Source organism: Humulus lupulus, chromosome 6 (genome assembly GCF_963169125.1).
Source record: "Humulus lupulus chromosome 6, drHumLupu1.1, whole genome shotgun sequence".
NCBI lineage: Eukaryota > Viridiplantae > Streptophyta > Magnoliopsida > Rosales > Cannabaceae > Humulus > Humulus lupulus.
In genome coordinates this window covers 59,538,149-59,610,237 of record NC_084798.1, presented here as the reverse complement: position 1 = coordinate 59,610,237, position 72,089 = coordinate 59,538,149, and the positions used below count along the sequence as shown (strand labels likewise).

The 72,089-nt window shown below is 36.8% G+C and overlaps 1 protein-coding gene and 1 non-coding gene across 3 annotated transcripts; both read left to right on the top strand.

The window, feature by feature from the left end:
- The first annotated feature begins 31,478 nt into the window (after positions 1-31,478).
- Positions 31,479-31,585, top strand: LOC133787756 (small nucleolar RNA R71). Its single transcript, XR_009872758.1, has one exon. It is a non-coding gene; the product is annotated as a small nucleolar RNA R71 (small nucleolar RNA).
- Positions 31,586-63,235: 31,650 nt separating this feature from the next.
- On the top strand, positions 63,236-69,099 carry LOC133784045 (uncharacterized). Of its 2 annotated transcripts, XM_062223575.1 has the most exons (3): positions 63,236-63,451; positions 64,599-64,684; positions 68,732-69,099. In XM_062223575.1, the coding sequence occupies exons 1-3, from the start codon at positions 63,308-63,310 to the stop codon at positions 68,940-68,942; spliced, it is 441 nt and encodes a 146-aa protein (XP_062079559.1). In that variant the 5' UTR covers positions 63,236-63,307; the 3' UTR covers positions 68,943-69,099. The 2 variants fall into 2 exon arrangements, 1 of the variants encoding a protein (XP_062079559.1); XR_009871097.1 differs by lacking the exons at positions 63,236-63,451; positions 64,599-64,684 and adding an exon at positions 68,256-68,324 and having other exon boundaries at positions 68,732-68,838.
- Positions 69,100-72,089: the final 2,990 nt, after the last annotated feature.

The window sequence follows — 72,089 nt, the reverse complement described above, 5'->3', positions numbered from 1 at the left end:
CATCTCATCCCAGTGAATGGGTGATCTGCACTTCCTCCCATATAACATCTCGTAGGGAGCCACTCCAATTATTGATTGATAACTATTGTTATACGAAAATTCAATCAACGGGAGATACTTACTCCATGATCCCTCGAAGTCAATCACACACGCTCTGAGCATATCCTCCAATATCTGAATCGTCCTCTCAGACTGTCCATCAATCTGAGGATGAAAGGCTGTGCTGAACGTCAACTGAGTTCCCATAGCCTTCTGCAAACCACCCCAAAACTTAGAGGTAAAGATGGGATCCCGATCTGACACTATAGACTTAGGAACCCCATGGAGACGTACAATCTCCCTCACGTACTACTCAGCATACTGATCCACAGCATATGTCGACTTCACTGGAAGAAAATGGGCTGACTTGGTGCATCTGTCCACTATCACCCACACCGAGTCATAAAGCCCTATTTTCCTGGGTAAACCTCCCACAAAATCCATCGTAATGTCCTCCCATTTTCACTCGGGAATGCCCAAAGGCTGAAGCAACCCTGCTGGTCATTGATGCTCAGCTTTCACCTGCTGACAGGTTAAGCATCTGGCTACGTACTCCACCACATCCTTCTTCATCCTAGGGCACCAATATAACGTCCGTAGATCCTGGTACATCTTCATGGTACCCGGATGAAGTGAGTACAGCGTCGTATAAGACTCATCCAGTATCTCTCATCTGATCCCCTCTTCAGCTGGAACACAAATCTGTCCCTGATACCGAAGCAAACCAATCTCATAAATGGAATAGTCCTTAGCTACTCCCGCAAAGACATTCTCTCTATCCTCTCATAATTGAGCGTCTACCAATTGCCCTTCTCTGATCCGCTGTAGCAGGGTCGACTGCAGAGTAATATTGGCCAACCGGCCTACCACCAATTCTATCCTTTCCCTGACCATCTCTTCAGCTAATTCTTTCGAGATATGGATGGAACTGTATAACTGACCTGGGCCCCTCCGGCTCAATGCATCCGCCACTACGTTGGCTTTCCCCGGATGGTACAGCATATCAGAATCATAGTCTTTCACCAACTCTAGCCAACGTCTCTGTCTCATGTTCAGGTCCTTCTGCATAAAGAAATACTTCAAACTCTTATGGTTAGTGTAAACCTCGCACTTCTCCCCATATAAGTAATGTCGCCAAATTTTTAGTGCGAATACCACCGTTGCTAACTACAAATCATGAGTAGGATACCGCTGCTCATACTCCTTTAGCTGTCGTGATGCATAAGCTATGACCTTCTCATTCTGCATCAACACACAGCCTAAACCCAACCTTGATGCATTGCAATAGACCACAAACTTCCCTTCCCCCGAGGGAAGACTCAACACAGGCGTAGAAATAAGTCACCGCTTCAACTCTTGAAAACTGTCCTCACACTTGTCCTACCAAATAAACTTAAAATTCTTTCGTGTCAATTCTGTCATCGAGGCCGCTATCTTTGAGAAGCCCTCCACAAACCGTCTGTAATAACCCGCTAGACCAAGAAAACTCCGCACCTCCAAGGCGTTCCTTGGCCTCGGCCAATCCCTAACTGTCTCTACCTTAGATGGATCCACCTTAATCCCATCTGTGCCCACAACATGTCCAAGGAATGCCACTTCTGGTAACCAAAATTGACATTTCTTAAACTTGGCGTACAACTGATGCTCCCTCAACCTCTGAAGAACCTGCCGAAGATGAAGCTCGTGCTCTACCTCTGAACTAGAGTACACTAAAAGTCCTTGAACACCCTGTTCATTAGGTCCATGAAGGTTTCTGGGGCATTGGTCAAACCAAACGACATGACCAGAAACTCATAGTGCCCGTACCTCATTTGGAAGGCCGTCTTCGGTATGTCCTTGTCCTTGATCCTCAGCTGGTGATAACCAGATCGAAGATCAATCTTTGAGAACACCGTCTTACCCTGCAGCTGATCAAACAAGTCGTCAATCCTTGGTAGCGGGTACTTATTCTTGATGGTCAACTTGTTCAATTCCCTGTAGTTTATACACATCCTCAAAGTCCCGTCCTTCTTCTTCACAAACAAAACTGGAGCACCCCATGGCGAGTAACTAGGTCTGATGAACCCCAAATCCAGAAGCTCCTGCAACTGTATCTTCAATTCTTTCAGTTTCGCTGGTGCCATCCTATATGGTGCCCTCGACATTAGCTCTGTCCCTGGCGCCAACTCAATGACAAACTGAATCTCTCTACGCGGTGGCAGCCCCGGCAAGTCCTCAGGGAACACATCCAAGAACTCGCAAACCAATCTGGTCTTTTCTGGTTTTACTGGCGAAACCCTGGTGGTATCCACCATGCTAGCCAGAAAACCTATACATCCTTCTTGTAGCAGATCTCTGGCTCTCAGCGCCGATATCCTGGGTACGCGGGTTCCATGCACCGCTCCCACAAAGACAAAGGGATCCTCGCCCTCTGGCTCAAAGGTCACCATCTTCTTCCTGCAGTCAATGGTAGCTCCATATCTAACCAGCCAATCCATACCCAAAATCATATCAAAGTCCTCCATACTCAACTCAATCAAATCTACTGATAACTCTCTACCGTCAACTATCACTGGCAGTGCCCTAATCCACCTCCTAGATACTACCAGTTCCCCTGTAGGCAAAATAGTCTCAAACCCTGAAGTACAATACTCACTAGGTCTACACAATCTATCAATCACTTACTAGAAATAAACGAATGTGTTGCACTAGAGTCTATCAATACAGTAAAAGGAGAGCCAACACTAGAAATCTGACCTGTCACTATCAAGGAGCTAGCCTCGGCCTTTGCCAGCGTCAAAGTGAACACACGAGCTGGAGTCAAGCTGTTGACCTTCCCCGCATCTCCCTTCTTCATTGTCGGGCAGTCTTTCTTGAGGTGTCCCACCACCCTGCACACATAACATGCCTTAGCTCGACACTCGCCCGGATGGCGTCTTCTGCACCTCGTGCACTTAGGGTAGGTCCTCTATGTATCACCGCCTCCCTGACGGCCACCCTGAGTACCCCGACCTCTCCTATCAGGACCAGGAGCGGTCGAAGCATCAAGGGTCTTCCTCTTCAAATCACTGGGCCTCCGACCCTACCAGAACCAGAATATGGAGGCACCGCCCTGGGGCCCTCCTATCTCACTGCACTTTCCCTCCATATCTTATTTTCCGCTTCCTCGGCGATAAGGGCCTTCTCTACATCTTGGGCATAAGTTGTCCCTCCAGGTACTGTTGTAATTCTCACATCTCGGGCTATCATAGCATTAAGCCCCGTAAGGAATCTGTCCTGCCTAGCTGTGTCGGTAGGCACAAGATCTGGTGCAAATTTTGCAAATCTGTCAAACTTTAGGGCATATTCTGTAACGGTCATACTGCCCTGAACCAATCCCACGAACTCATTTATCTTCCCTGCCCTGATGGCAACATTATAATACTTCTGACTGAATAGGTCCTTAAATCCTTCCCAAGTCAAAGCAGTAACATCCCTGGTCTGTGTTGCCACCTCCCACCATATTCAAGCATCCTCTATCAACATATATGTGGTGCATGCCACTCTATCATGTCCTTCTACCCTCATAAAGTCCAGAATGGTAGTAATCATGGTCATCCACTGTTCAAACTTCAGTGGATCTGGTCCTCCCTCAAAGATCGGGGGATGCTGCTTCCTGAAACGCTCATTCAACGACTCCCATCTATTCCCAACCTCAACTGGCTGTACAATAGGTACCATTCCAGGTGGCACAATGGGGGAAACACTCCCTGATGAAGCCTGCTGCCGCAGAACTCAGATATGTTCATCTTGGCTCTGTAGCCGAGCCTGCATGTTTGCCATAAGCTGCTGCCAGTTCTCAGGGACTGGCGGGGGGGTCTGGCCCTGATCATCATCTCTAGTCTCAGACTTGCCGGCTAGTCGTGTAGATTTTCTTGGACGCATAATTATCCAAGTCAATCTGCAATCAATGACTTGGCAATCAGACTATGATGACAGGGTAATAATCCTTTCATTATCCATCACTGGAACTCCAATCATTCACAAACAATTAAGTTATAACAATTTATCGAAATATTCATCCATATATTCATTCACATGCATAGCAGTGCTGATAAGCACACCTCAATATCGTCATGCAATAGTCAAGGGCCAGGCCCTATCAGTATCTCATGCTCCCTATTAATCAAGAAGATATCAACAGTCATATCTCATTCAGATCTTGGCACATAGTCATGTATACACAATTTACCAAACCCTGAGTCGAGCTTGGCTTTCGCAGCGAATGTACATATCCAGCCAGTCTTCAGGAACTCTTAAACCTAGGACGCTCTGATACCAAGTTGTAACGCCCTGGATAGCCAAGATCGTGACACTGTGTGTTATAAAGGTGTAAGACTTGCTAATCAAGTCATTTAGTTCAAAACGTGTTACTGAAACTATAGCTGAACTAGGTTTAAAAGATTTTGGACTCAAAAGCTGCATTTCTTATAAATAAACATTTTCTTTCTACACGGGATCCCAAAAGTAATAAGTTAAAGACTATTTACAAAAGATTCAAGATTTAAATATAGTGATTAGCCACTCTAAGGCAAAACATACAATTAAGAATTTCTCGTCCCGTTCCACTCCTCGGCTGTGGTGGCCGAATAGCTGCACCACGTAGCACCCGCGAGCTAAGGCCCATCAAGAAAACACAATAACAGAGCACAATCATTCAACAGACAATCAGGTAATTCATACCATATAAGCATATACTCAACAGTTTAAGCATTCATGTTAATCAAGTATTCAGCATGCCAAGTATATCATTTCATATCAACAATCAATCCACATATGATAACTAGGGTTAACGCCCTTAGGCCGCAACCTCTATTTATCCCACTGACTCCGGCCCGCTTAAACCGAATTCTGTGAATATTAAGCTGTCCTCAGCTACCAATGGCCAAGCCGCGCCCTGTGTGTTAGGCCGTTTATCACATGTCCCATGATGTAATACCATCTATGACATTATAATTTATCAGGAGCACTTAGTCCCATCACAAACACATAATCGGGTGCAGTTTTCTTACCTTTAGATTGGTTAGCTTTGTTCGATTTGATCCTCAAGCACGAACCCTCTTGAGCCCTAGCGCACACCTAATCACAACCATAGATCAGAATCATCACCAAACCTCAAGTCCAAAACCTAGCCTCGGGAAGTCCTAATTCCACCAAACGGGGTGGTGGAATCAAACTCCGAATCTTTGGGCAAAAACCCTTGAAAATAACCCAAAAACCCTTTTTTGGAAATAGGGTAGCGCTACAATGCTCTAAGGAGACCGCTACAGCACTACAAACAGAGACTAAAGCACCCCAAACCACTCAGCCTAGCGCTACAATGCCCAATGGCTAGCGCTGTAGCGCTAGTCAAAGCACAGCAACTCTCATTTTTCCTCCTTCGATTTTCCCCGAGCCAAACCTCACCAAAACTCTTCCAAACTTCAACTAAACATAAAATCAATCCTACCAACATCCTGCACTCATCCCAAGCATCCTAAACACACATAACCCAATCACATGCACCCCTAAACAAAGAATTCACCATAGCTGAACCTAGAGTTCAGAAACTCAACAAAACAGTACTGAAACCACAGAACTTAAACTAGAATTCCTTACCTTTGCTGGATGAGCTTAGCCTAGGTTATCCCCTCACCGTCTTGGCCTTCACCTTGTCAAAGCTCAGCTTCAACTTCCCTAAAATTCCCCACCAAAACTCAACTTAAATTCCACAACAATACCAAGAACTAGAAACTGAAAAACTACTCTGAACCTTACCTCAAATGGATGGATTTCTCTGCCAATTCCTCAAACTAGAACAGGGATCCTAGCCTCAAGCTCTTGCCCAAATCTTCCTAAGTTTCTGCCCCAAAAGACCTCAAGAGATGGTGAAGAAGAGCTTAAACCGAGAGAGAGCAAAAAGACTTCCAATTCTCTTTTTCCTTCTCTTCTTTCTTTTCTTGCCTTTCTTTCCTTTAGAATTCTAGCCCTTTCTACACAATCCACCAAGTATAAAGCCTAATAACATTTATCTCTTATAAACCAAATGACCACAATACCCTCCCATAAATCCTAAGCCTTTTAATCCACCCAGGGCATTTTGGTCATTTCACCCAATTCCCGCTAATTCCTCGAGTGTCTCTAATATTTACCACTTACTTACCGACACCTATCTAATCACCAATTATATTCCTCAATACCAAAATTGACCCCAATATATTCTCCAAATTCCCAGAAATACCCCCAGGCTCGCCCCGAGCCGGGTATAAATCCCCGCCGTGACTTTTTCGCTAAACCGCTTACTAGGATCGTCTCGAGTCATAGATTACCGATATATCCACATAATAATGTGTTCTCGAAAATTTATCACAAATATATATAGTTATGCCCTCAATGAGCCAAAATTACGATTGTGCCCTTCTAACCTAATCAGGGCCTACATGCATACTAATACACATGGTCATGCATCACAGATATTCAAATAATCATTTAACATGATTTAATAATTAAATCACACATAATCCAATTATTCCCTCCCGGCATACTAATTAAGGCCCTTAATCCTTATTAGTAAATTTGGGTCATTACATTAAACCATGGCTTGAGAAGATGGTCGACAACCGGAGGAGAGACGGGAAATGGCTCAGGCACAAGCACACGCGCTGGTAGTAAGAGAGGTTGTTCCGGTGGTGGAGAGGCCAACACCGAGATCCAACTCCATGTTGGAGGAGCAATCAAATATAGTTATGATCCCTCACCCCACTCAATAGTAAACGACCGCAGGATTTGAGGCAGAGTAGATCATCAGAAAGTTAAAGCATCCCGGGGCCTTGGAGCACATCATGAGACACTACGGGATTGGGGAGGAGTTCCTCATCCGTCTATGCCGGGAGACGGAGATGTCGTACCGTAGCGTTCACGATCTCGGAGCCTGGATCCAGTCACACCTCCAGGTGGGAGCAACAATACCCCTATGCCAATATTTTTTTATAATTTCTGAAGTATGTGGGGAGTGCTCCATTCCAGCTATGTCGAATGGATACAGGGTCCTCGCGGGCCTGTACGTCTTGTACTAGAGAAGGAACTGGCCCGAGCCTTCTCCAGCTAAGATTTTATATCTCTACAGCTTCCAGGCCTGCCTGAAGAAGAGGGGAAGTGACCTCAATGGGTATTATTTGCTGATGAAGTACGCCTTCATGATGTACAAGGCTCCTCATCACAACGAGATTCATGCACGGGATTACAAGGATCACTCCTTCTTCACTAGAGACTTCCCAACACTCACCCTGGAATTCTCCAAGGTTGGTAAGTCTCTCGTCGTCTTCTGAGTTTTCGCTCTCTAAATTTGGTCAAGATTTGTTACTTAGTAGTTTCCTTTTGTTTGGTCCCTTCCGTTGTAGTCCCCATGTCGAGGCATTCGAAGATCACTTGCAAGCGATGAATGCTCAGCTAGAGCTAAGCCAGCTGGTAATGGAGGAGAACTTGGTTGCCATGGGTCATTTTCCAGAGGGGACAACGCATCAGCAACATGGAATTGACTCAGTACCGGAACTCCAATAGGTCTCATGAATTGGCCTCGCGCCACATCTTCTACATCGATGGACTGGCCCGCTCTCAGTATAACCAACCGCTGTTGGATGAGCGGATGCAGAATGCTTAGGCTGCCCAAGCAGCCCAAGAGACTCAATTGGACTAGGATATCGAGGAGGAGCTCCAGGCAGGGATAAAATCATCATCGCAAGACCAATGTAAATCCCCTATTATAGTTTACAATGCTAAGTTTGTAGGGGATGGGGTAAGTTCTGAGCACGTGTGGGCTTCCCCGTCACTTCTTTGATGTGGCCTCACCTTGGACTTCCCTGGAGTCAGGAAGAGTACCAGATTACCAATACATGATTGACGTTTATCTCCACCACTCGAAGAGACGGCTACCTCCTCGGGGGTTCGTGCCTTTGGATGACGTGACGTCCTTCCATGAGAATTGGTTTTTCCAATACAATACTAACACCACCCAGGATATGGGGAGGCTTGTATGAGAGTTTGCGCATTCAGTGCTTCATCTAGAGGAGCCATGTAGTGGTGGGGCTTAGGAACAGAGGCATAAATTTACCTTAAGGGGGGCCAAAATGAAAAAAAAAAAAATTAAAAGGGGCCAATTACATAATTTTTAAAGAAATTAGAGACTGTTGTGTAAAAATACTCTATAATTTTTTTTTCTTCAAAATTTTGAGGGGGCCCAAGCCCCCCCTCCCCACACATATGTGGCTCTGTCCCTGGTGGGGCTTCCCGAGAAGCCCATGTGCTCTCGACACTATTGTTATTTATGTTTTATCTAAGTCTTTTCCTTGTATTTTACAAATGCTAACATTTGCCTTTTATTTTTGTAAAGGGACTTTCCTCGCTCTGGTCGAGCACATCTGCCAGTACAAGCTACCAAACGGTAGACCTCTTGTGCCTCGAATGGGCAGGGCTGAATTGGAAAGTCTCTTCGCCGAGAATCTAGGTGACCTCGTTGCTCTATTGAGGACGGAGCTTCTTCAGGGGATAAGCTCCACGATGTGCTAGATGACTTCTCCCAACTTTGTGCAGCTTGGGAGCGATAACAAAGCTGCCCTTCTCGCTACCTACCGATACTCCACCATTGGGGTAAGTGCTCTTCCTTTCTTACTTTGTCTTGGAGGACATCTCCCAGTTTTTGGTTTTAATTGTGTTTTTGTTTTCATACTATTGTGATATGTCAATGTCTGGGGGACGTTATGACTAAGAAGTCCTTCGAGCTGAAGTAGACCTAAGATGTGTTGGCCATGCTGAGGTCCAGATTGACTGTCCCTCCTGAGGAGCTGGAGCAGCTCAAGAAAGTCATGGAGGATGAGAAGGCCCACTTTCGACAACTAGAGAAGGCAGTTGAGGAGGAGAAGACCCGTTCTCGAGTGCGTGAGGAGACAATATCCAAAACAACCAAGGAGGAAAAGGCTCGCTCTCATGCGCTTGGGGAGGCCTTGGCCAAGGCAACTGAGGAGGCCAAGGTTGCCTAAGAGGAAGCCGCCAAAGCCTTGGGAGAGGTTTCTCATGCTATGGAGGATGCTGCCAGGGCTCATGGTGAAGCTACTCAGGCATCTAACATGGCCCAAGTTGTTGTATTCGAGGCGGAGTCCCTTCGACAAAAGGTGGAGGGGCTAAAAAATGAAGCTGATGAACTCACCGAAGACACCCTTTATGTGGCTTAATTGAGTAATCAGGAAATGGACCTTGCCTTCACTGAGCATACCAACATGAGGCTACTGTTCAAGGAGTGCCTTCAGGCAGAGGAAGTTGCCGCAGCTGTTACCAATTCTACCAAGGAAGCGGGTTGGCAAAGTGCCTGACCTATCAGCAGGTTAAGGCAGAGCATCAGAGACCAACAGGGCTGCAACAACCTTTGGATATCCCAGGGTGGAAGTGAGAGGAAATCACGATGGATTTTTTAGTGGGGTTGCCTAAGTAAGTGGGCCAACACGATTCAGTCTGGGTCATTGTGGACCAGTATACGAAGTCAGCTCACTTTTTACCAGTGAGGACGAACTACATAGTTGATCAGTATGCAAATTTCTATGTGAGAGAGATAGTTCGCCTTCATGGGACTTCGAGGTCTATCATGTTAGATTGGAACCCTATCTTTACTTCCGAGTTTTGGGGAAGTTTATAGAAGACAATGGGTACAAAGTTGAAGTTAAGTACAACTTATCATCCTTGGACTGATGGCTGGTCTGAGAGGACTATCTAGATATTGGAGGACATGCTAATAGCATGTGTATTGGAGTTTGAAGGTTCTTGGAGTAAATATTTGTCTCTGATAGAATTTTCCTATAATAATAACTACCAATCGACTATTAGAGTGGCACCTTATGAGATGTTGTAAGCTAGGAAGTGTAGATCACCCATTCACTAGGATGAGATGGGTGAGAGGATATATTTGGGTCCTGAGGCAGTTTAGAGAACCACTGAGGAAATTTAAAAGATTAGAGCTCGGATGCTCGCGTTTCAGAGTAGACAGAAGAGTTATTTAGACCCAAAGCAAAGGAACGTGGAGTTCCAAGTGGGAGACTATGTCTTCCAAAGGGTTTCACCATTGAGAGGGGTGAAGATGTAATGACCCGACTAATTCTAGACCTCAGACCATTAAAACTACTAAGACATAGCTACTATTTTGGAGTACATATATACATAAAATACTATATTAAAAATCCAAAATATGGTATGGAATAAAAAATATGGTATGGGATCCCATTGTTATTTTTATAAAAACATGAACATAAACATAATCATTAATTAATTGTTTAAAAACTAAGTGTGGAAATACATAAGAACATAAATTAAAAGACTTGAAACAACTTCATCCTCGGTCTTCCAACAGTCCATTCAATCAGTCCATCCCCAATACACATGCCAAGCTACCACGAATCCATCCCGCCTTCCAAGTTTATTTTCCTACACCATCTAAAATAAAAGGAATGAGCCTAATGCCCACCAAGGAAAATTTACTAAAAACATATATCATAAATCATAAGAATATATCATAAAACATATACTATAAAACATATGATGTAAAAACGTATATCATATATGACTACAATATTAATGGCCATTAACTCATTACTGTAGTATGTGATAAAACCATCTAGGTCCTCAGTCTACTAATCGAGGTAGGTTAGATCACAAAATAGTATATGATAACCCATCTAGGTCCTCAGTCTACTAATTGAGGTAGGGTAAATCATAACTCTAAACCACGATAATGATAAAAATCTTGGGGTTTGCTATCTAAGCAACTATAAGCCCCAAGTGACTACAAAACATATTCATACATATATACATAGCACATAGCATATCATGCCATATAAACATATCATAACACATATAATCTAACCTATTTTCCTTACCAAAAACCGGGATAATGGAGACAAGAACGGGATTGAAAATTCCTAAAATAAACAATAAGAGCCATGAGTTTCTAAAGAAAAAGAGATGAAAAAGAGATCTAAACCATCAAGATAGAAACTTACCAAAGAACCTTAAGTTTCAAGAACTTAAACACCAAACCAAAAGCCATAATGATGAGTTAGAATCTAAAAGAAAATGAAAGAAAAATAAAAGAACTATGATGAACTAAATCTGAGGATAAGAATACCTTGATAGAATAGAACTTCGATCTACACCTCGATACCAAAATGTCACTCTATCTTACTTCCCAAGTGTTTATAAAGCTTAGATTGAAAAGCTTTTAAATCCCAAAACCCTAGTGTTTTCTATCTAGAATAATCTTAGCATCTTGGAAGCTCTGAAGAATGCTTGAATGATTAATGAAATGGCTGAGTACTAGGTCCTATTATAGAGTTCAAGGAGTGAAACTAACCCCTTTTAAAAATGAATATAAATTGAATAAATTTGAATTTTTGAATCAACAGATGCCCAAACTCAGTTGAAACGTTCAAGAGCAAGTCCAAGTGTTTGAGGGCTGTTTCTAATTTAAAACCACAAAAATTCAAAAATGGCTCAAGGAATCGATATATCGCCTACCCTAGGCAATATATCGGCCCTACCTATGTCCCGAGCTTCCGTGGTTTCGTTCGTGTGAAGTTGAGGTGTTAAAAGTATCTTCTGTAGGAAACATAACGGCTCCTATAGCTGCGATATATCGGCATATCATGATATTTTAAACACGTTTTTGCACACTTTCTGTAATGACCCAAAATTTGCTAAAAAGGCTTAAGGGCCTTGATTAGTGTCCCGGGAGGGCATAATTGGTATTATGTGAATTAATGATAAAATGCATGATTATGTGGAGATGATTAAGTGCATGTTTATGAGTATTAAATATGCATGTGGGCCTTGTTTTGCATATAAGGGCATATTTGTAATTTTGGCCCGTAGATGGCATAAATATAATTATATGTGATAAATTGTTGAGACCACATTATTATGTGGATATATTTGCAGCATATGGCTCGAGATGGTCCTAGTGAGCGGATTGGCGAAATAGTCACGGCAGGGATTTAAACCCAACTCGGTGGAGTCTGGGGGTATTTTCAGGAAATTTAGAAAATATAATGGGGATTATTATACATTGGGTAAATAATTGGTGATTAACTGGATGAAAAAATTTAAGTGGAAAATAATAGGAACACTCGAGGAATTAGCGGGAACTGGGAGCAAAATGACCAAATTACCCTTTGGGCACCCTTGAGAGATTTAAATGGTTAGAGGGGCAAGTGTGTCATTTGGATGTGGAGGATATACCGTGTTTTGTTAGAACAATACAGAAAGATATAGAATAATCTAAGGAAAGAGATGAAAGAAAGAAAACTCTCTCAGCTCTCTCTCTCCCTCTCATCACTCACATGTTCTCTCTCTTTCTCTCTCCCTCTTGTGTTGGGGCTTTGAATTTCCTGAAGAATAGAGCATAGGTCTTGAGAGATGGTTTTGAGGGAAGTAAAGAGTGGGATCAATTTGAAGAAGGAGTTGCAGCCATCCATATCTAGGATTTCAAAATTTGGGGAAGAAGGTAAGAGTTTCATGTTTTGGTTTTAGGTTTTCACTTGTTCTTGGGAGTTTTGGATTTTAATTTCTTAATTTGGGTTTGTGATGAAGTTGTGAGGAACTTGAGCTTGGGAATTTGAGTGCTGAAGCTTGGAGTGGTATTGGGGACCGCCTAGGGTCGAATATCTCTTTGAAGTAATGATTTGTAGCCCTTGAATGTTATGGGTTATCTGGTTTTTAGTTAGGGTTCTTGAGCTTCAAAGCTCAGTTTTGATTTCTGTGTTTGGTGAGGGTTTTACCCAAGTTTGTGATGTTATTAGGTTGTTTTGGATGAGATATAGGGAATTATGGACTCAATTTAGTGTTTGATTGATGATTGGAGTGAGTTCTTGGAGCTTTGGCTCGGGAAAGTTCGAAGGGAGAAACCCAGAAATTTTCATTTCTGGTGCTAGTGCTGTAGCGCTAGGCTGCATTTCTAGGAGGCTTAGGTTTCTGACTGTAGTGCTGTAGCGCCCCTTTGGTAGCGTTGTAACGTTACCCTGCCTCTAGAACCTGATATTTGGGTACTTCATTGAGTTGTTGTCCAGGGGCTCGGGGGTCGATTCCACCACCCCATTTGGTGGAATTAGACTCCCCGAGAGCTTGGCATTGGCCCCGAAGTTGGTTTACGAAATAGAATTATAATGAAGGTTCTATTTGTGGTTTGTGACTAGGTTTATCACCAAGGCTCGGAGCTAAGGGCCGTGTTCGGAACCATTTCACCTTCTTCGCTCGGAAAGTAAAGGTAAGAAAACTGTACCCTTTTGTGTGGCTGTGATGGGACTAAGAGCTTCCTATATCTGATTACAATTGTTGTATGATTATGATATGCCATGTGAGCATGAAATATATGGCCTAAGAGTGCCAGAATTGATATTTGCGCACAAGACGTGGCTCGCCCATTGGTAGCTGAGGTTAATTAAATAATCACTGAGCTTGGCCTAAGTGAGCCAGGGTCAGTGGGTTAAATGCTGGGCTCGGCCTAAGTGAGCCATAGATAGTGGGTTAAACAGAGGGTGCGGCCTAAGGGCATCAAACCTGAATATTGTATGATATGTTTACTATTGTTAATCTGATGACTATGGCATGTTGAATACCTGGATCATAGATTGTTGATTTGTCAATTGTTATCACTAATTATGTGAATGCCATGGACTGCTGAATATCAGGTTAATGTTTTATGAATAATTTGGTTATCGATATTGATTATGCTATTATGTTATGGTTTTCTAGCTGGGCCTTGGCTCATGGTTGCTACGTGGTGTAGGAAAAGGCAAGGGTAAGATGGATCAACCATGGCTTGGAGAACTCTGGGGGTGAGGTGTACATTGTCAGCTGCTCGACCACCATGGTCGATGGATTGTACAGGGACGGAAATCTAAAATGTGTATTTTGCCATTAGAGTGGCCTTGATTATTTATAAATTTTGGAAATTTTGTAAATATGTCCTTTTAATCTTGTTTTGGGATCCCATGTACTAAACATTCATTTGAATGAAAACGACCTGTTTATGATCAAAATCTTTTAATCCTAACCTGATTATGACTTTAGATTCACATTTTTATTTAAATGACTTGATTAGCAAGTCTAGCACTATTTTAAACACACAGCGTAATAGTCTTGGTTATCCAAGATGTTACACTTTCAACATATTGGAAGTTTGTTAAAACAATCTTGACTAAGTAAAATGTGATCCTAATTGCTGCTGGAAGGTTCTAGAGCTTCTAGATTCATCCATTATTAATTTATTCATCTAAAATCCTTATATCCTTAAATAAACTTGCATGTGACAAGTGTCATGCTCTTAATAATTCTATCTAAACCTTAGGCTATAATAAATAATATTTCTAGGACCAACTATATTAATCAAACCTTATGTTAAAATTAATATTTCTAAACTATAGGGTAAACTTATAAAATCCATAACTATTTCTATGAGTTTCCAACTACATCTCGACTTGAACCAATATCCAAGAAAACTAAAATACTACAAGCTACTACTAGCTACTACTACTATCTAGCTATGTAAAATTCTGAGATGCTACAATTCTCCCCTAATTAAAAGAATTTCATCCTCGAAATTTTCTTACCAAAAAATTCTGGATACCATGCTAGGATGTCTTCTTCCACCTCCCACGTTGCCTCCCGTTCTGAACTATTACTACATAGGACCTTGACTATCGGAATACTCATAGATTACAATTCCTTCATCCCCTTCTCTAGGATGCTAACCAGTCATTCCTTGTAACTTAAGTCTGTTTGGTGTGCTATCGTATCATACTTGAGGACGTGAGATTGGTCTGACACATATCTACGCAACATCGAGATGTGAAACACATTGTGGCTATCTGCTAGAGCTGGCGGTAGGGCTAATCTATATGCCACTACTCCCACCTTGTCCAATATCTCAAAAGGACCTATAAATCGGGGACTAAGTTTGTCTTTATTCCCAAACCGCTTCACTCCTTTCATAGGAGGCATCCTTAAAAAGACTTGATCTCTAACTTTGAATTCTACATCTCGTCGCTTGGCATACGCTTTCTAATCAGTGCCACTGCGTCCTGAGCCTCTCTAACAGATTCGGGCCCAAGAGGTTGTCTTTCTCCTACCTCGTCCCAATGTAACGGCGATCGGCACTTCCTTCCATAAAGTAACTCACAGGGTGCCATACCGATCATTGCCTGGTAGCTATTATTGTAGGAGAATTCTACAAGTGGCAAATACTTACTACACGAGCCTCCGAATTCCAGTACACAAGTGTGCAACATATCTTCTAAATATATGTATGGTACGCTCAGACTGACTATCGATCTAAGGATGAAATTCCGTACTAAGACTTAACTTAGTACCCATGGCTTGTTGCAAGTTTCCCCAAAATCTCGATGTAAACACCGATCCTCTATCTGATACTATGGTCTTAGGGATTCCATGCAGTCGTACTATCTCTTGAACATAAATGTCTGCATACTAGTCTGTAGTGTACGTAGTCATGATTGGTGAGTCTATCTATCACAACCCAAGCCGTGTCATGCTACTTATTTGTTTGTGGCAATCTTGTCACGAAGTCCATGGCTATATCATCCCACTTCCATTCCGGAATACTAAGTGGTTGCAATAAGCCTACAGGTCTCTGATGTTCTGCTTTTACTTGTTGGCATACTAGGCATTTGGACACATACTCTGCTACGTCTTTCTTCATTCCCGGCCACCAATATAGTGCCTTAAGGTCGTGAGTCATCTTGGTCGACCCCGGGTGAACTGAGTATGAGGTAGTGTGTGCCTCTTCTAAAATATTCATCTTAATTCCATAATCATTTGGCATGCACACCCAGCCCTTATATCTCAAGAACCCCTGTCCTGATATGGAGAAATCTGTAGTCTTGCCTTCTTTGACTGCAACCATGTGTGATACTAACATGTAATCGTGCCTTTTCCCGATCCGTATATCTTCTAATAAACTTGACCAGATCGACAAGTTAGCCAGTTGACCAATGAATAGTTCTATTTTGGCATTAATCAGCTCTTGTTGAAACAACTTTTCTATTCCGGATAACGCTGCTAGATTTCCATAACTCTTCCGGCTTAGTGCATCTGTAACTACATTTTCTTTCCCTGGGTGGTATAGGATCTCGCAGCCATAGTCCTTTACTAGTTCTAACCACCTGCGCTAGCTCATATTGAGCTCTTTCTGTGTGAAGAAATACTTTAAGCTCTTGTGGTCTGTATAAATCTCACACTGTTCTCCATATAGATAGTGGCGCCAGATTTTTAATGCGAAGACCACCGCTTCCAACTCCATATCGTGTGTTGGATAGCATTGCTCGTATTCCTTCAGCTGCCTTGAGGCATAGGCTATCAATTTGTCATTTTGCATCAGCACACAACCCAAACCTTGCTTCGATGCATCACAACATACTACAAACTTGTTGCTGGGTGTCGGTACACAAAGTACTGGTGATGATCATAACTTATCCTTGAGCAACTGGAAGCTCTCTTCACATCTATTCGTCCAATTGAACTTTTGTTGTTTCTGGGTTAGGTTGGTAAGTGGAGTGGCTATCTTAGAAAAACCTTCTACAAATCTTTGATAATAAACTACTAGCCCGAGAAAACTTCTAACTTTTGATGCATTCTTAGGTCTTGGCCAATCCTTCACAACCTCTACTTTAGCTGGGTCTATTGCGACTTCGTCTTTGGATACTATATGACCGAGGAATGCTACTTGCGAAAGCCAAAATTCGCACTTCCTGAACTTGGCGTAAAGTTGATGCCGCTTCAGTCGCAGCATAATCAATCTTAAATGTTCCTCGTGCTCGACTTCGTCCTTGGAGTACACCAAAATATCATTAATGAACACTACAACGAATTTATCCAAGTAATCCTTGAAGACCCAATTCATTAAGTCCATAAATGCGGCTGGAGCGTTGGTAAGACCAAAAGACTTTACTAGAAACTCGTAATGTCCATATCGAGTTCCAAAAGCTTTCTTTGGTATATCCTCTTCCCGTACCTTGAGTTGGTGATAACCGGACCGTAGATCAATCTTAGAAAGCACAGTTGCTCCTCGGAGTTGATCAAATAAGTCGTTGATCCGGGGTAGCGGGTACTTATTCTTAATTGTCACCTTGTTCAGTTCGTAGTAATCGATACACATCCACATGCTTCCATCCTTCTTCTTCACAAATAGAACTGGTGCTCCCCATGGCGAATGGCTTGGTCTGATGAAACCCAAGTCTAAGAGTTCCTGCAACTGCATTATCAACTCCTTGAGTTCAGTAGGTGCCATTTGGTATGGTGCCTTGGAGATAGGCTCGGTTCCTGGTACTAGTTTGATTGTGAAGTCAATTTCCTGAGTAGGCGGTAACCCTGGTAAGTCGTCAGGAAATATCTTTGGAAATTCCTTTATAACACAGATGTCTCCAACCTTTAGTGGTGTTTCTTTTGCCACATCCGTGACACTTGCTAAAAATGCATGTCATCCTTTCTCTATCATTCTATGAGCTTTGAGAGATGAGATAAGTGGTGTCCGTAGTCCTGAAACCTTTCCCATATAACATAGTTTCTAACCATCAGGAGTTTTGAACGTCACTTTCTTACGTCTACAGTCGATGGTTGCGCCCATGCCTTGCTAGCCAATCCATACCCAGTATTACGTCGATGTCCTTGATTTCTAGCTCTATCAGGTCTCCTTCTAGTTCCATCTCCTCGATTTCGATCGGTACTCCTCGTACTATTCGTGATGATAGAACTACTTTTCCCGAAGGAAATTCTATCACAAACCTAGTTCTAAATATTTTACAAGGTTTGGCTAATTTCTCTATCATCCCTAACGAGATATACGAGTGTGTTGCTCTCGAATCAAACAATACTGAACATATACTATTGACGATAGGAATCTAACCTATGACTACTTTGTTACTAGCTTCGGTTTCTCCCTGGGTCAAGGCAAAGACTTTGGCTAGAACCATCTTGTTGTCCCTCTTTTCTTCTTGCTCGAGCTACAGACACTCCTTTTCTGATGACCTTCCTGGCCACAGTTGTAACAACCTTTTGGTGTTTGCACGACACTCCCCAGGATGTCTTTTCTGGCACTTGGAGCACTGCAGGTATTCTACATAACCCGACCTTTTACTTCCATTATTTGTCCACGCTCTTTCGTCATTGTCGGCCTGCTTACTATTAGGATGCTTCCTTTTCTGGCCATTACTGTTGTGCTGGTGGTTGTTATTGTGGTTTCGACCATTCTGAGTCTGATTCTGCTGTTTGGGTTCAGACTTGTTGGCCTCCTCCTTATTAACATTTTCTTGGAATCTTTCCACTTCTATAGTTGTTTCTAGGGCATCGGCATAAGAAGTGGTTCTAGGATTTGCAAGCTTGAATCCTAACTCAATCTTAGGTCTGAGTCCCTTGGTGAACTTGGTAACCCTCAAGAAATCGGTTGGGGCCAATTCTGGTGCGAGCTTGGCTAGTCGATCGAATTGTCGAGCATACTCGACTACTATCAGATTGCCCTTCTTCAGATTGGCAAACTCTTCTACCCTTGTAGCAATAACAGTCGAGTTTTAATACTTTTTGTGAAACAGCTCCACAAATCTAGCCCAAGTCATGGTGGTGACGTCATGAATTTGCTGTACTAAGTCCCACCAGATTCTAGCATCCTTTTTAAGAAGAAATGCAGGATATGCGATATGCGTTGTTGAGGTTCATGTGTGCAAGAATGGGCTCTACATTCCTGAGCCATTCTTCTGCCTCAAAGGGGTCGGTTGTCCTTTCAAAGTTTGGAGCATGCTACTTATAGAAATGCTCATAGATTGGCTTTATGTACTGAGCTGGATAAGGCGCATAGTTTGCCATCGTCCATCCCCCATATGGACCTACTTGCTGGGGTGTTTGAATCGTCGGCTGAGGTTGCAGTTGTGGCTGAGTCTGAGGCTGCGACTGAGTCTGTTGTCATTGTTGCTGCAGTAGTTCTTCCACTTGTTGACGTAGACAGATAATTTCAGTGGTGTTGTCCACAGGAGGTGGTACATTTCTATTGGTAGTAGCAGTAGTAGTAGCACGTGTTCCCCTTCTTAAGACTGGAGGGGCTTCGTTAGTCTCGTTGGCGGCGCTAGAGGCATTTCCATTCGTTCGTGCAGACCTTCATAGTGACATCTTCAGCAAAGTTCTAACAGTTGAGAAACACATGATAGAACTTACCCTAATAGGCTCTAAGGCAAAACTTAGTCTAAGCAAACATAACTCAGACCTATCAGTTATGATTTTTCATGAAAAATTTATATAATCCATCTTTATAATTAGGGTGTGTTTTTATACTTCGAAAAAAATAAGTCATCTTTATTATTTTCTAAGTATGTTTCTAACCATTCTATATGACTTAATTCTCAGGCTCGAAACTCCTCAATGTTCCAAAGTTAACCATATTGAGGGAGGACTGGGATCAGTAAAATCGTTCCCACTACTATGGCCCCCTAAACTCTCAATAAAAAACCCGGTCCATTGATTTGTATCAACCCTCACTGAATTCAATCATTATTTATTTATTCCAAATTTATTATGATTGTAGAAAAAATCAAACTCATACATGTCATTCAAAAATAACAACTTTATTCATTTGGAAAAAGATTTTCACTAAGTACAATCTTAAATTTAAAGATAAATAAAGAAATGAATAAACTAAACTAAAAATAACTAGGGTAAATCTAAAATCAGGATCCTCTACATCTGACCCTTCATCTAACATATCATCGTCTATTTCTTCATAATCATCATTACTATGAGCCTCGCAACTACCTCGGAGAATTTGCATTAAGATATTATGCTTTTTTTCATCAGTGAATTGAAATTCAAACTTAGAGGTGAACCTTAGTATAAGAAAATAATATCTCATGGCTACCGGTAAATCATCTTCATCATCTATAGTCTCCCATAATTCTTCTAATGTTGAAATTATAGAAGGAAAATCATTAAAAAGCCTAATTACTTGGACATATTGTTTCGTGGCTCTCATCATAATTTTCTTAGTAGTTTGAAGGTAAAGTGTCTCCTTGTGAAATAGGATTAATCTTTTAGTGATTCTATCTAGCACACCTATTGTATTCCTTGGTTCTTTAATCCTTTTCAATGCCTTAACAGCTCAGATATCTTGATAAGTCAAAGCTCCATTCATTTTGACTAAAAACATAATGACTAAAACGTTAGCTATTAAAATAAACATACTATTCATAACATAAACACTTATATTGGTGGTTAGATCCGGAGCTTGTGCGTGTGTATCAAGGAGAACATCATGCATAGGAACTGTGGGCTCTAATACCAGCTGTAATGACTCGACTAATTCAAGACCTCAGACCATTAAAAACTACTAAGACATAGCTACTATTTTGGAGTACATATATACATAAAATACTAGAACTTTATTAAAAATCCAAAATAGTGTACGGAATACAAAATATGGTATGGGATCCCATTGTTATTTATATAAAAGCATAAACATAATCTTTAATTAATTATTTAAAAACTAAGTGCGGAAATACATAAGAACATAAATTAAAAGACTTGAAACCACTTCATCTTCAATCTTCCAGTAGTCCAGTCAATCAGTCCATCCCCAATACACATGCCAAGCTGCCACGAATCCATCCCGCCTTCCAAGTTTATTTTCCTGCACCATCTAAAATAAAAGGAATGAGCCTAATGCCCAGCAAGGAAAATCTACTAAAAACATATATCATAAGTCATAAGACTATATCATAAAACATATACTATAAAACATATGATGTAAATGCGTATATCATATAGGACTACAATATTAATGACCATTAACTCATTACCGTAGTATATGATAAAACCATCTAGGTCCTCAGTCTACTAATCGAGGTAGGTTAGATAAAAAAATAGTATATGATAACCCATCTAGGTCCTTAGTCTACTAATAGAGGTAGGGTAAATCATATCTCTAAACCACGATAATGATAAAAATATTGGGGTTTGCTATCAAAGCAACTATAAGCCCCAAGTGACTACAAAACATATTCATACATATATACATAGCACATATCATATCATGGCATATAAACATATCATAACACATATAATCTAACCTATTTTCCTTACCAAAAACTAGGATAATGGAGACAAGAACGGGATTGAAAACTCCTAAAATCAACAATAAGAACCATGAGTTTCTAAAGAAAAAGAGATCTAAACCATCAAGATAGAAACTTACCAAAGAAATTTATGTTTCAAGAACTTAAACACCAAACCAAAAGCCATAATGATGAGTTAGAATATGAAAGAAAATAAAAGAACTATGATGAACTAAATCTGAGGATACGAATACCTTGATAGACTAGAACTTCGATCTACACCTCGATACTGAAATGTCACTCTATCTTACTTCCCAAGTGTTTATAAAGCTTAGATTGAAAAACTTTTAGATCCCAAAACCCTAGTATTTTCTCTCTAGAATTTTCTTAGTAGCTTGGAGGCTCTAAAGAATGCTTGAATGATGAATGAAATTGCTGAGTACTAGGTCCTATTTATAGATTTCAAGGAGTGAAACTAACCCCTTTTTAAAATGAATAAATAAATGAATATAAATTGAATAAATTTGAATTTTCAGTTCAACAAATGCCCAGAACTCGGTCAAAAACGTTCAAGAGCAAGTCCAAGTGTTTGAGGGTTGTTTCTAATTTAAATCCACAAAATTTCAAAAATGGATCAAGAAGCTAATATATCGCCTACCCTAGGTGATATATCGCCCTTACCTATGTCCCGATTTTATGTGGTTTCGTTTGTACGAAGTCGACGTGTTTTTCGTATCTTGCATAGGCGACATATCGGCTCCTATAGCTGCGATATATAGGCATGCGCTGATATATTAAACACATTTTTTCACACTTTCAACATATTTGAAGTTTGGTAAAACAACCTTGACTAAGTAAAACGTGATCCTAACAGCTGCTGGAAGGTTCTAGAGCTTCTAGATTCATCCATTATTGATTTATTCATCTAAAATCCTTAAATCTTTAAATAAACATGTATGTGACAAGTGTCATGCTCTTAATAATTCTATCTAAACCTTAGGTTATAATAAATAATATTTCAAGGACAAGCTATATTAATCAAACCTTATGTTAAAATTAATATTTCTAAACTATAGGTTAAACTTATAAAATCCATAACTATTCTATGAGTTTCCAACTACATCTCGGCTTGAACCAATATCCACGAAAACTGAAATACTACAAGCTACTACTACTATCTAGCTAAGAAAAATTTCAAGACGCTACAGAAGAAATTTGGGGAGAAGGGCAAGTTGAGCCCTAGGTTTGGTTGACCATTTGAGATCCTGGAGCGAATCGGTCAGGTGGCCTATAGGTTGGCCTTACCCCTGGCACTGTCTAGTGTGCACAATGTATTTCATATCTCCATGTTGAGGAAGTATGTATCAGATGAGACTCATGTATTAAGTTATGAGGATTTGGAACTGGAGACAGATTTATCCTATGAGGAGCAACCAATTCATATTTTAGACAGGAAGGACAAGGTCTTGAGGAACAAGACTATACCTATGGTTAAGGTATTATGGAGGAACAACAAGGTAGAGGAAGCGACCTGAGAGCTGGAAGTAGATTTGTGGGACCAGTATTCCAAGCTGTTTAGGTAAAATTTTGAGTACAAAATTTTTGTAAGGAGGGGATAGTTGTAACATCCCAAATTACCTAATAAGGCTTAGAGCCTTGATTAGGGGGCCAGGATGGAAAATTATTTGCATATATGTAATTTATTTATGGAATATGTGTTTATGTGATATATATGTGTATCATTATATGATTGCATGAGTTATATTATAATATGGCTAGATATGCATTATTAGGTGTATTAAATATGCATATGGGCCCGTTTCTTATTAGAAGGGTAATTTTCGTAATTTGGCCCATTACGGGTATATTTGGAATATATATGTGAGACCACATTATTATGTGGATATATTTAGGTTACTTGACACGAGGTGATCCAAGGGAGCAAGTTAGCGGGAAAAGTCTCAACGTGACCAAATACCTGACTCAGGGTGAGTTAAGGGGTATTTTGGGTATTTAGTGCATTATTGGGATATTGGGTAATGGGAATAAATATTCGAGGATATATTCAGAGTTAGTGAGATTAGGAGGGAAATTAAGGGATTTTGACCATTTTACCATCGAGGACATTTTTGGTACCCCAAGCCTCAGGATTTACTTAGAGTTACTTGAACTCTAAGTAACCTCACAAAACAAAAAACACTTAAAACGCTTTGCAAACTCTCTCAACTCTCTCTCTCTCTCTCTCTCTTTCTCTCTCATTCATTCATACTCTCTCTCTCTCTCCCTCTCTCTCTCAATTCCTTTGGAATTTCTTGTGATCTAAGAGGAATCCAAGCTAGCTTAGGCTTGGGATTGCGTGGAGAAAAGCTTAGCATTCTTTTGGGCAACAGAGGTATCAATTTCTAGTCTTAATTTTATGTGTTTTCTCTTGTTTTAGCTAAGTTTTAGAGTTTTGAAAACTCAATTATTAATTTGGAGATTTGGTGAGGTTTTGGCCAAGTTTAAGCTTGGGTTTTCTGGGTATTGAAGTGATGAGTTGATTGAGAACTTTATTTTTGGGATTCGGCTATGTTTGGATAGATTTTGGTGAGATTTGGCTTGAAGAAACGAGGGGAAAATCTGGATTTTCATGTTGAGCCGCAACCCTGTTCTTGGGGTCTGCAACTCTCATGAACAAAGGGAGGAGGTGCTGAACCTCCATTTGAGTCGTGATGCTTGTAGGGGCACGCCGCGACACGTGTGTTCAGAGGACTGTTGGGAATTGTGCCCTTAAAGAAATTATAGTTGACAATGGTTTTAATCAAATGAATGAATGAATTGAATTATTGAGTATATGTAGCTTATGTACTATATTATTGTTAATGATATTATATAATTATCAGAAAATTCCCAAGTTCATTTTTGTGCTCTCAATCTCATATTATTATGAGAGGATCGAGATTGACATAATGGACTTAAATAGTTCGTAGTAAAATAAAATTGTGGAATCTTTAGATTAATTACTGCTAGTATGGTCCACTATTATTATGAATACATGTGACCTAGATCCGGGTTACTAGTGTAGTAGGACACTTTAGTGGAGGTACTTTGCAGACTGAGAGTATGTAAAACTGGACCAAATGTGATTTGATAATACTTGTTTAAATACCATTTCAAAGTATTATAAAACGCATCAACTGATGATCATATACAAACTGAACTTCATCTTGAAGTTACTATGAACTCCTATATATGTCATTTGATCCTTTGATTCATGCGTTATGGTTTGTCATAATGATCAGGCTGATAACTATTGTTTTGGGGACTCAATGATGTATATGGCTGGGGACATAGCTTAAGAGATATGGAATATATACCTTCTTATAGATTGAATGATGGTTCCCTATTGGATTGACTTTTGGAACTGAAAATTTTATTGACGTCAAATTCATAATCAGATTATGAATTGACCTTCACTAGTAAAGTCAATGGTACACTAGGAAATAAGATACAATTAAAAGGGTAAAACAATAATTTTATTCTCCCTTAATTATGAATCATCAATAGATGATTAATTTGTATGTAATGATTATATCAATGGACACTTTATGGTTACAATAAAGTACTCAGTTGATGCGTGTCGTATACCACAACAAATTTAACAATTATTTTTCTTTCAACACTTCCAATTATTTTAGTATAATAGCAAGCATAGGTCGAACCCACGAGGACTATCGTTCACTTTATTATTCACTAATTAGCACTAAGAATTAAAAAAGGAATTTAGATTTTGAATGCAAAATTAAATAACATAAACTAGAAAGCAAACAAAGATTGTTATTATAATATTAAGAAACAGTTAAAGGTTAATCTCAACCCTCAACAATCATTCCCAATCACTAATAATAAATATTATTCAAATTTCTCAATTAAACTATTAACCCCGCAGATAACGCTGAACCAGAAAAATATACCAATCTCCCTATTACAAGTAATCAAGGCGAAGCGCTCAGTAATTAACTCTTTTAGCTAAGCAATAAATCTATGAAGCATACAATCTATTTAAGATAGGTAAAGCGTTAAGTCCTATGGAGATAAGTTAATCTAGGCAATAAATTAATGAAGCATATAATTCATTTAACCTAGGTTCTATTTTTCATCACAATCAACAATTCTTTTGACATTACTATCAATTGCAATTTATCACATACACTTAGAATTCTAAACTATTAGGTGAGTAGTAATTCTAAGATGTCAACTGAACAATGTAAAACCTTAATTAGTTGGCCACCTAACGAGAAATCACAAAATTCATCACATTGAAATGGACAAATAGAAACAATTCAATATTGAGAGAAATTAAAGAATAATACTCATTATCAATAATCAAGAATTCATGTCTTGGGTTTTGAATTAACCCTTAACCTAAAAGAACCTATGTAATGACCCAACTATTTCTAAGACATTGGACCATTAAAAACTACTAGACATAACAACTATTTTGGGAAACTTACATAAGAAATAACATAACTTTATTTAAAACCTCAAAATAAATATTGTGCAAAATACAAAGTAGAATATGAAATATAAAATACGGTATGGGTACCCATTGTTTAATACATAAAAACATAAACTTTAATTTTTTAAATACTAATTGCGGAAATACATGAAAACATAATTCAAAAGACTTAAAAATAATGTCATCCTCGATCGTCACGCTGTCCATTCAATCCATTCATCCTTAACACACAAGCCAAGCTGCTATGAATCTTTCCGCCTTCCATAATCATTTTCCTGCATCAAGCTAAAAATAAAGGAATGAGCCTAATGCCCAGCAAGGAAAATCTACTAACAACATATATCATAAATCATAAACATAAGACTATATCATAAACATATACTATAAAACATATGACTATAAAAATTTATATCATATAGGACTACAATATTAATGGCCATTAACTCATTAACATGGCATGTGATAAAACCATCTAGGTCCTCTGTCTACTAATCGAGGTAGGTTAGATCACAAGGTAGTATATGATAACCCATCTAGGTCCTCTGTCTACTAATCGAGGTAGGGTAAATCATAACTCTAAACCATGAAAATGATAAAAATTCTTGGGGCTTGCTATCTAAGCAAGTCATATGCCCAAGGACTACAACATATTTATACATATACATATCATAGCATAAAACATATAAACACATATAATCTATCCTATTTTCCTTACCAAAAAATTGGGATATGGAGACAAGAACGAGATTTGGAACACTCCTAAAACCAACAATAAGAATGGTGAGTCTCTAGATGAAATGAAAACTAAACCATTGGAGTAGAAACTTATTGAAAAGAACCTTAAGTTTCAAGAAACTTAAACACCTAACCAATAATCATAAACAAGAGTTAGGATCTAAAAGAAAATAAAAGAAAACTAAAGAACCATAAAGAACTGAACTTAAGAATAGGAATACCTTGGAGGATCTATGACTTGATCTATACCTCGATATCGAAATAACACTATATCTCACTTCCCAAGTGTTTAAAAAAGCTTAGAATGGAAAATATTTTACCCCAAAACCCAAGTGGTTCTCTCTATAATAAACTTAACAACTTGGAGGCTCTGAAGAATGCTTGAAGAATGAAGGAAATGGCTGAGTACTAGGTCCTATTTATAGAGTTCAAGGAGTGAAACTAACCCCTTTTAATTTGAATAAATAAATGAATATAAAATGAAAAAGATTTGAATTTTCGCTCAACAGACACCCAGAACTCGGTCAAAGTCATTCAAAGGCAGGTCTAAGTGGTTAAGGCTATTTTTAAATTTAAAAATCCTCAAGATTCAAAAATACATTCTCAGAGGCGATATATCGCCTACCCTAGGCGATATATCGCCTACCCTAGGCGATATATCGCCTAGACCATTTTCCCGAACCCCGTTCGTTCGTTCGTGCGAAGTCGACGTGTTTTCCATATCTTTCGTAGGCGATATATCGGCCCCTATAGCTGCGATATATCGACATATGATGATATATCAAACACATATTTGCACTTTTTCAGCATATTTTGAATTGAATAAACAACTTTGACTTAGTCAAAACTTGATCCTAATAGCTACTGGAAGGTTCTAGAGCTTCTAGATCTTTCTTTTAATTAAACTATTCATCTAAAATACTTAAATCCTTAATAAAAATGATTATGACAAGTGTCACATTCTTAATAATTCTATGTAAACCTTAGGTTATAATAAATATATTTCTAGGACCAACAATATTAATCAAACCTTATGTTATAATTAATATTTCTAAACTATAGGGTAAACTTATAAAATCCATAATTGTTGCTATGAGTTTCCAACTAAGTCCCGACTTGAACCAAAATCCACAGAAACTAACATACTACAAACTAATACTAACTACTACTACTACTACTATATAGTTAAGTAAAATTCTGGGACACTACAACCTACTCCATAATAGTAATTATAATCACAAATATAATTATAATTAAGATTAAAGAGATTGAGGGAAGAAAAAAAACTAGATTGATGAACAATAGTGTTGTAGTCTTGTCTCCAGCCCTTTCTTAGTCTTTTTCTCTCCTAAACTGTAATAAAAACTTTATCTCAAATTAACCCTAATAATCTTTTATAGTCCCCTTTAAATTCTATTTAAAATCTAATTCAACATCTGAAAACAGTGTAACAGGTCGCGGCCTGAATTTCTGCATGCCGCGACCTAAAACAAAATATAGGCAAAACTGGCCACATAGGCCGCGACTTGAAAAAACTGGGTAGCGGCCCAACTTCACTTTTCTACACAACAGGCAGTGACCTAAAAAATCTGGGTAGCAACCCGTCTGGTACATAAAATCTAAAACGTCAATTCCAATTAAAGTGTCACGACCTGAATTTTATGGGCCGCGACCTATCTTCAATTCTCGACCTTAGATAGCTTGTACGCTGCCACCACTTCCACACTTTAATCCTGAAAGCCTGGAATTCTCCTAAAATTTCATTTTAACCTCATCTCAGTGAGTTTTTTTTTCAACCTATGATTCATAAACTACATTTGCCATCAAAATTTTAGAGTTATCATCTTAAAATGCAATGTAGAAAATATGTTGTAGAGTCACGAAACTAAGTTAAAACTACTAAAAATGCTATCATAACACCATCTAAGCATGGAAAAACTTATCAAATATTATTACAAAAAAGACCTTATCAAATTCCCCCACACTTGAATATTGCTAGCAAAACACTAAAATAACAAAACTAAAAATAAAAATAATACAAACTAATCTAGACTCACTAGAGAAATGTCTTGTCAAAAGCTTGAATGTCTCTGAGAATCACACAAATAAGTAATTCCAAAACAAGTTAGATTTTCATACTCTTTAGAATTTCAACTCCATATTTAATTCACCATTTGATTTTAAAAATAATGTAACAAGCACTTAATCACAACACCAACTCAAATGCATCAAATTTAATACATACATGCCAAATCATTTTCTTTTAAAATCAGTCCTATATACCAAAATGTTTTCAATGAAAAGCATTCACTCCATAGACATAAACCAATCATTCTCCACTAATATAAACACACAATGATCACAAATCAAAAGGTCTTTATAGGCTTGTAATGTAAGGCTAATGTTAATGGTAGTTGAGAAAGGTACATTTAAGCTCAAATCACACCATAGCATACGTAAATTCCATTCTTTGAACTTATCCCCAAATTTTTTTATACAAATCAAGAAATACCTATTTTTTGTTACTCTTCTTTCCATAATGATCTCACGATTTCCGCCACACTTATACTTTTGCGAAATTTGCATATAGCATTTTTTTCATCATTCCAAATCATAATTTTTTTTTTTATATTTCAAGAAGAGAAATAGAGATCATACACAAATTACAACCAAACAAATAACGCATAAGTATTTCCTTTTTCTTTTTTACAAACCATCCCACAAAATCAAAAATCAAATATATAACCATGGTGCAATGGGTTATAATAAAGAAATATTTTTTAATGAGGTATAAGGTCAAAAATTTCGGTTCATAGAAGAAAAGTAACAGTCATCATGGCTCAAACATGGGAAACTAGGGATTATCATATAATAGGTTGGCTTGAACGGCTCAAACGATTCAAATGACTGCCTTAATCATCTTCCTAATCATGTGTACTTATGATTTCGCCTCAAACAATTAATCAATGATTTGTAGAGTGGTTGGGACTTCAAATGTGTTTTTTTTTCAAACAAACATAAATCTTTTTAATACATTTAAGTAGTGAATTCAATCGTGCATTGAGTGAAAAACAACATAAATCAAAATTGCAAGTCACATAGGAGTCAAGCACACAAATCATCCAAAATTCCTCATTGTCTAGCATCACTTTAAGCACAATTCAAAGTTTCATCATCGACCAATGATTTCAACAAGAACAACACAAGAAAACACACAAACAAATAATAATAAAAAAACTAAGAAAAAATGAAAATAGAAAAAATAAACCCAACAATAGACAAAATGAAATTGTTCCCTTCCCTCAAACTTAAACAACACATTGTCTGCAATGAAAATAAAACAAAAGATAAGGAAAAGAAAACTTCCTCAAGTACACTTTGTTTAACGTTGTTAGCTCGACTGAATGCTACTCTCAAGATCTTTATGTTGGGTATTTAAATGAAGTCTCCTTCCCTTTGATCTTACCAGGAGAATCAAACACATTGAATTTGATAACTTCACCATCAAATTCCATTGTCAGCGTTCCTGCTCTAACATCCAGCTTTGTATTTGTTGTCATCAAGAATGGCCTCCCAAATAAAATTGATGAAAGATTGGGTATTGATGCATTCCCCATTTCAAGAATATAAAAATCTGCTGGAAAGACAAGTCCATCAACCTTTACCAGCACATTTTCAACTACCCCTAAACGATAATCATTAGTACGATCAACCAGCTGAACAATAACTCTTGTCTCCTTTAGTGGCCAAGGATTTAAAGAAGCATATGATGAATATGACATGACATTAATAGATGCTCTTACAAGGAATTTTTTATTCCCATACACTGCTCAATTTTTTTATTCCCAATCATACAAGGAATTGTAAAGGTTTTAGGATCCTCGCATTTTGGTGGCAGCTTCTTTTGGAAAACAACAGAGACGTTCTCACCCACACTTATCTTTTCATCACCCTTCAATTTCTTCTTATTCATCCACAATTCTTTAAAAAAATTAGCATAATGTGGCACTTGTTTAATAGCATCAAGTAATGGAATGTTTACCTCAACTTTGCGAAAAGTCTCAAGAATTTCCTTGTCAGCTTCCTCTTAAACTTTTTCAATGTGCTTGGAAAAGGCAAACGAGGGACATAGGTTGGCATAGTTGGTTTATGTGACTTTTTTACATTGATGGTTCATCATGGATGGAGTTTTCTACTACTTGCTTTTACACTGGAGCTGGCGATTAAGGTTGTGTGGGTGGCTCATATTGTATACCACTTTGCAGTGTTTGCGACGTACATTCTCCTTGGAATTCCTCTCAGGTTGTGAAGGCAATTTATAAGACAAACGAGCTTCCAACCTATTGTATGATGCTGCTAGTTGTCCCACCTAATTCTCCAAACTTTTGATGGAAGCTTGGGTAGTTTGCTGATACTGAAGCATATTTGTAGCAATTGCAATGATTAAATCTTCAGATTAGGGTTTTGTACTCGGTGGCTGAGCAGCTAGTGATGCTTGCATAGTTCTAGGTACAAAATTCTGTTGAGAGCACTGTTGAAAAGTGAAACCAGATGGTCTCGCTAGTGTAGATTGTGGAGCAGCTTGTTGTTGATTCCCATTACGAAGATTCGGATGATCACGCCAGCCAGGATTATAAGTGTGTGAAAAGGGTTCATAGTACATCTAACGTAATTGACCAGGGAAATTTCTTACAACATTAACACCCTCTGTCTCTCCCTCAAATAAAGTAGAGCAAGTATTAGTAGCATTCCCCACAACTTGACAGATTCTACATGGCTGCACTTGTTGGCCTAAAGCAAGTTGTTGTACCACTGCAGTTAATTGAGCCAATTGTTGACCAAGATGATTAGCATTAGAAGTGTTCACTTCATTAGCTGACGGTGGTGGTGGATTAGGATATTGGCGAATGCCAAACTGTTGCGAGTTGGCTGCCATATTAGAAATCAAGCTCCTGGCTGCAGCAGGAGACTTATCAACTAGTGCGCTCCGACTGGCTGCATCAATCATACTCCCATCCAGTGATTGTAATCCTTCATAAAAGTAATGGATTAGGAGTTGTTCACTTATCTAATGATGAGGGAAACTGGCACACAACCGCTTGAATCTCTCCCAATACTCATATAATGACTCCCTAGTCTATTGGTGAATGCCACATAATTCCTTCCTTATACTACCAACCTTAGATGCTGGGAAGTAACACTCCAAGAACATTGTCTTCATTTTATTCCAGGTATTAACAATTCCAGGAGGAAGGTAATATAGCCATTCCTTTGCACCATCCATCAAAGAAAATGGAAATGCCCTTAATTTAATCCGCTCTTCAGTTACTAACGTTTGTTTCATACTAGAGCAGACTATGTGAAACTCTATTAGATGCTTGTTCGGGTCCTCTCCTGGTAGCCCATGGAAAGATGATAATAAGTGTATGAGGCCCGACTTAAGTTCAAAGTTAACATCCAACACCAGATATTGAATACACAGAGGTTGATGATCTAGATTCGATGCCGCCAACTCTTTCAACGTCCTTTCCTGAGCCATCTGAGACTTAATTGATGTTTCAGAGTCATAATCGTCGTTAGATGGTAATGGTATTTGTACTAGATTGACTTTCTTGGAAGGTTGAAAGAGTGGATTGTCAGTGATAGTCCTTGAAGAGCGGGACGACGATGTCTCAAGATATTGCTTTATTGCTTGTAGTCTTTCTTGAGTATCGTCGCCAGACATATACACCTGCAATAAAAAAAAATTTAAACTAGTGAGTATGTGGTTAATTAAATTGAACAATAATAAAAAAAAATTGTCCCCGCCAACAGCGCCAAAAATTTGATGTGTGTCGTATACCACAACAAATTTAACAATTACTTTTCTTTCAATACCTCCAATTATTTTAGTATAATAGCAAGCACAGGTCGAACCCATGAGTACTATCATTCACTTTATTATTCACTAATTAGCACTAAGAATTAGAAATGGGATTTAGATTTTGAACTCAAAATTAAATAACATAAACTAGAAAGTAAATAAAGATTGATATTACGATATTAAGAAACAGTTAAAGGTTAATCTCCACCCTCAACAATCATTCCCAATCACTAATAATAAATATTATTCTAATTTCTCAATTAAACTATTAACCCCACAGATAACGCTGAACCATACAATTATCCCAATCTCTCTATTACAAGTAATCAATGTGAAGTGCTCAATAATTAACTCTTTTAGCTAAGCAATAAATCTATGAAGCATACAATCTATTTAACTTAGGTAAAGCATTTAGTCCTGTGGAGATAAGTTAATCTAGGAAATAAATTAATGAAGCATATAATTCATTTAATCTAGGTTCTATTTTTCATCACAATCAACAATTTTTTTGACATTATTGTCAATTGCAATTTATCACACACTTAGAATTCTAAACTATTTGATGAGTAGTAATTCTAAGATGACAATTGAACAATGTAAAACCTTAATTAGTTGGCCACCTAACAAGAAATCACAAAATTCATAGCATTCAATTGGAAAAATAGAAACAATTTAATATTGAGAGAAATTAAAGAATAATACTCATTATCAACAATCAAGAATTCATGTCTTGGGTTTTGATTTAACCCTTAGCCTAAAAGAACCTACTCCATAATAACAATTATAATCACAAACATAATTATAATTAAGATTAAAGAGATTAAGGGAAGAAAAGAAACTAGATTGATGAACAATAGTGTTTGTAGTGTTTTAGTCTTTTCTCCAGCCCTTCCTGAGTCTTTTTCTCTCCTAAACCGTAATATAAACTTTATCTCAAATTAAACCTAATAATCTTTTATAGTCCCCTTTAAATTATATTTAAAATCTAATTCAAAATCTGAAAACAGTGTTGCAAGCCGCGACCTGAATTTCTGTGTGCCACGACCTAAAACAAAATATAGGCAAAACTTGCAACGCAGGATGCGGCCTGGAAAAATTGGGCAGCAGCCCTACTTCACTTTTCTACACAACAGGCAGTGGCTTGAAAAATCTGGGTAGTGGCCCGTTTGGAACATAAAATTTGAAATATCAATTCCAATTAAAGTGCCACGACCTATCTTCGATTTCTTTAATTCTCGACCTTAGATGGCTTGTACACTGCCGCCACTTCCACACTTTAATCTCTAAAGCCTGGAATGCTCCTAAAACTTTATTTTAACCTCATCTCAACGAGTCTTTTTCAACCTACGATTCATAAACTACACTTGCCATCAAAATTTTAGATTTATCATCATAAAATGCAATGTAGAAAATATGTTGTAGAGCCACGAAACTAAGTTAAAACTACTAAAAATGCTATCATAACACTATCTAAGCATGGAAAAACTTATCAAATATTAATACAAAAATGACCTTATCTTCACTAAATATATGTCTTTAATTCTAAAGAGTGCAGTCTCACATTGATAGTGGAATAATCATGAGATTAATATATATGAGTATTGAATCAAAGAGTTTTGATTAATAATCTATTATTTATTGGAGCTTGGAATTATTGGCCATAGGTCCCCGGGGCAACTATATCAACACTATTCAAGGTAAGAGTTGATACAAGGGTCAAATTGTGAATGAGTTATTTGAGAGAATATTTATTTTTCGGTATAAATATATGAGTATGTGATAATTGAAGTTGCACAATATATTATTGCATCAATGCAATTTTTGAAATTGTGTAGAAATAAAAGAAATTGATTTTAATCAATTATTTTATTTAATTGAGAAATGATAGATGTGGATAGTCAAAATTGATTTGATTATTATATTTATTTATTTAATTAATAATAAGATGATAATAAAAATTCAAATTTTGAATTTTGAAATTTAAGTTGTTATCTTTTCCTTAAAAAGATGATACCTTGTTTGAATTTCTAATTATTAATTAATTAAAATAAATATGCATGAAAAATCATATCCCTTTATTTTAGGGAGGTGTTACATGCATAAGATTTCCTGGACTACTGTATGCGTGTACCACTACTGATAATGATCAGTTATTGGTTTTTTCATTTATTTAATTAATTAATAAAACATTTTGAGAATGGTTTTAAAATGGAATGTAAGACTTTGTCTTTAATTATCATTTATTTTATTATTATTAAGATAATCAATTTTATTTGATTATTATTATTATTATGATAATAATACCAATATATTATATATGATAGAAAATAGGAGAATAAATTTTTAGAAGAAGCATTAGTAAAAGAAATCATCTTTTTCTCACAAAAGAAAAACATTTCTCTCTAGCCTATAATAAAGAGTCTCGTGTGTTGAGAATACTTTTGATTCTTGTTCTCTATGTGCCCACCCACATCTTGAGGTGTAGAGAATGACTTGGAAGATCTTGGTGTGAGTACTCAAGCAAGGATAGGAAGATCGAATTATATACGAAAAGATTCAAGGATTCTTGGTAGGTTACAAGAGGTAAATCATTTCGTATTAATTTTTACGTATACATATTTTTGTTGATTAACATATTGCATATTAACAGATCCTCATATAAAGTTGTTTATATAAATTTTTTTGTCGTATACAATACTACCAATACTGCAATTTCCGCTGCACACTAGGAACAATTCATAACAATTGGTACCACAACCATCTTTAGTCCCTGCGTATGTTAATTATTGTGTGGTATCATATGGATTTTTTTTTATATTATATGTAATATATGAATGAATAGATGTTTATGTATGAATTGTTGATGTTCTTAAGAGTTAGTTTTCATGGTGCTTTTGGGTTAGGAAAAGTTCTTAAATTTTATAGATATACAAAAATTGTAAGCCATTTTGGGGCATAGGAATTTTGTAATTTATTTTTAAAATTTCTGGATAAAATTCTTTTATGGCCTGAGCCTCGAGCATGAACCCCGAAACCCAAGACACTACCCTGGACCAACGCCGTGCGCCCCCCTGCAGCCACCGTTCGTGTGCGCCAGCCACCACCCACGACCGTGCCCTCCTCCACCGTCGGCCTCCCTTGCTTCCACCCACCATGACACACCCATTAGGGTTTGTGACATTCAAACCCTAATGGATGTGTAATTATCCTTTTGGGCCATTTTGAGCCCAATATAATTAAAAGTGTTTTAATTACATTTTCTGAATTAATTATGGTGAGTCCAAATTCCAATTGGGCCTCAATAACTTGTTGGGCATTAAAACCCAAAGTTTGATTATTTTTAAATTTTTTAGAATAATTAAAAGGTTGTTTAATTCATAATGGATAATTAAAATGGTAATGCCCCAAAGACTAAAAGGGAAGGTCCAAAGGTCAAAGAAGTTGCTCTTTATTAGGCCATAGTTTAATTACTTTTTTGTGTATTTTTTGCAAGTGTTGTAATTTTCTAGAAATACCTAAAGCATCCAACTCGCATTTATTTATTAATTTTCTTGAACATGATTAAATTTTTTAATACTTTATCATGCATTATAACATGTTGTAGCGTCACTGGGTAACGGTTGGTGATTTAACGTTTGTTTAGGTGTATCGGGGATAAATGAGGATTTATAGGAACACTTGAGGATTTAGCGGGATGTGGAAATTGAGGGGATTGCGCTTGGTGGCATTAAAGGATTGAGGATAGACATAGGGGCATTTTGGTCATTAGGCAGCTAGAATAGACTTAGGTAGCTGAGTGGCTTTGAGAAAACACTGGATGTAACGTCCCAGATTTTTCAAACTCAATAATATGGATATATAAACATTTTCATTTAACAAAATGTCTCAAAAACCCATATAAAAAAATAACTTTTTAAAAGTCGTATGGCCATACTCAACATTTAATACAAACCTCATTTATAAAGAGTAAAGTGAGCCTAGTTTATGAAAATAGCACAACATTTCCAAAAATAAAATGGCTTCCCAAAAGGTTGGTCCACATGTACATTCACAAGGTAGACTCCAGCGCTCACTGCTCTACCTTGCCCTTATTCTTACCTACAACAGGAAACAACTAAGTAAGCGAAAACGCTTAGTAAGTTCAACTTTAAAACAAAAGCATGCAGAGAAGATGATCACTGACCAAGTTACTGTCCACATATAACAATAGCTCACAAAAATTAGGGTTCTGGATCCATCCGGACCCTACGGAATCAAGTTCAAGAACACAAAAGCGTCTTGGCAAACTTATGGTCATGCCTGATTTTAACAACCCGGATTTTCAAGACTCGATAATGTTGAAATAGAAATGTTTTCATTTAACAAAATATCTCAAAAACCCGTATAAAAAAACTTTTTAAAAATTCGTATGGCCATACTTAACATTTATTTACAAACATATTTTATAACGAGTAGAGTGAGCCTAGTTTAGGAAAATTACACAACATTTCCAAAAATGAAACGGCTTCCCAAAAGGTCAGTCCACATGTAGATTTGCAAGGTAGACTCCAGCGCTCACTACTCTACCTTGCCCTTTCTATTACCTACAACATGAAACAACTAAGTAAGCGAAAACACTTACTAAGTTCAACCTTAAAAAAAAGAATGCAGCGAATTAGGGTTTCAAATCCATCCAGACCCTACACCATCAGTTTCAAGAACGCAAAAGCGTCCTGGCAAACTTATGGTCATGCCTGATAACCAATGATAAATTATTTCCTATAAACAGATAATACCCTGCACGCAGATAATCCCAAAACAAGCAGATATATTATATCACAACTATATCTTATCAATAAATATATCCCTGCACTCAAAAAATCCCAGAGCAAGTAGATATATTATATTACAACTATATCTTATCAACAAATATATTCCTGCACTCAGAAACTCCCAGAGCAAGTAGATATATCATATCACAATATAATTTGAGACCAACGCTCGACAATTTCCAACAATTCAGGCGTAACGCGCCCTCCAACATAATCGCTAATCTGTAAGAAGGGACCGAGTCTAAACACGAAGATCTAGGCAATAAATATCTCCATCAAGGGTAACTATCGCGTTACCTAGGGCATCACTACTTATCCAAGAGTGAAATCGAATTTACACGATTTTACAGAGACTTCTATGTTAATCAGTGGTGCTAGTGAGCACTTGCCCCTAGGGTGTTCAGCCTCACTCAATCTGGCAACCCCTAGTATCTCTAAGCACTCTCACTGAATGGCCAATATTCAGGGCTGCTATTCAGGAATAACTTATCAAAGCACTTGCTCGGGTTCTAACCGTTCACTGATTAAGTAAGCATGAGGGCCCCTAGGTCCCATTCATTTTGGCACCCCTAGGTTTAACCAGAGATCCTCACCTCTTGGCCACTCATCGCGGTAATGAGCCGGACATAATAAAATAAAGTAGTGCGATGGGGATCATCCATCTAGGATATGAAGGATCTCTACCATTCATATTTTCTAAATCAGCACTCACTAGACTAACATCTCTAAGCAACTTTCTACGACAGTGTATATATGTGCATGTATCCATATACTAACATACAATACAATAATCCTTTCATGTTGCAACCATACAATATAAGTTGACTTACTTGGAGTCCTTAGCACTCAGTAGGTTTTCACCCTCCTACGTTCAGTCCTATTACGCTTAGCCATTACTGTAGTTATCCATACAGTATACTCGGATTAATTATGGGACATAATTCATTATTATTATTTTGGGCAGTTTGGTCATTTTCAAAATCATTTGTAAGGATTTATGATCCTTATTTGGTTTTAAACCCATTAAGGAAATTCAGACAAAAATATTTGAGACTACACTCTAAGTCTCGAGGAACCTATCCTAAGGTCTCGATACCTAGGCTCGGGTATCACAATAGTATTTTCCCACAATCCGCTAAAAATCTTATTCTTTCAAGGTATCGCTATTAATCCACACTTTCAACAAGTCGGTTAAAATATGTAAGATTTTAGCCGGTATTATATCCAGAAAATACTAATAAATTCCTTAATTATTTTTAAAGAAAATAAACTCTTAATTTCCTTTTTTTTTCTTAAGGTTTTAATCTCTAAAAACTGTTTTAAGAAAATTTCCTAATTTATCTTAATTTGGAAAACCGTTAAGAATTTCCCTTCTTGAATGGTTAATTTTCCAAAATCAATTAATCAATTTTCCTTACTAGAAATAATAATTCACTTAATTATTTTATCAAAATATAGGGTTTTAAACCATCTTTTAAATTTATTAACTATTAATAAATTAAATCTCTTATTTTTAAAAGAATAAAAATTCTTCAATAAAAATAATTCACAGTAAAATCAAAGTGGTATTTTAGTGAAAACATGTTTTCAGGACTTACCAAGTTTATATCTTGAAATAAGGAAAATTTTACTTTTTACCTTAAGTTCCAAAATCTCATTTTTGCACTAAGTGTGAAAACCCTATTTTTCACATTTTTAACTATATACTTTGTTAGTTCATAACTTGGAATTTACTGACCCAATTGTTACCAAAATTTCCAAATTCCATTTTTGGTATGCCATTTAGGTCTTTGAAAAATCTTATGTCAAAATAAGCATTTTTGATTGCTGAAATCATTTTCCAACAATGAGGTAAAATTGACCTTATTTTCAAGTCCTCATTTTTTTCCAAACTTTGACAGTTAATAACTTTCAAACCGTTCAGTATTTTCTTACCAAATTTTACAGTAGAATACTAGGTTATACCAACATTATGTCCAAAGAATTTTAGAAAAAACCGGGTTCATTTTTCCTATACAGTGGCTGTCCAAACTTGGTTCCAAAAATAAGAATACGAAAAAACAGTTTTTTACCTAACTTTGAAATAACATAACTTACTCATTTCTAAACATTTTTGAGTGTTTCAAAAGCTCAATCTTATGTACTCAATCTCAAAAACATCACAAAACAATTAAATTTTACAAAATCAATATACAGTGGATGTTATACCCCTTGGAAGTCACAGCTCAAAAAATGTATTTTGTTTTAAGGTTTCCTACAAAACCCTTGGGGTTTTTGGTTCCTATTTTCAAAAATCAATACAAAAACATCATAAAAATTATAAAAAAAAACTACCATAACCTTATTACATCACCAATAAGAAACTTTAAGCATTAACTATACAAAATAATGCTTAAAACTAAAAATCATACAATACCAACCATAAAAGTAAACTTTTTACCTCTTTGGTGTTCTTGCTTAAGGTGTGGATCTTCCTACTAGCTTTGGCTCCTTCAAAACCTTATAAAAACCCTAACCAACTTCCCCCATCAACAAAGATAATTAGCTATTTGAAACTCTATGATTAAAACTTTACAAAAGTCTAGATTAATGAAACTTTACCTTAGGGAAAACCCTTCCTAGACCAAGGCTTAGCTTCCAAGCCTCCTTGGTGTTCTTGGGGTTGAAAATGAAGAGAAAACTTGAGAGAATCTTCAAAAAAATCAGATGAGAGTGAATGGGAGAGAGGTGTGTTCGGTTTTGGGGTTAGAATGGCTCACGAAACTCTTCAAAATATCACAAAACACTTAAGTGCTTTTCTACCCACTTGCCCACTTGACTTCTTAATTAAATGGGATTTAAACTTAATTAATTTTTTGGTTCATATCCTTTTTTAACACCCCACATGGCTGGCCACCTCTCCTAAATACCCACTTATAATTTTTTTTATAATGGTTAATAATTATTTCCTAAGAAGAAAAGTCCAAATTGACTTTCTATACATTTTTCACTCTTATTAAGTTTTAAACACAAAACTTAACACTAAATAATTAAATTAAATGTCTCTCACATTTAATTAAATTAATCACACAATAAAATTTAATCTAAGGTCCATTCATGGAATAAAATTCCCATTCTCGGTAAAATTAGGCATTTAACACAAAATGCCCTAAAATTTCCACTTTTTCTTAGGTTTATTATTTTTGACCAAACTTTAATTTTTATGAATGTATTTTATACCCAAAATATATTTGCCATAGTTTTCATTTTATTTTATGAGATTTTTACCCGATTAGGGTTTTTGTGTCAGTCCAGGATTGAAAGTCTTATCTTGACTTTTAAATCACAAAATTCATAATTTTGCTAGAAATAACTCATGGAATAATTTCCAAAAAAATATAATATTATTTAACATAATATTCTTAACTCGCGAAAATAATCCAGGACATTACACTGATAACCAATGACAAACTATCTCATATAAACAGATAAATCCCTGCACTTAGAAAATCCAAGAGCAAGCAAATATAATATATCACAACTATTTCATATAAACAAATAAATCCCTGCACTCAGAAAATCCTAGAGCAAGCAGATATAATATATCACAACTATTTCATATAAACAAATAAATCCCTGCACTCAGAAAATCCCAGAGGAAGCAGATATAATATATCACAACTATTATTCGAGACTAACGCTCGACAATTTCCAACAATTCAGACGTATCACGCCCTCCAGCATAAATGCTAATCTGTAAGAGAGAACCGAGTCTCAGCACTAAGATCTAGCCAATAAATATCCCCATCAAGGGTAACTATCGAGTTACCCAGGGCATTGCTACTATTCAAGAGTGTGATCGAAGTTACACGAGTTTACAGAGACTTCTATGTTAATCGGTGGTGCTGGTGAGAAGTTGCCCCTAGGGTGATCAGCCTCACTTAAACTTGGCAACCCCTAGTGTCTCTAGGCACTCTCATTGAATGGCCAATATTCACGGCTGCTATCAAGGAATAACTTATCAGAGCACTTGCTCGGGTTCTAACCGTTCAATGATTAAGTAAGCATGAGGGCCCCTAGGTCCTATTCATTTTGGCGCCCCTAGGTTTAAACCAACAATCCTCACCTCTTGGCCACTCGTCGTGGTAATTAACCAGACATAATAATATAAATTAATCAGTGTGACGGTGAGGGACCCTAGGTCCCATTCATTTTGCCGCCCCTAGGTTTAAACCAGCAATCCTCACCTTTTGTCCACTCGTCGTAGTAATTAACCAAACCTAATAAAATAAAACAAGCAGTGTGACGGGGATTAACTGTCTAGGATATGATGGATATCTACCGTTCATATATTTTGAATCAACACCTACTAGACTAACGTCTCTATGTAAACTTTCTATGGCAGTGTGTACATGTGCATGTGTTTCTATACTAACATACATTACACCAGTTGTTTCATGTTGTAGCCAAACAATAGAAGTTGACTTACTTGGAGTCCTTAGCTCTCAGCAGGGTTTCACCCTCCAACGTACAATCTAGTTATGCTTAGCCAATATTGTATTTATCCATACAGTATAATTAGATTAATTATGGCACTCATAATTCATTATTATTATTTTGGGTAGTTTGGTCATTTTAAAAAATCATTTGTAAGGATTAAAGATCTTTATTTGGTTTTACACCCATTCACGAAATTCATACTAAAAAATTTGAGACTAAACCCTAAGTCTCGGGGAGACCTGTCCTATGGTCTCGATACCTAGGCTTGGGTATCGCAATAGTATTTTCCCATAATCCGCTAAAAATATTATTCTTTAAAAGTTCCGCTATTAACCCGTACTTTCAACAAGTTAGTTAAATATATAAAAGGTTTTAGCCGGTATTATATCCAGAAAATACTAATTAAATTCCTCAATTATTTTTCAAGAAAATAATCTCTTAATTATCCTTTTATTTTTCTTAAATCTCTAAAAACCGATTTAAGGAAATAGCCTAATTTTAACTCAATTTGGAAAACTGATAAAAATTTCTTATCTTGACTAGTTAATTTTTCGAAGTCAATTAATCAAGTTTACTTACTAGAAAATAATTTACGTAATAAAAAACTTCCGAGGCCCGACGCTGAGCTCTGGTTTCTCCATGGCGAGACACAAGAAGAACAGCCAAAAGCCTGCTTTAGTTTCGACGGTGATTGCTTCTCCAGTGGTTCAAGAGAAGTGAGGATAGTAGAGCTGTGAAGGATCATGATGCACCAGAGGACATAGATGATGAGTTCAAAGATTCGATGGTGGATTTCCCAGATTTTGGTTCGCGAGATGCTTTAGATTCTGAAAGGGATCCGTCTGGTGTTTTGGGGTCTGGAGTGATTGGGAAGGATAAGGGTGTTGATGAGGATGATTTTCTGAGCCAGGCTAAAGATAAGTGGTCCCAGTTTCGATCCTTGCTGCCTAATCAGGGAGGGGCCAAACTTACTTTTGAGGAGCCAATTGTTAAGGAAGGCATTCGGATCGCCCAGGTTGATTTGGATGAGATTCAAGTTGACACTTCTTTCTGGAACTCAGTTGTAGTTTGTATGGTGCTTGGGGCTAACCCACCATTCGCAGTTTTTGAGGGATTTGTTAAAAGGATTTGGGGTAAACTAGGGATTGAGATAATTGCTAGGCTTAATTCTGGTCTTACACTTGTTAAGTTTCGTGATGAGGCCACAAGAGATTTGGTTTTAGAAGCTGGGGTTCTGCACTTTGATAGAAAACCAGTGATAGTGAAGCCTTGGTCAGCTGATTTGGATACTCTTAAGGCTGTGAAAACTGTCCCTGTTTGGATTAGATTGCCAGGACTGGGTTTGCAATATTGGGGTACGAAATGCTTAAGTGCTCTTGTGAGCACAATAGGGAACCCACTTCTGGTAGACAAAGTTACTAAGGAAAGGTCGATGATGCAATTTGCTAGAGTGTTAGTTGAAATTGAGATCGTTGAGGCTCTCCCTAAATCTATTCAGTTCCTTAATGAGAAAGGGCAATTAATGGAACAGCTGCTGGAGTTTGAGTGGCTCCCAACTCAGTGCAGAGGGTGCAAGGTGTTTGGCATACAGTTAGTATGTGTAAAAGGAAGCCTACTGAGGTTTGGAGGCAGAAAGGTCATACTAGAATAGTTGAGACTAAACAAGGTTTCACGGAACAACAGCCAATTTCAGAAGAAACGAATGCTACTAGTGGAGAAAAGGTTGCTGTCATGAAGGATTTAGATGATAAGAGATTAGATGCAGGTCAGGGGATATCTCAGTCTGAGGCTCAAGTTAGGAATGCAGATCACACTGATGTTGCTCCTGATAGAAGTGTTAATGTGACAGACAAGTTGGAATGGAGTGCTCCTAAAAGAGGAGGTGGTCTTAAGAAGGTTAATAGGAAGATTCAGAGCAACCTGAGAAACTCTTATGGTGTTTTGCAGGATAAGGTAATGGAGGTCACAAACTTGGGATTAGCTTCAACAAGTTTGTTTAATGGAGAGTCACAACATGCTTAGCTGGAATGTTAGAGGCATTAATAAAAGGGAGAAACAGGTTTCTCTGAGTAAATTCTGTTTTGTTAATAAGATTGGTCTTGGAGCTTTTTGGAGACCAAACTTTATGGTGATAAAATTGGGAAAATGATGAGTACTTCTTTTAAAGGGTGGAATTACTACTCGGGTACTAATTCGGAGGGTCGTATTCTGGTTTTGTGGCTGCCTCAGGTGGTGACTGTTGAGATCCTAATGGAGAGTGACCAATTTGTTCACATATATGTTAAAGGGATTAATTCTAGTAGAGTGTTCTGTGTTACTTTTGTTTATGGAAGGAATACCATAGAGGGTAGAGTTCCTCTATGGAGTGATCTTGCTGGGTTAAGGTTCCCTGTTAAACCTTGGGTTATGGCAGGGGATTTCAATGCTGTTTTTGAGGGTAATGATAGAGTGGGTGGCCATATTATTACTGCTGTGGAGTTGGAGGATGCTCGAAATTGGAGGGCTTTGGGGTTAGTTGATGAGCTGCGTTCTATAAGGTCTCATTTTACTTGGACTAACAATCAAGAAAATGATAATAGAATCTACTCTAAACTGGATAAAGTGTTTAAAAATGAAGAATGGCTGGATTTGTACCCTCAAGCTGGAGCTTTGTTTAATTGGGACCTTCTTTCTGATCATTCCTACTGCATCATCAGAATGGGAGCTGTTATTAACAGTGGTCTTAAGCCTTTTAGATTTTTTAATATGTGGACTGAGCATAGGAGTTTTAAAGACACTGTTTTACAGAGCTGGACTAAGCCTATGAAAGGAAGAGGGCTGGTGCGTATTGTTAGAAAATTGAGTAGACTTAAGGTTGTTCTAATCAAGTTTAATAAACTCGTTGTGGGTGATGTGGCTATGCATTACAATCTGGCGAAGGAGAAGTTTCAAAATGCTCAAGATTTGCTTCAAAGAAATCCCCACTCGACTGAGTTGCAAAGGGAGGAAGCTCTGGCTGGTGCGTGTCTTGCTTATCATTCTAAAGCCTATGAAAACTTTTTGAGACAAAAAAGCAAGGCTGATTGGCTGCGATATGGGGATGATAACACGACTTATTTTCATGCGTGTTTAAAGCAAAGGAGAGCCAATAATTGCATTACTTCAGTGGTTTCGGATTCAGGTGAATTAATTGAGAAATTTGAAGATGTTGTGACGCACTTTGTTCATCATTTTCAGAAAATTATGGGCAGTAGTAGTAATGCTTCAGTTCCTGTTCAATCCTCTTGTTTCAGACTTGGTCATTGTTTGTCCTTGGAGCAGCAAGTTAAGCTTGTTAGACCATTCACAAAGAAGGAAGTGAAGGATGCCTTTTTAAGCATAAGCTCTATAAAAAGTCTGGGGCTGGATGAGTTTGGTTCTCGTTTTTTTAAAGCTATGTGGGGCAGCTTAGAAGCTGAAATTTCAGAGGCTGTTTTCGATTTCTTTGAGAGTGGTGTTTTGCCAGAGGAAGTTAATAAGGCTACCATTTGCTTGGTTCCAAAAGTTGAGACACCAACTAAGGCAGTAGATTATAGGCCCATAGCTTGTTGCAATGCTATATACAAGTGTATTTCAAAAATTCTCTGTGGGAGGTTGGCCACTGTTCTGCCTAGTTTAGTCCATCAAAACCAAGGAGCTTTTGTAAAAAATAGATTGTTGGCGCATAATATCCTTATTCTTCAGGATATTATAAAGGGTTATAATAGGAAAAATGCTTCCCCTAGATGTGTGAAGAAAATCGACTTGAGTAAAGCTTATGACATGCTAGATTGGGATTTTATGGAGACCATTCTTTCCGAGTATTGTTTTCCTAGCAAGTTTATTAAGTGGATTATGGCGTGTTTGAAGGATCCTTCCTATTTGATTCTTATGAACGGTAGGATCCAAGGGGAGTTTAGAGGCAAAAAAGGTCTTAGACAAGGGGACCCATTATCTCCGTTGTTGTTTGTTTTAGCTATGGAGTACTGTACTAGGCTGTTAAGTCAAGCTTCTTTGGATAAGAGGTTCAGATTCCACCCGAAATGAAAATCTCTTAAGCTAGTCAATCTGTGTTTTGCTGATGATCTGGTCATGTTTTGTAAGGGAGTTTCTAATTCTGTTCAGATTTTGAGAGATAGTTTCATTGAATTCTGTATGGCTTCGGGTTTGTCTGCTAATTTACAGAAATCACAGGTGTTTTTTGGGGGTTTGGATGAGAGAGAGACTCAACAATTGCTAGGGAAGATTCAGTTCACTGAAGGGAAGTTTCCTCAAATACTTAGGGGTTCCTCTTCGAACAACTAAGTGGAGGGCTGGAGGTTGTGCTATCATAATTACTAAGATTCAGCAAAAGCTTCATACTTGGGCCAGCCGTCATCTCTCATTTGCAGGGAGGGCTCAACTGGTTAATACAGTGCTTTTGAGCTTGAGATCGTTTTGGATGAGTATTTTTATGCTCCATAAGAGTGTTACTAAGGAGATAGATCGTTTATATAGAAATTTTCTTTGGGGAGTTAAGGAAGGCAGTGTTAAGCGCAGTAAATTACACTTCACTGCTTGGAGTCAAGTTTGTCTTCCGAAGTGTATGGGTGGTCTTGGCTTTAAGGAGGGCAGTTCTTGGAACACTGTTCTCCTAGCTAAGTTTATTTGGGCTGTTTCTAGTAAGCAAGACATTCTTTGGATAAAATGGGTGGACTCAATCTATCTAAAGGGTCATGATTTCTGGTCTTACTCTATTCCTCAAGATGTTAGTTGGTATTGGAGGAGACTAGTGAAATTGAGGTCAATCTTCTCTAATATCAGCTTAGCTGCGGCTGTGAAGGGTGATAAACTCTACTTGAAGTTACTGTATTACAGTTTACTGAACAGGGAAAGAGTTGATTTTGCTGATGTGGTTTGGTGCTCTATTGTAATGACCCACTAATCTAGACTCTTGGACCATTATCAAACTATACATACAAATTCTTACTAAAACATACATTTGCGAAAATACCATAATTTATTATAAACTTGTAGAAACAAAGGTTACTTTCATAAAAATAAGTAGGATATGGATACCCATTGTCTTTAAAACAAAAATAACTTAAAGTAAAAAGAGTTACATAGAAAATGCGGAAAATACATGTAAAACCATAAAAAGTAAGACAAGACTACATCCTCGAATCGAATAACGCTCGACCCCTTGACTCCATTCACCATCGATACACATCCTCTAAGCGTCACGAATCTTACCGCCTCTAAAGCTATTTTCCTGCACATAAAACAGAAAGGAATGAGCCTAATGCCCAGCAAGGAAAATCTAACACATAGTCATAAACATAAATTTCATAATAAACATAAAGACATATCATAACACTTAATACATACACTTATTATAATGGCCAGTATTACTTGGGGTCCCATAGACTAAACAGGCTTATGCCCATGAGATTAGTGGGGTCCTACTAGCTAAGTAGGCATATGCCCATAATCTTTTTGGGGTCTTGTTAGTCAAATAGGGCATAAGCCCAAGCCTACAAACATACACATTCATAACATATTCATAATGTATCATATTTCATAACATAACACATAAGATAAGCAATAAACATATAGATTCTATCCTATTTTCCTTACCAAAGTTACCGGGATATGATGGACTGAGTTGGGACTTTTGGAATACTCCTAAAACCATATGAGAAAGAGTGAGTCTTATGAAGAAGAAGAAATGAAAATGAATAGGAAGACTAAACCATTGAGAAATATGCTTACCACAACTTATGTGCTTAAGAACTTGGATTCCCTAACCAAAATAAGAATGAGGTTAGGGGACTGAGTAGAAGGCTTTGAGAAAGAAAATAACATGAAACAAATGAAATAGAGTTTCGGGTTTACCTCAAAGACTTGCAAGACCAATCTAACCACAACCGAAATACTAAAGAACCTTACTTCCCAAAGTGTTTGATAAGCTAAAGATGAGTAAGCTTATAACTTTCCCACCCAAGTGTTTAACTCTCACACTCTCCTAGCACTTGCAGCTTCTGAACTTAGAGCAAAAGGTGAATAATGGCTGGGTACTAGGTCCTATTTATAGAGTTTGGGAATGAAAGTATCTTGATTTTACTTGAATAAAAATAATGGCTTTTTAGGTGAAAATAATTTGAATAATCGTTCGGCAGAGGCTGAAGACTCGTTCAAAAGATGCTGGACTTATGAAGGAGTTTGAATGGCTGAAAGGAAAAGAATTCAAAAACGTTTGAACATATGCTGGAGGAGGCGATATATCGCCCCCTATAGGCGATATATCGCCTGGACCATTGTTCCCGAGGCGACCGTGCATCGATTAGTGTTTTTCGTATCTACGTGCTGCGATATATCGCCCCCTATAGCTGCGATATATCGGCACACGCTGAATATTTAAACACGAAATTACACATTTTTAGCTAAGTTTGAATGGAGTAAACAGCCTTGACTAAGCCCTCAACGTATTCAAAGCTGCTGACTGACCCTATAACATTCAAACTTTACTCCTTATTAAATTTAATCCTAAAAAATACTTAATCCTTAATCACCATTCATAACATGTGCTTAAAATCCTATTGGTTGATATCTAAACCTTATAGTACAATAAATATAATCCTTAATATCAGTCATATTAATCAACCTTAGGTTAAAATTAATATTCTTAAACTATATGTTAAACTTAGAAAATCTACAAGTACTACTATGAGTGTCCAAATAATTCCCAGTCTGAACCAAAAATCCACAGTAACAAAGATAATACTATACATACTATAATACTACTAAATAATTAGCTAAGTAAAGTTCTTGGACTCTACATCTATGGCAGTCTCGAAGCATAGATTCATCCTGTGGCAAGCCTCTCTCGGCCATCTTCTTACTCGGGATAAGTTGCATCAATGTAACTTGGAGCTGCCTTCTTTACTGTGACCTATTTGTGAATTGGAGCAGGAATCTCATGCCCACCTGTTTTTTGCCTGTCCCTTTTCTCAACAGCTCAGGGCTCATTTGTTGGATTGGTTGGGTAGGGATATCTGGCAGATTACTTATGCTAACTGGTGTACCTGGATGTGTGGGAAGCTGAAAAGTCTGAAACATCAGGTGTTGGCAGCTGCATTGGCAGCTGCAGTGTACATGGTTTGGAGAAATAGGAACCTCTGTGTGTTTGAGTTGAGATCTTTGGCAATTGGTCCTGTAATTCAGTTGATTAAGTCCAGTATTAGATCTAGACTTGCCAGGTTGCCTAAGCTGAAAGTTAGGACCTGTGAGGTGGCGTTCTTAGAGGCTATTACACAGATGTAACTGTTTTTGTTTGGCTCTTGGAGCTTGGTTTGTAATCTTGCTAGTTTGTTGCAATATATTCATATTTTCCATAAAAAAAAAATAATTTATGTAATTATCTTATCAAAATATAGGGTTTTAATCCATCTTTTAATTCATTAACTTACTAATAAATTAAATCTTTTATTTTTAGAAAGAATAAAAATTCTTTAATAAAAATAATTCTCACTAATCTCAAAGTGGTATTTTAGGTTAAAATATGTTTTCAAGACTTACCAAGTTTTTATATTGCAATAAGCAAATTTTACTTTTTACCTTATGTTCCAAAATCCCATTTTTAAACTAACTGTGAAAACCCCATTTTTTTCCACATTTTTAACTACATACTTTGTTAGGTCATAACTTGAAATTTACTTACTCAATTGTTACCAAAATGTCCTAATTCCATTTTTGGTATACCATTTAGGTATTTGTAAAATATTAGGTCAAATGGAACATTGATGATTGGTGAAAATATTTTCCAACAATGAGGTAAAAAATGACCTTATTTTCTAGTCCTTATTTTTTCCAAACTTTGACACTTAATAACTTTCAAACCGTTCAATATTTTCTTACTAAATTTTACAGTGGAATACTAGGTTACGCCAAGAATATTTCCACAAATTTTTAGAAAAAAACTGTGTTGATTTGACCTATACAGTGGCTGTCCAAACTTGGTCCCGAAATTAAGAATACGAAAAAACAATTTTTTACCTAAACTTTGAAATAGCATAACTCACTCATTTCTAAACATTTTTGAGTGTTTCAAAAGATAAATTTTATGTACTCCATCTCAAAAACATCACGCTACAATTAAATTTTACAAAATCAATATACAGTGGATGCTTGACCCCTTGGAAGTCACAGCTCAAAAATTGTATTTTTGTTTTAGGGTTTTCAACAAAACCCTTGGGGATTTTGGTTCCTATTTTGAAAAATCAACACATAGGCATCATAAAAATTATAAAGCAACTACCATAGCCTTATTACATCACCAATAAGAAAATTTAAGCATTACATATACAAAATAATGCTTAAAAAATAAAAACCATACAATAACAACCATAAAAAGTAAATTTTTTAACTCTTGTTGTTCTTGCTTAAGGTTTGGATCTTTCTACTAGCTTTGGATCCTTAAAAACCCTTTCAAAACCTTAACCAACTCCCCCAACAACATATATAATTAGCTATTGAAAATTCTATGGTTAAAACTTTACAAAAGTCTAGTTTTTTGAAACTTTACCTTAGGTAAACCCTTCCTAGACCAAAGCTTAAGCTTCCAAGCCTTCTTAGTGTTCTTGAGGTTGAAAATGGAGAGAAAACTTGAGAGGAAATTTTTGAACAAGATGAGAGTGAGAGGAGAGAAGGGAGGTCGGTTTTGGGGGATTGGAAGAGCTTATACAACTCTAAAAATATCTAAAAACACTTGAGTTGAGATTAATCAAATGTGATTAAAGCTTAATCACTTTTCTATCACCTTTTTAACTCTTATAAAGTTTTAAAAACAAAACTTAACACATAATAATTAAATTAATTGTCTCTCACTTTTAATTTAATTAGTCACACATTACAGTTTAACCTAAGGTCCATTTATGGAATAAAATTCCCCAATTCGGTAAAATTAAGCATTTAACACAAAATGCCTTAAAATTTCCATTTCCTCTTAGGTTTATTATTTTTAACCAAACTTGAATTTTTATAAATGTATTTTATGCCCAAAATATATTTGTCATAGTTTTTTTTTATTTTATTTTCTATGATTTTTACCCATTAGGGTTTTTGTGTCGGTCCAAGACTGAAAGTCTTGTCTTGACTTTTAATCACAAACTTCATAATTTGGCTAGCAATAACTCATGGAAATAAATTCCAAACAAATATAATATTATTTAAAATAATATTCTTAACTCAGGAAAAACAATCCCGACCCGAGTCATTTAAAGGTACTTGAAATGCAGGACGTTACACTGGAATTAAGTAAAAACAAAAATAGAACTCTCTCTAAGTCTCTCTCTCTATCTCACGGTTCTCTCTCTCTCTCCCTCTCTTTGACACATATAGTTTGAAGGAATTTTGAGGATTCTAGACTAAAGACTTGAAGGATTAGACTGGTTGAGCTTGAGAATTATCTCAGGGCTGAACATATCTCAGAGGTAAAGGCCTAAACTTAATCTTTCTATATAAATTTAGTTGAATTATATTAGAAGTATAGAGCTTGCATGTGAGAGATTTCTAAGATTGGTTTTGGGTGTTTGATGAGTGTATGGAATTGTTTATGGGATTGTTGAGATTTTTAGGCTGTGTGAATAGGGATTCTAGGCTTAATTCTAAGTTTGGCTGGTGTTTGGAGTGTGAATTATGGATTTAGGCTCAGGGAAAACATGAGAAAAATGGCTGGTTTCAGGGTTTCTAGGACTCGCGCCGTGACCCAATTTTACAGGCGTTGCGGCTCGTGTGTGCGAAATGGCTTTGGGAGGCCTCATATTGCCCAGGCGCCGCGACGTAGGTCTTAGCGCACCGCGGCCTGTGTCCTTCAGTAGAGAGGGCTTTTCCCTCTAACTTGTAGCGGGCCGTGACCCTAGAGGGCATGCCGCAGATCAAATGGAAATGAAGGTTTTAAGCCCAGGAGCTCGAATGTTAAGGCTCGGGAAGGATTCTACTACCCTGTATGGTAGGATTCAAAGTCCCGGAGGCTAGATTAATATTATGAAGTTATTAATTAGTTTAAGGCTTGACGGATGGTTATTATGAATGCATTGTGACTAGGTTTTCAACAAGGCACAGGTTAGAGGACTGTGCTCGGGATCACAGTACTCAGACAACTCGGGACACATGTACGAAAACTGTTGTACCCGTAGAGCAGGCCACGACCCTATTGTTTGTGTTTTAGGGTGCGACCTTATTGTTTATGTTTAATATACATGTAAATATCTGTGAATGTTATGTATGTTTATGAATGAACGACGAGGGTCGGGAACGGCAAGGCCGGGAGTTGTAAAGGCCGGGAATGACGAAGGTCGAGAACGACAAAGGGCCAGGATCGGCGTTGAGCACGCTGAGTGCAAGATGCTAGGGCGAGACCCTCCTAGGATGTTGTATCCACCCGCTCAGTGAAGACCACGAACCCAGGGCCTGGTAAAGCATCTGGGTCGTGCGTAGGCCGCTATGTGTTTAGTTTGTTGACTGTTTTGCAGTATATTGTTGGATTGATATGTGATATGTTATATGTTGGGTTTTCTTGCTTGACTTCAGCTCACTGGTGCCCTATGGTGCATGTAAGGGCAAAGGAAGGTCGACCAACCATGAGTACGAAGAGCGTGGAGCGACGGGTACATGTTCGACTTACTTAGCTGCCACGGCTAGGGTTATTTTGGAAAAATGTACTGTAATGGTTTCTTTTGTCACCTAGGTCAACCATATTTATATTTTTGAGTTGTAATACATTTTTTAAATAGTATTTTCGGATCCCAAATGTATAACTTTTTGTGACATCAATGAATGTCCAAATCTTTATAATTTATGTCGTTAAACGAGTTTTATTTCGATTTAGTTACACTTTTAACCTAAAACCTCAATTAGCGAGCTAATGGAACATTTATAGCTCATATAGGAATGACTCTAAGGTAGTAGGGCATTACACATGCCATACGTATTACCCACACAGTACATATTAAGCATGCATCTATATTTTTTTTGGAAACATGATTAGGATTGATTATATATTTTTATTTGATAACTCATATAATTAATTTAGTCATAAATTAGTTAAGATGGTAAATAGAATTTAAAAGTTATTTATTTTCTTATTTAATAAAAATGTTTTGTTAAAGTAAATGGTATTCTTCTTAAAGAGCAAAATAAATTAGTGTTTATTAGAATTCATTTGGTAAAGTTAATTTAATTAGTTTTACAACCAAATTGAAAAATATTGATTTTTAGAAAAGCACAATTCTTTTAAAATAGTAAGTGGGAGAGGGAATTATGACAATAAGTCCCATGGTCTCCATTATTAGTTGATTAGTTGAACACCGAAAGGCATAGGAAGGGCTTCGTGTCACCTCCGTTTGCCGCCTCCCTAAGGAAAGACTTCTAAATATGTTTATTTTATCTCAAGGTTGACTTCTCTTATGAGAATAAGATCATTGATATATTTCAAGTTTGATTGACCCTAAGACACACTCTTGAGTTAAGTCATTAATAAAAAAATAATGGGTTACACTCCGAAGATGTATCTAGGCTTTTGAGCACGAATAGTACATCTTGACCAAACTAATGGTAATTCATAAGTCAAAAGAGAAAAATGAGTTTTAAGTTTTCACTTATGGAGTTGAGATCTTGTCTCAAGGTTAATTTGTAATTAGTCTGACCTATCCTAACGCTAGTCCATTAATTTTGAAATTAATCTATCGTGGATTAGGAGTTATTTTTTGTGTGCTATTTTATATGTTGCATTCATGCATCATGTTTACTATTCCAAATATAAGCTCATATTTATTATATGCATTAATTCATTATATTTTATTTATTTATTTTTCAACAATATGTCAAATCCAAACCCTGCAACTACTTTACTTGCTAATGAAAAATTGATTGGTGATAATTACATGAACTGGAAATCAAACATGAACATTGTATTGATATGTGAAAACCACATGTTTGTCCTGAATAAGGAATGTCTTGAGGTTCTTGCTCTCACTGCTGCCAAAACTGCTAGAGAAAAGTATGACAATTGGATCTTATCTAATAATCAGGCCTACTGTTATATGCTTGCTAGTATGAGCGATGTGCTCAGAAAGAAGTTTGAAACTGTTGAAACAACTTAAGAGATTCAGGAATCTCTACAAGGCATGTTTGGCTAGCAGTCTGATAAGTGCAGACATGATGCTACTAGAATCTTCATGAATATGAAAATGAAGAAAAATGTTTCTGTCAGAGAACATGTCCTAGACATGATCAACATATTACACAATGCAGAAATCCATGGTGCAACCATTGATGAAAGAACTCAAGTAAGTGTGATACTTGAATCTCTCACACCAACTTTTGCATTATTCACTACGAACTATGTTATGAACAAGTTGGAGTACAACATGACCCAACTACTGAATGAGTTGCAAACTTTTGAGTCTCTAAACAATATTTCAACTAAGGTTAAGGAGGAAAATGTTGTTGAAACTAAGCCTTCCACTTCAAATGGTAATTCGAAGAAAAGGAAGGGTGGCCAAGGAAATGACAAGAAAAAGGAAAAACAATCAGAGAAGACCAACAAGTCTTCCAAGAAGAATAATTCTGCAAAGAACTCCAAAAAGAAGGCACCGAAAGGATCATGCTTTCATTGTGGAGTTGATGGTCATTGGAAATAGAATTTTCCTAAGCACCTGGCTGAACTGAAAGACAAAAAGAAGGGTAAATTTGATTTACTTGTTTTAGAATCTTGTTTAGTGGAAGGTGATTTTTCATCTTGGATAGTTGATTCCAGAGCCACTAATCATATTTGTTTTTCTTCGTAGAGTATTAATACTTCGAGGAAGCTTGTTCATGGAGAGGTGACCATGATAGTTGGAAGTGGACAGGAGATCTTGACAACTGCAGTTGGAAAAGCTTGTAACGCCCTGCTACCTTAGAGCCGTTACTAAGTGATTTTTTAAGACAAAACAGTGTGCAATGAACTCGCTAACCGAGGTTTTCGAGACAAAAGTGTGACTAATTAAAATTTAAGGCTGTAATCTTAGAAAATGCATCGTTTCATTTAAAACTGCTAGTATTAAACATTTGGGATCCCAAAATGAGGTTTGAAAACTATTTATATCTTGAAATAAGTTTACAGTTGATAAATCATAAAATCATAGATTATTACAGCCATTTTCAAATAAACCCCCAACCAAAGCAGTCGGGCAGGCCAAACATATACGCGCCGCTTCACGCTCTCCGTACTCATGGTTGGTTGATTCAGTCATTGCCCTTACCTGCAACACAGAGCACCTGTGAGCCGAAGCCCAGCAAGAAAACTCATGCAGAACATAACATATGCAATGTATACAGTTTATCATAACAGATAATCCACAAATAAACAAGTCAATCATTAGACTAAGCAAACACGGCCAAGCCGCCCTAGAGCCTTACCGAAGCCTGGGGTATCGGTTCTCACCGCGAGGATAACTCATGTATCCCTTGGGTCCCACCCTGAATATAGCATAACACATGTATCCACCGGGCCCCGCCCTGACTATAGCATCCCATGTGCTAGGTGTTACTTTCGGCCCCACGGCCGCCCCGGCCTACGCCGTACTCGGCCCTTGCCGTTCATTTCATCATAATCACACATATAGTACATTCGAAATGAACATTCACACACATCACGGTTCATTTAAGGTTAAACATTTACACATAATACAATCCGGGGCCATGCCCTACAATCACACAGTGGGGCCATGCCCGGCAATCATCTCATCATGCAACATGCAATATAGGGCCGTGCCCCGCAATCACACTATGGGCCCACGCCCTATCCTACGGGTGTTATAGTTTTCTTACCTGTCAATTCGATAGCTTAAATCACCTGACTCCTTGAGCACGATCCTACACGAGCCTCAGTGCACACCTAGGCACAAACATAGGTCAAAGTCAACACCGAACCCCAAGTCCGAATACCTAGCCTCGGGACCAACCCCGAGCCCTCGGGAAGTCCCAAATCCCCAAAACAAAGTGGCGGAAACAAGCCCCGAACCCTAGGTCAAAATCCCTCATCAAAACTCAAAAATTCCCCTCTGTGAACAGTGCAGCGCTACAGCGCTCTAAAGAGGGTGCTGTAGCGCTACAAGCAGAATGCACCCCCCAGAAACAGGGACTAGCGCTACAGCGCCCACTGACTAGCGCTGTAGCGCTAGTTGCAGCCCAGAAAACCCAATATCGCATTTCTGCGATTTCTTTCACCCAATCTCAAACCAAACTTCCCCAAATCTTTACCAAACTCAAAATCAAGCTTATGAACACTCTCCATTCATCCCAAGCATCCCAAATCCTCAAATCCCAAGATCATTTATCCCAAATCTCAAAATCTATCATGAACAACCCTAAACCAGAAATTCATGCAAACCACAAAGATATAGTCTTAGAAATCATACCATTGCTGCAAATTTCGACCTTGATTCAACCCTAGGCCTCCTTAGCTTGCTCTCCCTCAAAGCTTGCCCAGAAATCCCCTGAGATTCCCATCAATCCAGCTCAAAACACAGCTTAAACCATCAAAACCCTTAAAACCGAAAATCTCTAAAACTTACCTCAAACATTGATGTGTTCTTTCCAAATCTTCAAGTCTAACCCAAGATCCTTGATGCTCAGCCTATCCTTGCTCTCCACTAAGCTTTGCTCCAAGAAAAATGGAGCGGAATGGTGCAAGAATGCACAAACCGACCCTTGCAAAACCCATCAGTTTTTCTCTCTTTTCTTTCTTTCCTTATTCTTTCTTTTCTTTTCTTTCAGCATTCCCACTCTCTATAAAGCCTTATAAAAACCTATCTCCAAAAGCCAAATGACCAAAACTCCCTCCCTATAAATTCTAAATCCTTTTGTTCAAGTAGGGCCATTTTAGTCATTTTACCCAATTCCCGCTAATCCTCAAGCGTCTCTAATATTTTCCCGTTGCTTTCCAACACCTGATAAACCACCAAATAAATATCCCCCATCATCAAAATAAATCTCAATCTATTCTCTGAATTCCTGCTTATACCCCCAGGCTCGCCCCGAGCCGGGTATAAATTCCTGTCAACACTTTCCGCGAGCCTGCTCACTGGGATCGCCTCGAGTCACAAAGCACAGATACATCCACATACCACTGTGGCCTCAACAATCAACACATATCAATACAGTTACGCCCAATCATGGCCAAAATTACAATTATGCCCTTCTAACACGATCCGGGCCTACATGCATACTAACATACATAGTCATGAATCTCAGATAAACAAATAGTCATATAACATGCTTTAAATCATAACCATGCATTTAAATCATAAAAATCACACATAAATCCCATCATGCCCTCCTGGCACGCTAATCAAGGCCCTTAAGCCTTAATAGCGAATTTGGGTCGTTACAAAGCTCGCCTAGTTTTTTATAATAATAAATTTATTGTGTTGGATAATGTTTACTTTATTCTTAGATTTTCTAGAATTTTTTTTTCCTTATCAATATTGCATGAACAAGGTTTTAATATTTCTTTTAATAATAATTCGATTGTTATTTTGAAATATTGTTTTGACATTTGTTCTGCAAAGTCTGAAGGTGGACTTTACAAGTTAGAGTCCAACGTTGAGCATGTTTATAATTCTGAATGATTTAAAACTGCAAATCCCAGATCTATTAAAAGACAAAGGAATGATTCCGATAGTGAAACATATCTGTGGCATTTGAGATTGGGGCATATTGGTCTAGAAAGAATTAATAGACTAACAAAGGATGGTCCTTTATGAGAACTATCTATTGGTTCTCTCCCTGTTTGTGAATCCTGCCTAGTAGGTAAAATGAGGAAGAGACATTTCTCTACTAAAGGTTCACAAGCCACAGAACCACAGAACCACTTCAACTTGTACATATGGACGTTTGTGGTCCATTAAATGTCTAAGATAGAGGAGTTTATAAAATTTTCGTCACTTTCATTGATGATTATTCAAGATATGGTTACCTATACTTAATGCAAAGGAAATCCAAAACTTTTGGTAAGTTTAAAGAATTTCGAGCAGAAGCTGAAAATCAATTAGGTAAATCATTAAAAGTGCTTCGATCAGATTGAGGTGGAGAGTACTTAGATTATGAATTTGAGGACCATTTGCGTGCGCATGGTATTCAATCCCAACTCACTACACTTGGAACGCCATAGAAAAATGGTGTTTCAGAAAGACGGAACATAACCCTATTAGATATTGTTAGATCGATGATTAGTTTCTCATCATTGCCTTTGTCATTTTGGGGTTATGCAATAAAATGTGCTCTATACATACTCAATGTTGTTACATCTAAGTCTATTCAGAAAACACCATTTGAATTATGGAATGGTACTAAACCTAGTTTACTGTAGTGTCCCAAAATATTTACTTAGCTAGCTAGAGAGTAGTAGTAGTTAGTATTAGTGGGTAGTATATTAGTTACCGTGGATTTTGGTTCAAACTAGGACTTAGTTGGAAATTCATAGCAATAGTTATGGATTTTATAAGTTTAACCTATAGTTTAAGAATATTAATTATAACAAAAGGTTTATCCAATTTGTTTATCCAATTTAAATTATGCTGAAAAGTGCAAATACTTGTTTAATATATCAACGTACGTCATTATATCGCAACATAGGGGCCGTTATATCGCCTACGGAAGATACGGAAAACACGTCGACTTTGCACAAATGATCAAACGAGGCTCGGGAATATAGGGGGAGGCGATATATCGCCTATGGGGGGGCGATATATCAGATCAATTTATGTATTTTTGAAAGTTTAATGTTTGAATTTTAAAAATACCCTTAACTACTTAGACCTGCCTTTGAATGATTTTGATCAAGTTCTGGGAATCAGTTGAACAAAAATTCAAAATCTTTTTCATTTTATAATCATTTATTTATTCAAATTAGAAAGGGGTTAGTTTCACTCCTAGAACTCTATAAATAGGACCTAGTACTCAGCCATTTTCTTCATTCTTCAAGCATTTGATCAGAGCCTCCAAGGTGCTAGTGTTACTATAGAGAGACACACTTGGGTTTTTGGTTAAAGCTTTATCATTCTAAGCTTTTATAAACACTTGGAAAGTGAGAAATAGTGAGATTTTGGTATTGAGGTGTAGATCGATCCATAAGGTCATTCAAGGTATTCCTATTCCTTAAGTTCAATTCTATATGGTTCTTAAGTTTTCTTTAGTTTTCTTTATTCAGATCCTAACTCTTGTTTATGATTCTTGATTGGGTATTTAAGGTTCTTCTTGGTAAGTTTCTTCTTGATGGTTTAGTTCTCATTTTATATTTATTCTTTAGAGATTCTCACCATTTTACTGTTGATTTATAGGAGTTTCTAATCCCGTTCTTGTTCCCAAATATCCCGACTTTTGGTAAGGAAAATAGGATAGATTATGTGCTTATATGATATGTTTATGTTATGATATGTTTATGAAATGTATATGTATAGTATGTTTTATAGTCCTTGGGCATATGACTTGTTTAGCTAGCAAGCCCCAATAATTTATGGGCATATGACTTGCTTAGATAGCAAGCCCCACAAATTTATGAGCATATGACTTGCTTAGTTAACAAGCCCCAAGAAGAATGATGGCCATTGTAATCTTTTATGATATATGTTTTGATAGCCATATGTTTTATAGTAATGTGTTATAGTCTTATGATGTATGTTTTAATAGATTTTCCTTGTTGGGTATTAGACTCACTCTTTTATTTTTAGTGTGATGCAGGAAAATAGATCTGGAAGGCGAAAGGATTCTTGGAAGCTTGGCTTGTGTGTTAAGGATGAATGGATTCAATGAACTGCGTGTTGATCGAGGACGACATAATTTATTTTGTCTTTAAAATTATGTTTTGATGTAATTCTGCAATTAGTATTTAAAGTTATGTTTTATAAACAATGGGTACCCATGCCATATTACATTTTAAATTTATAATTTTATGTTATTGATATAATATTTATTTTGGAGTTTTAATAAAGATATGATTATTTCTTATGTATGTTTTCTCAAAAAATAGTAGCTATGTCTAGTAGTTTTAATGGTCCAAGGTCTTAGAAATAGTTGGGTCATTTTAGTTGGTATCAGAGCAACGGTCCATACGAATAAAGTTCTCCTTGATACATATGCTCAAGCTCTGAATCTAACCCCCAAAGTAAGTGTTTATGTTATAGTTATTATGTTTATATGTATATCTAACGTTTTAGCCTTATGTTTTCATTTAAGAATGGATGGAGACTTGACCTATGAGGATATCCGTGCCATTAAGGCCTTGAAAATAATTAGAGAGCCAAGGAATACAGTAGGAGTGTTAGAAAGAATCACTCGGATATTACTCTTACTCCATAGGGAGATAGTTCACCTCCAAACAACTAAGCAATTCATGATGAGAGCTACGAAACAATATGTTTTAGTGATTAGACTTTTTAAAGATTATCCTACTGTAATTGCAGCTTTAGAAGAAATATGGGAGACTATAGATGATGAAGATGAATTACCAGTAGCTATGAGATATTATTTTCTCATACTTAGGTTCACCTCTAAGATGGAATTCCAATTCACAAATGAGCAAAAAAATAGAATCCTTACAAATCTTCCTTGTGGAAATTTTGAGGCTTAAGATAATGATGATTATGAGGAGATAGATGATGATATGTTAGAAGAAGGGTTAGATATAAAAGATCTTGATTTTTAGATTAGTTTATTTCTTTCTTTATTTTATTTATTATTTTTGCAATTATGATTGTACATAGTGAAAATATTTTTTCAAATAAATATTATTGTTATTTTTGTTGACATGTATGAGTTTGATTTTTTTTACAATCATAATAAATAATAAATTTAATAAATAATGACTAAGTTCAGTGAGGGTGGATACAAATCAATGGACCAAGTTCTATATTGAGAGTTTAGGGGGCCATAGTAGTGGGAATGATTTTACTGATCCCAGCCCTCCCTCAATATGGTTAACTTTGGAACAACGACGAGTTTCGAGCCTGAGAATTAAGTCATATAGGATGATTAGAAACAGACTTAGAAAATAATAAAGATGGCTTATTTTTCTAAGTATAGAAACACACCCTAATAATAAAGAACGCTTATCTAATTTTTCATAAGAAATCATAATTAATAGGTCCGAGTTATATTTGCTTAGATTAAGTTTTGTTTTAGAGCCTATTAGGGTAAGTTCTAACATGTTTTTCTCGACTGTTAGAAATCTGCTAAATATGTCGCTCAGAAGGTCTGCACGTACCAATGCCAATGCCTCCAGCATCGCTCCTGAGACTAATGAATCCCCTCCAGTTCGTAGAAGAGGAGCGCGTGCTACCACTATTGCTACTAACACTACAACAATTTTTCTCAAATATTACATTAAAATATAACATAATTTTAGAAGTGCTATTGATATGGAGACATGGAGAAAAAAAGACACGGGAAAAAAAAATTAGGCGGAAAATGAAACCCTTTTTGCCGCCTGAAATTGACAAAAAGAACAGCAAATGAAAAAAAAAACTTATCCCTAATCTGAAATCCCTACGCATGCCTCTCTCTCTCTCAAATCCCTAATCTCTACCAGCGTCTGAACCACACCACAACGGCGGCAAAAACTTATCCCTAATCTCTCATTCAGTCTTTCTCTCATTCGCTCTCCCTTGCTCTTTCTCTCATTCGCTCTCTCACATTCTCTCGGCTTTCTAACCCTCGCGCCGTTGAACCACACCACAACCACACCCCTGAAGCCTCCCTCACACCGGTACTCACGCAACTGAAGCACACCACGACCACGCCCGTGCTGTAGTCGTTGAGTCTCTCGTCCCCCCCCCCCCCCCCTCTCTGTTTATCTCTCCCGCTGCTGTCTCTCCTGCTGGAGCAAGAACCCAGGCATCTCCTTCACGAGTCGCGTGCTTGCTATCTCTCCTGCTGGAAGCAAGAACCCAGGCATCTCCCTCATGAGTCGCGCGCTTGCTAACTCTCCTACTGGAAGCACGAAACCAGGTCAGAGTATTCGAAACTGTGAGATAATTTTTAATTTAGATTTCAATTTCATATCAGATCATCAATGTATATGTATATATGTATGTATGTATTTGTGTTGTTTGGCCTTGTTATTCTATTTTACTGTTTCTTAACAGCTTCGTTAGCTCTGTTAGTTTCTAACTTATCCTCTGTATAAAAGGAGCTAATTCCTCTTAATCGGTAAGATCAGTAAATTACCCAAATAAGATGGATTTCGGAAAAAAAGGGGCTTGATTTCTTGGACTTGAGTGAGAACCAGCTTGAAGGTGAGTTTCTAGAAATCCCAAAATCCATCACATTACATTTCTAGCTGTTTCTTTTCTTTTCTTTTTCAGTGTCATTACATTGTTGTTTTGAAAGTTGATTATTTTAGCACTCTGATAGAGGATGTGTTCAATTTGAAGCAAATGAGGTTGATTACAATGGATATGAGATGATATAAATTACTGGGACTTTGTTCAAGTAGTTGAACTTTGAGGAATAATGAATATAATTGTCTTTGATGGAGTGTTTTTATTTAAGAGTTCTGTTTTTTTTTTTAATAAATTGAGCTCTAAATTTACTTATTTGGGTCCCTTTTTCAACGGTGATTGGGATTCTTGGTTTGGAAGTTGAAACTCTTATTAGAGATTACAATGAATTTGGGAAAGATCTTTTTCGTGGGTTAGTCTTTTCATATAAATTTATTGTTGAAAAAGTGGGTGTTTGACACTTTTTTTTATAGACATTTTGAGGCATATTTTAAAGTGAAACTGAATCCACTATACAATTATTAGTGAAAAAGTCAGAATAGATTTGTGTTCTCCTCACCTCAGTGAATATTTCAACAATATCTTTTTCTTATATATTTAATGGTAAACCAACTTTAATATCATAACTGAGAAATAATTGTTTGTTTAGGAGGTGTTCAGATTATGAACAAAAGTCTGTCACAAGAATTTCACTTTCTGAAAAAGCACTGAGGCCACTGAGAGGTTCATTTTACACAGATATCACGTGATTTCATTTGTGAATGTGTTCAAGTTTTAGTTAACTAATTTTGAGTTGGTATTATGATCAATATACGTGGTTTTATTGTATAATTTGTATTATTTTTTTTGGGACATAGATACATAACTTGAACACTAGGAATAAATTTTATTGTACAAATTTCATACTAATTCAAATGCTATTATTGAGCTTTTGAAAGTCATTTGTGAGCTAAGATGCATAGGGATTTCACTTTGGATTGACTAATGGATTATGCATTTTTTGCCTTTTCTTTTTTCATTTTATTTTCAGTGAATATATTAGACCAATTCTATTGGCCCTCTCAGTTCTATTTTTCATTTAGCATTAATTGCAAATACGGTACAAGGAATTTTTCATGTATGAGGTTCAAGTGGTGGAGCTATTGTTTCTCTTTTCTGTTTTTGACACTCTAACATTGCATATCTTAGTGGCCCTTCAACTTAGTTGCATTTCTGCTTTTGAGCATTTGTATCTTTCATTTCATATGAACATGCTTGTTTTGGTAAAAAAAACTTTGTGAATGTTTAGACATATACCTGCCCCTCTCATATTAGTTAAGCTTTTAATTTGTCTCATTCTTGGTTGACAAATACTTAATTCTTACTTTTTGCACTTTCTATTTATAACTTTGGCCACTGTATTATGACTTAGAAACACTTAGTTAGCTTTGATTTCTATCTTTTGCATGGTTGTTGAAGTAAGTACATCTGTGATGCTGAAAGTTTTCTTAATGTTTTCTAGGATGACATTGTTCTTAATTCTTTGTGCAGGCATGCACTTAGACTCTGATCTAGTGGTGTTAAGCTTGAAGGAAATTGGAAAACTCAAGGTGAAATATTTTCATACAAGTATGCTTCATTTATAATCATGAAATTCTTTTATGTATATGGTTTATCTACTCTCAGCATTGGATGAAATGACCTACTGAGTTTGCTCTTACTTTTGATCCCATCTTTATTTTCTTTGAGACTCAAGTTTTTGGCTCAAGAATTTACACTTAGTTTGGATCAAATTCAAGGTGTTGAGCTTTCTATTTCATCCCTATTCAATTAAGAAATTGAGTGACTTCATATTATTTTCATGTGCTACCTACATATATTTAAGTTAGCCATTTCATTGAGCTAATTTTAATCAGAAAGTAAGTCAATAAAGAAAATTTTGCTATTATTTGTTCTAAAGTGCATTTTAGTTTTTATATGTGTTAAAAGAACCATAGTTTTGATTGTGTTTTCTAAAGTACTAAAGTACCATTAACTTGATTTAAAATGTATGTTAAAGTGATATTTGATTTATTTTTAATCATTATGTAACAAATTTTCATTACATGACTAGTTATGTTTTATTATTTGACATAATTTTATGTTTTCTTGCATACTGGTTATTTAAATTTTCTGCTCTATAATATGTTTGTTTTTTTTTGCTAGAACTTTTATAAATAAACCTTATATTTTCACATTATGGTATTATCAAGATCCTTTAAGTGGGCTTTAATTTGTTGGTTTTCCTTAAAGATTATTTCTTTGGTTTGTGTTGTTGCTTTTGTTTTTAATAATTTATTTTGCTGCAGCTGATGAAGGTAAGCCATTTCCCCTTTAGTTCAGGTTTATATAATTTTTTGTGTTGGAATTGTTTCTAATTAAGAGAATACAAAGAGAAAAATTAGAGATGTTTTAAGTGTAAGAATATGGTGCTTAATACTTAATGTTTGTGATTTGAGAATATGGATTTAGATTACCTTTTCTTTAGTCCTTTTGTTGGCTTTTGTGTATGAAATTTGGATTTTACAGATTTGATTTATGCATATTCTATAATATGATTTTATCAAATTTTTATTCATGTGAAAATATATAATATTGATTGTATGGGTTTTGATCATAAATAATGAGATTTTTGTTTGGTGCTATCATATTGCTTATATATGTCTCTATCTCTATATTTTTATTCTCTTTGTAATATAGTTAAGACTTTTTTGGTAGGCTGCCTCCAAGAGAAGAGGCAAAATACTTGGTGTGCAAGCAATCTCTCACGAGAGACTCTTACTTTTGTTTGCATTTTGCAAGAGGTATGCCTTTTACCTTTGTTTTAATATTATGCAAATGTTAGAGGAGTTTGAATATCTTAAATATTCATCCATAGTGAAGTAGGTTCTGAGATCATTGTTGTGTGCTGCGGTGATAACGGAAGGTTGAGAACTTGTGTGTCTTAGTGAAGTAGGATCTGATAAATTTGTGTGCTGTGGCGAGATAAGGAAGAAAACATGCATGCGTTTTTGAATTAGTTGAATTGATATTGGCAGATGGTTAGATGCTAGTCTAGGGGAAAATGGTGTTTGCTTTTATATAGACTTATCTAGTATAACTATTTTATAATTGAATTGTGTTTGCTTGGTTTGTTTGATGATTGGTACATTAATTAGATTGTTAAAAACATATACTTGTAAATGGTGTAATAATCTTTTTGTATAGTTTTTGAGGTCCTTTTCAGTTGTATTGCAAGCATCTCTGCCTGAGTTGCTTCTCTTTTTAGGGTCCTTTTCCTTCTTAAAGAAACCGAAATATCATTTTGTGTTGGCACTATAACAAAATCGGGTTTTAGAGATGAATTTTTTTCTCGCTAAAGCTTTCTAAATCCTTGTTATATCGAATAGCGATAATGAAATTGTCATTAAACTTCCTCGCTAATACTTTGTCTCTATTGCTGAACTATAGAGAGGACATTTAAAATCCTCGCTATTGCTCAGTAATAGAGAGGAAATTTTAATCACTATTTCATAGAATATTAGGTTGAGAAAAGTAGCAAGAAGGGTTTATGATTAGAGAAAAGGCTTTATCCTCGATTAAAATATAACTTTGATAAAAGAATATACACTTTTTTTATGTGATGGCTTCTTTAAAAAAATTCAGAGAAAGAATTGTCAAAAGTACAACATAATTTTGTTCTCTACTTAATTCAAATGAAGTATCTTGTACAAACAAACTATCTCCTATCTTCGTGATGAGGCACACTCAATTTAATTTTACTTTCCTAAGTATATCGCTGATCATAATCTATGTCAAGAATTTTACTGTGTTTGGTTTCTGAAAATACCAAAACAGAATGTAGACCAAGAACTTGGGACAAGTAGTATATGATATATTCATAAAAAAAAGTTCCAATAAAATAAAAGTCATGAAATTAGCTTGATACTTTTGAGTTTGAGAACTTAGGATGGTAGTGATCCCCATTCATATGTGTATTTATAACCAATAGTCTTTGATAAGATGTATAGGACAGATATATCTATTGCATTGAAATGAATGGTCAAGACTATAGAGAAAATTAGCTAGAAGGGGTCAAGTGAGGTATAGTCCTTGTGGAATCACATGGTATTTTCTAACCAGTCATCATTATGGATTCAAAGTTCAGATCTAGCTGCCCTAAAATAAAATACCAGTTCATTTTTCTTGGCCCCCAACCCCAACCCCACCAAACAACCTCAGAACATAAAATTTAAAATTTGTAATAAGATGTCTTAGGCATGTCTAATATCTGAAGGGACACATTTTCATATCAAAATTAGAGTAGCCATAACCATTTAAAATCATTATCTTTTCTTCCAATCTTATTGATGCATAATAGGACATGTCATTATCTGCTAGAATTCTGCTTATTGAAGGCTATTTTTCATTATTTACAGGCTGTTTTTTGTCAACAAAATGTAGAGATATATTTTTCAATACCAATATCATTTGTCTTGCCACAAAAGTCACAACCTCTTTCTACACAAATAAATCATAGCACTAACAAAATTTGGTAGAAAACAAAGTAGATCATACTCTTTACCTTCTCTTTTAAGATACAAGAAATTGTTTGACAAAGTTGTAAATAGAAATTGCTCATTTGAATTTATATCTTAGGAAGAATTATGTCTTGGTGTGATATTTATGTTTTGCTTTCTGTCTTCATCTAAATAAATATATAAATATAATTGAAATTTGTAACGGCCACAGAAGCCTATGAATAAATAAATCATAGCCTAAATGGTTGTTCACAAGTGTTTATTTGTTTCATTTGTTCCGAAGAGTAATTTTTCTACTACTGTTTGTTCTCTTATCACTTTCTTTAAACATTGCTTTGTAAGTATGCTCCTACTAATTCTATGTTGGCATTGAAAACTTTTGTGTCCAATAATTTCTCTTGATTCTAATTAAGAAACAAGGTTCCATTCATATAAAATTCATGGAAGAAAATTTCCAATGAAATCTTTGATTAAACCATGAGAAATTTTGAATGATTTATATCTTCACTTAATTAGTTCTGTTTTGCTTAAAGCCAATTTTTATCAAATAATATCTCTTGTACCAGCTTCAAAATCCATTGACCTTTTATTTGATTACTTAGAATTAATCATGAATGCAACGAATGGATGTTGATCATAGAGCCATTTTAGATCCCTGATAAGCCCCTCAAAGAAAAACATATATTCTAATGAATGTTTCTTTGATATTAGTGGTTCACTAAACATTTCATTACCTGAAATACTATCTTAAGTAAATTATTTATAACTGTATTAGTTTGTAAATTCTATTATCAAGACAGAGACCAAATAATATACCATGATAAGGATTCTATGTCATATTTTTATGAAAAAAATTCTAATACATTTTTTCTCTACAATTTCTTGCCCTTCTTTCCCTGCCCCACCACACCAACTCAGAACAATACAATTGCAATTAGATGTGTTAGGCATGTCCCATATCCACAGGGACACACATTTTCTTATCAAAACTAAAGTAACCCTTGCCTGAATGTTTTCTAGCAGTGTTCACATTTTAAATCAAAGTTCAAGAAGCTTAATAATCTCAACTCAAGTAATTAGGTCATTATTCCTTAAAAGGAAATTATTTCATCAAAATATACCATAAGTGAATGAAACAGTACTAGAATTTTTTTGAATATATAACTTTAAGTAAAGTGTAGTAAACTTCGGAAAGTAATGGAAGAGAACGTGAACACATAGCTCTCAAAATTAGTGGCTAGATCATTTTCTAAACCATTTTCTTTCAGGGTCATCTAAAGTGAATTTGATGTCTTTGAAACAAGATTACATGGAATGGAGAATGTTACAATGTACCTACATTTGGACTACGTTTTTATTTCTTGACGGTGGAAGAGCTGTGCAGGTAATATTCTCCTTTGTGTCTTCTACCTCAACCACTTGAATCATATGGTTGAGGCCTAGTTGTAATCAACAGCTATTCTAGAGCTTGGATGTAAAATCATAATATCCAAATCTGCATTTTAGGTGCAGCCATGTTTTGAACCCTGTGATTGTTGTAGTGGGTGGCAAGTTTCTTGAAAAAACAGTCTTCAAGATAACCCATAAATCTAAATACCACCATTCCAATGATTATATCCACATTATTATGCACTCTAAATATTAGTTGACCATTTGTTTAATTTGAGTGCAAGCTTTCTCCCTGGGCCTGTATATAAGTTGAAATTGTATTATGAATTTAGTTGGGAAATTATTTTAGAAATTCCATGTTTGAGAAACATACATATTTCTCTTTATAAGTCCTCTTAGAAGTATCATATTAGAATTACTTTAATTTGTAGAGCATTTGTCACAATCTATTTGCATGTATCCACAAGGCGCTTTTGGAAAAAATGCTCTAGTTGGATTTGGTTTGACAACTTACACAATGCTTGGATTAGGAGTGGTAATATCTCTTTGAACCTTACCATAATGATTTTACTTTGGGTATTTGTCTCTATTAGTCTTTGAACAATACTCTACTTATTACAATTTAGCAGCTTAGTCCCTAAAATTTTAATATTTTAGTAATTAAGTCCTTTTTACTAACAAAATTGAATTTTTTACTGAATAAATTAGCAAGAATTATGCAGATTAAGAATTTATCTTTGACTTCTATCGTTGTGCTTAGTTTATGCTTTGTACTCTTTGTGGTGTTTCATATATAATCTCAACAGAACAATACCTTCACTCTATTGTGACATTTTAATTAATACAAGGCAATTTGGTTCTGTTTTTTTTTTATAAAAGCCCTAGAATTACCACTTTAAGTAATTGCTGGTGTGATTCCATTATTATACTTGAATATTACAGGTGTGTAGATGTGACTGGAGCTTACAGTGCTCTAAAGACGGAGCTTAACATAAGCTTGACAGCAATAGGCCTTTTGTGGACTACAACTGGCTTTATTGCAAAGAGGATTACACATGGACCTGTGGAAGAAAGGGAAACAAGAAAGGGAAACAGGTATATGACAAGTGCACAACAAATGGACTCACAACTAAGACAAGTGCACAAAGGATGATGAATTGAAGGATGGAGCAAGTTTCATGCATGGTTTACTTTTGTGTATCTTGTAATTTTTTGTTTTTCATTTTTGAAGTAAAAAATGTTCAAGATTATAATACTTTATTATGTTATGCTTTCAAACTTAAGTTAGAACTAAGATCTCATGAAATAGACACATTTAGAGTTTGAATTAGTTATTGTTTAATGTAATACTTATGGTTTATCAATCTATTGAGAATTATATTTTATGATTAATTTTGATTTTTTTTTTATCAAAATACAATTATGAAAATCTTTTAATTAAAGAAAAAACTTATAAGTACCATTATCACAATAAAAAACCTTAATATGTTATGATTTAGAAACATATTATAAGCGTAAAAAATCGTTATGGTTTATATAATATAACAAACTAAAAATGTTATCAAAATAATCAAATGTAACAGTTGAAAAGTGTTATGAAAAAAGTACAAGATTAAATTTCAAATTTATAACCAAAAACTCTATCTAAATGTTATTATTTCAATATTATAGCATCTAAAAATGTGTTATTGAATAGTTTAAGATAACACCGAACATAACATTAAAAAACTGTTATAGAAAAGACTGGACTTTTAATAACAGGGGCTATGTTAGCATTTTCAGAAGTGCTATCAATAGTCCCGGGTAGCAATTTTTAAGTGTTATGAATACTGTTTTTTCTTGTAGTGTAACCGAAGTGCACCGCCGCCGCCGGTTGACAACACTGCAGAAATTGTCAGACTTCGACAACAAGTGGAAGAATTGCTGCAGCAACAACGACAACAGGCCCATCCGCAACCACAAACTCAGACTCAGCCTCAACCGTAGCCTCAGGAAATGGCACCCCAACAAGTAGGTCCTTATGGGGGATGGCCAATGGCAAACTGTGAGCCCTACCCAACTCAGTACATGGAGCCAATCTACGAGTAGTTTCATAAGCAACACGCTCCAAACTTTGAAGGGACAACAGACCCCTTCGAGGCTGATGAATGGCTCAAAAATGTAGAGTCGATCCTAGCGCACATGAATCTTGGCAATGCAGACCGCATATCCTGCATTTTGTCTCTCCTTAAGAAGGATGCTAGAATATGGTGGGACATAGTTCAACAGACTCACGACGTCGCCACCATGACATGGACCAGATTTGTGGAGCTGTTCCACAAGAAGTACTATAACTCGGCAGTCATCGCTACAAGGGTCAAGGAGTTCACTAGTCTGAGGCAGGGCAACTTGACGATAGCAGAGTATGCTTGGCAGTTCGACCGATTAGCTAAGTTTGCACCAGAGTTGGTTCCAACTAACTTTCTGAGGGTGACCAACGTTAGAGGACTTAGACCAAAGATTGAGCTAGGGGTTAAGCTAGAAAACCCTGGAACTGCTACTTATGCTGATGTTCTAGAAACGACTATAGAAGTATAAAGGCTTCATGCGAATGTTAGTAAGGAGGAGGCCAGTAAGCCCGAGCCTAAACAGCAGAGTCAACCTCAGAATGTTCAGAACAACCACCCCAACAACCATCAGCCTAGCAACAATAATGGTCAGAAGAGAAGGCATCCTGACAATAAGCAGTTTGACAACGATAAAAGAGCACAGACAAACAATGTAGGTAGCAAGTCGAGTTATGTAGAATACCCACAATGCTCTAAGTGCCAAAAGAAACATCCTGGTGAGTGTCTTGCAAACACCAAGGGATGCTACAACTGTGGTCAGGAAAGTCACCTAAAGAGAGAATGTCCCCAGCTCAAGCTAGAAGAGAAAAGGGACAACAAGATGGTTCCTGCCAGAGTGTTTGCCTTGACCAAGGGAGAAGTTGACACTAGTAATAAAGTGGTCACAGGTCAGATTCCTATCCTCAATAATGTATGTTCAGTATTATTTGATTCAGGAGCCATTCACTCGCATATCTCGTTAGGAATGATAGTGAAATTAGACAAACCTTGTGAAAGATTTAGAACTAGGTTTGTGAGAGAATTGCATTCGGGTGAAATAGTCCTATCATCATGATAGTACGAGGCGTACCGATCAAAATTGAGGACGTAGAACTAGAAGGAGACCTGATAGAATTAGAGATCCAAGACTTTGACATAATACTGGGCATGGATTGGCTAGCAAGGCATGGTGCAACCATCAACTGTAGACGTAAGCAAGTAACGTTCGAGACTTCTGACGGTCCAAGACTATGCTATATGGGAAAAGTTTCAGGGCTACGCACATTGCTTATCTCATCTCTCAAAGCTCAGAGGATGATAGAAAAAGGATGTCACGCATTCTTAGCCAGCGTCACGAATGTGGTAAAGGAAACACCACTAAAGGTTGCAGATGTCCACATCATAAAGGAATTTCTAGAGGTATTTCCTGACGACTTACCAGGCTGCTGCCGACTTGGGAAATTGACTTCACAATCGAATTAGTACCGAGCACCGAGCCTATCTCAAAGGCACCATACCGGATGGCACCTACCGAACTCAAGGAGTTAAAGACACAGTTGCGAGAACTCTTAGACTTGGGTTTCATTAGACCGAGCCATTCACCATGGGGAGCACCAGTTCTATTTGTGAAGAAGAAGGACGGAAGCATGTGGATGCGCATAGATTATCCGCTACCCCAAATTGACGACTTGTTTGATAAACTCCGAGGTGCGACCATGTTTTCAAAGATTGATTTACGGTCTGGGTATCACCAGCTCAAGGTACGGGAAGAGGATATTCCCAAGACAGCTTTTAGAACTCATTATAAACATTACGAGTTTTTAGTTATGTCTTTTGGTCTTACCAACGGTCCAGCCACATTTATGGATTTAATGAATAGGGTCTTTAAGGATTACTTGGATACATTCGTCGTAGTGTTCATCGATGATTTCTTGGTGTATTCAAAGGACGAAGTCAAGCACGAGGAACATTTAAGGATGACCTTGTTACGTGAAAGAGCATCAACTATACGCTAAGTTCAAGAAGTGCGAATTTTGGCTTCGCAAGTAGCATTCCTTGGCCACTTAGTATCCAAGGAAGGAGTCGCTGTAGACCTATCTAAGGTAGAGGTTGTGAAGGATGGGCCAAGACCTAAGAATGCGTCAGAGGTAAGAAGTTTTCTGGGACTAGTAGGTTATTATCAGAGGTTTGTAGAAGGCTTTTCTAAGATAGCC

Bases quoted from the DNA above. Each gene is read 5' to 3' on its own strand.
- LOC133784045 (XM_062223575.1), top strand. From the start codon at position 63,308: ATGGTTGTTGAAGTAAGTACATCTGTGATGCTGAAAGTTTTCTTAATG. The intron at 63,452-64,598 runs GTGAAATATTTT...CTTTTTTGGTAG, and splicing joins AGGAAATTGGAAAACTCAAG to GCTGCCTCCAAGAGAAGAGG. The intron at 64,685-68,731 runs GTATGCCTTTTA...TGAATATTACAG, and splicing joins TTGTTTGCATTTTGCAAGAG to GTGTGTAGATGTGACTGGAG.